At 38.7% G+C, this 72,089-nt stretch overlaps 3 protein-coding genes and 2 long non-coding RNA genes across 7 annotated transcripts; all 5 read right to left on the reverse strand.

Annotated features, from left to right (window-relative positions):
- Positions 1-18,623: 18,623 nt before the first annotated feature.
- LOC109239702 (oral cancer-overexpressed protein 1 homolog) lies at positions 18,624-22,528 on the reverse strand. The gene is made up of 2 exons (XM_019406291.1): positions 22,402-22,528; positions 18,624-19,382 (listed from the first exon to the last, which is right to left on the reverse strand). Exon 2 carries the CDS (start codon positions 19,328-19,330, stop codon positions 18,896-18,898), a length of 435 nt encoding a protein of 144 aa, XP_019261836.1. The 5' UTR covers positions 19,331-19,382; positions 22,402-22,528; the 3' UTR covers positions 18,624-18,895.
- A 1,131-nt stretch (positions 22,529-23,659) lies between these two features.
- LOC109239703 (crocetin glucosyltransferase, chloroplastic-like) lies at positions 23,660-27,631 on the reverse strand. 2 transcript variants are annotated; one of them, XM_019406293.1, is made up of 3 exons: positions 26,867-27,631; positions 26,537-26,758; positions 23,660-24,426 (listed from the first exon to the last, which is right to left on the reverse strand). In XM_019406293.1, exons 1-3 carry the CDS (start codon positions 27,551-27,553, stop codon positions 24,076-24,078), a joined length of 1,260 nt encoding a protein of 419 aa, XP_019261838.1. In that variant the 5' UTR covers positions 27,554-27,631; the 3' UTR covers positions 23,660-24,075. The 2 variants fall into 2 exon arrangements, with proteins under 2 accessions (XP_019261838.1, XP_019261837.1); XM_019406292.1 differs by having other exon boundaries at positions 26,537-27,630.
- Positions 27,632-30,383: 2,752 nt separating this feature from the next.
- On the reverse strand, positions 30,384-31,356 carry LOC109239705. 2 transcript variants are annotated; one of them, XR_002069950.1, is made up of 3 exons: positions 30,839-31,356; positions 30,708-30,750; positions 30,384-30,643 (listed from the first exon to the last, which is right to left on the reverse strand). It is a non-coding gene; the product is annotated as an uncharacterized LOC109239705 (long non-coding RNA). The 2 variants fall into 2 exon arrangements; XR_002069949.1 differs by having other exon boundaries at positions 30,708-31,356.
- Positions 31,357-33,073: 1,717 nt separating this feature from the next.
- LOC109239706 lies at positions 33,074-34,206 on the reverse strand. Its single transcript, XR_002069951.1, has 2 exons — positions 33,710-34,206; positions 33,074-33,621 (listed from the first exon to the last, which is right to left on the reverse strand). It is a non-coding gene; the product is annotated as an uncharacterized LOC109239706 (long non-coding RNA).
- A 12,140-nt stretch (positions 34,207-46,346) lies between these two features.
- On the reverse strand, positions 46,347-53,840 carry LOC109239707 (protein transport protein SEC23-like). The gene is made up of 12 exons (XM_019406294.1): positions 52,784-53,840; positions 52,528-52,701; positions 51,860-52,021; positions 51,336-51,478; positions 50,049-50,124; positions 49,719-49,891; positions 49,435-49,516; positions 48,622-48,699; positions 48,054-48,215; positions 47,686-47,949; positions 47,335-47,439; positions 46,347-46,943 (listed from the first exon to the last, which is right to left on the reverse strand). The coding sequence occupies exons 1-12, from the start codon at positions 53,537-53,539 to the stop codon at positions 46,794-46,796; spliced, it is 2,325 nt and encodes a 774-aa protein (XP_019261839.1). The 5' UTR covers positions 53,540-53,840; the 3' UTR covers positions 46,347-46,793.
- Between the last annotated feature and the right edge of the window lie 18,249 nt (positions 53,841-72,089).

A 72,089-nucleotide genomic window follows, 5' to 3' on the forward strand; every position in this document is an offset into this window, starting at 1 on the left:
GGCATTATGAGTTCTTGGTGATGTCATTCGGATTGACAAATGGCCCAGCAACTTTCATGGATTTGATGAACCGAGTGTTCAGGCCTTATTTGGATTCCTTCGTGATCGTCTTCATTGATGATATTTTGATCTATTCTCGCAGCCGGGAGGAGCATGAGCAGCATTTAAGAGTGGTTCTTCAGACTTTGAAAGATAATCAGTTGTATGCTAAGTTTTCGAAGTGTGAGTTCTGGTTGAGTTCAGTTGCATTCCTGGGTCACATCGTTTAAGCAGAGGGTATTTAGGTGGATTCGAAGAAGATAAATCCAGTCAAGAACTGGCCTCGACCCACATCAGCTACAGAGATCCGGAGTTTCTTGGGTTTGGTAGGCTATTACCGTTGGTTTGTGGAGGGGTTTTCATCTATTGCAGCCCCGACGACCAGGTTGACTCAGAAGGGTGCCCAGTTCAGATGGTCGGACGAGTGTGAGGCAAGCTTTCAGAAGCTCAAGACAGCTTTGACTACGGCGCCAGTGTTGGTTTTGCCCACAGGTTCAGGGCCATATACAGTTTATTGTGACGCATCTCGTATTGGACTTGGTGCGCTGTTGAAGCAGGATGGCAAGGTCATTGCTTATGCTTCACGTCAGTTGAAGATTCAAGAGAAGAACTATCCAGTCCATGATTTGGAGTTATCAGCCATTGTTCACGCGCTGAAGATTTGGAGGCACTATCTATATGGCGTGGCATGTGAGGTGTTCACGGATCACAAGAGTCTACAGTATTTGTTCAAGCAGAAGGAGCTAAACTTGAGGCAGAGAAGGTGGTTGGAACTGTTGAAAGACTATGATGTCACCATCTTATATCATCCGGGGAAGGCCAATATGGTGGCCGATGCTTTGAGTAGGAAGTCAACCAGTATGGGCAGTCTTGCGTATGTTCCGGTCGGTGTGAGACCGCTTGCTTTGGATGTTCAGGCTTTGCCAATCAGTTCGTGAGGTTGGATGTCTCTGAGCCCAGCCGTGTGTTAGCTTGAACAGTCGCTCGTTCTTCATTATTTGAGCGTATCCAAGATTGGCAGTATGATGATCCTCACTTGTGTGTCCTAAAGGACACGGTGCAGTGCGGTGGAGCCAAGCAGGTCACAGTCGGAGATGATGGAGTTTTGAGGATGCAGGGTCATATTTGTGTGCCAAATGTGGATGGACTTCCAGAGTTGATTCTAGAGAAGGCCCATAGTTCCCGGTACTCTATTCATCCAGGCGCCGCTAATATGTATTAGGATTTGCGGCAACATTATTGGTGGAGGAGGATGAAGAAGGATATTGTTGCTTATGTGGCTCGGTGTTTGAACTGTTAGCAGGTAAAGTACGAGCATCAGAGACCTGGTGGTTTGTTCCAGAAGATTGAGATTCCTGAGTGGAAGTGGGAGCGTATCACTATGGACTTTGTTGTTGGACTCCCACGGACTCAGAGGAAGTTCGACGCGGTATGGGTTATTGTTGATAGGCTGACCAAGTCATCGCATTTCATTCCTGTGGCAGTCTCCTATTCTTCTGAGAGGTTAGCTGAGATCTATATCCGGGAGATTGTTCGTCTTCATGGTGTGCCCGTGTCTATCATTTCTGATCGAGGTACGCAGTTTACCTTAAATTTTTGGAGAGTAGTTCAGCGTGATTTGGGCACAAGGGTTGAGTTGAGCACAACATTTCATCCTCAGACGGACGGGCAGTCCGAGCGTACTATTCAAATTTTGGAAGATATGCTCCGAGCTTGTGTTATTGACTTTGGAGGCTCGTGGGATCAGTTTTTGCCTTTAGCGAAGTTGCCTACAACAACAGTTACCAGTCGAGCATTCAGATGGCCCCTTATGAGGCTTTATATGGTAGGCGGTGTCGGTCGCCGGTTGGGTGGTTTGAGCCGGGAGAGGCTCGGTTGTTGGGTACGGATCTAGTACAGGATGCCTTGGACAAGGTCAGGATCATTCAGGATAGGCTTCATACAACTCAGTCCATGCAAGAGAGTTATGCCGATCGTAAGGTTCGTGAGGTGGCATTCATGGTCGGCGAGCGGGTGTTGCTTCCGGTGTCGCCTATGAAGAGCATGATGAGATTTGGAAAGAAGGGCAAGCTTAGCCCTAGGTTCATGGCCCGTTTGAGATTCTTGATCGAGTGGGAGAGGTGGCTTACAGACTTGCGTTGCCGCCGAGTTTATCAGCTGTGCATCTAGTGTTTCATGTGTCCATGCTTCGGAAGTATCACGACGATCTATCCCACGTGTTAGGCTTCAGCACTGTCCAGTTGGACAAGGACGTGTCCTATGAGGAGGAGCCGGTAGCTATTCTAGACCGGCAGGTTCGTCAGTTGAGATCGAAGAGTTTCCCTTCAAATCGTGTTCAGTGGAGAGGTCAGCCTGTTGAGGCATCGACCTGGGAGTCCGAGTCCGATATGCGGAGCCGTTATCCCCATCTTTTCTCCGACTCAGGTACTTCCTTCTTATGTCCGTTCGAGGACGAACGGTTGTTTTAGAGGTGGAGAATATGATGACCCAAAAGGTCATCACTTGTTTTGGAAATAAATTCTGCGTTCCGAGGCCTTAAAACCTCCTTTTGTCTCACCTCAATTTGCGTGCGCAGTCTGGGCGTGTATCCGGAAAGCCATTATGTAAAAATTTGTGAAAAATGATGAATTTTGCTTTTAAAATGAATTTGGGTTGACTTCGGTCAACATTTTGGGTAAACGGACCCGGACCCGTGATTTGGCTATCCCGGAGGGTCCGTAGGAAAATATGGGACTTAGGCATATGCCCGAATCGAATTCCGAGGTCCTAAGCCCGAGAAATAAATTTTTGAAGAAAATTTTTTAACTGAAATTCTTAGAGTTTTTGGAAATTTGAAAGTAATTGAGTTTGATGGTATCGGGCCCGTATTTTGGTTCCGGAGCCCGGTGCAGGTCTTATATGTGATTTAAGTTGAGCCTGTGAAATTTTGTAAGAAACGGACTTGGTATGACGTGAATTGGACCTTCGTTTGTTAATATTTGAACTTAAGAGTTCATGAGATTTTTCTTTGATTTTGATGCTAAAATTCATAGTTATTTATGTTATTTTGATGATTTGATCGCACGAGCAAGTCCGTATGATATTTTTGCGTGCATGTTTGGTTTGGAGCCCCGAGGGCTCGGGTGAGTTTTGGATAGGCCACGGAGTGAAATTTGGACTTAGGAAATTGCTGTTGTGTTGCAGGTCTGCAGGGCTCGCAAATGCGAGCTCGCAAGTACGATATTTGTATCACAAATGCGAAGATTGCCTGGGCTGCCTTGGTCGCAAATGCGACGTATTTATCACAATTGCGATATCGCAAATGCGGCAGCTGCTTCGCAAATGCGAAAAGAGCAGGAATCCTCAGGGTTTGCAAATGCGAACCCCTGATCGCAAATGCGATGAAAGCAGGTTTCTTGAGGGTTCGCGATTTGCGAACCCTGGTCGCAATTGCGACATCAGATACCTGCTAAAATGAATTTCAGACGCGATTTCAACCATTTTTACAACCTTTTCAAAACCTAAACACTTTTGGGCGATTTTTCAAAGACAACTACTCTTCCAAATTGATTTAAGTCATTTCTAACTCGTTTCCTTCAATCTTTAACATCTTTTCACATGATTTCAACTTAAAATCAAGGGTTTTCATGGGAAAAATTGGGTGTTTTGTGTAGAACTTAGATTTTTCAAATTTTGGGGATTTGGACCTTGATTTGAGGTTCGATTTCAAAACAAATTATATATTTGGGTTCGTAGGTGAATGGGTAATCGGGTTTTGGTTCGAACCTCGGGTTTTGATCATGTGGGCCCGGGGTCGATTTTTGACTTTTTGGGAAAAACTTTACAAAACCTATTTTCATGCATTAGAATTGATTCATTTAGCATTTATTGATATAGTTAAGTAACTTGTGGCTAGATACAAACGAATTGGTGGTGGAATCAAGAGGTAAAGCGGTAATTGAGGCTCGAATTGTGTTCGTGGCATCAAGGTAAGTGTTTGGTCTAACCTTAGCTCGAGGGATTAGGAGTCGTGTCTTATTTTCTATGTGTTAATTGTTGAGTACGATGTATAGGCATGGTGATGAGTATCTATACGTTGGTGTCAAGCATGCCCGTGAGTCTTATGCTATGATTAACGTGACTCCGTGTTTTGTATTATTCATGCTTTATACGATGATTTCCATTGTTGAACGAGGCTTCTGGAAGTAATATTGGTAATTGAACATTGAAGAGCGCTGGCTCAAGTTATAAAATGATTTGTGGAAGTAATATTGGTAATTGAATATTGAAGAGTGTTGGCTCAAGTTGTAAAATGATTTGTGGAAGTATTATTGGCAATTGAACATTATAGAGCATTGGCTCAAGTTGTGAATTGAGTTGTGAAGTAAATGTGAAAAAGACAAGAGGATTATGATATTGTCTCCCTTGCCGGGATGTTATTGCTTTTAATGTTATCTCCCTTGCCGGGATGTTGTTGCTTTTAAAGGTTTTCTCCCTTGCCGGGATGTTGTTGCTTTTGATATTGTTTCCCTTGCCAGGATATAATTGTTGTACTATTGTTCTCTTGCCAGGATTTTTATTGTGATTTTATTTATTTCCTTGCCCTTATTGTTTGTGATTGTTGTTTGGGTGAGGAAGAGTGTTGAAGCATGAAGGGTGATGCCGTGCATGATATTTGAGAGAGTGTTAATGCACGAAGGGTGATGCCGTGCTGCACGATGTACCATTTCGTGCCTTTATATGAGTGATAATGCACGAAGGATCATTCCGTGCCATGATTATGTGAGGTAAAAGCATGAAGGGTGATGCCGTGCCGATTATATTGATTCTTATGGTGAGGATGAAAGGGTGATGCCGTGCACTTGTCCTTGATTTTCCTAATTCTTGCTGATAATTGAGTTATGGTGTTCTTTACATTTATTCCCTGATTTTCTGTTGTTACTTGATTTTATTGTGAAGTCACTGATTCCCTTGCACAAATTGCTTGTGATTGTTGCTTGGGTGAGGAAGAGTGTAAAGCACGAAGGGTGATGCCGTGCACGATATTTGTGAGAGAGTGTTAAAGAATGAAGGGTGATGCGTGCATGCTACTTGTGCGAGAGTGTTAAAGCACGAAGGGTGATGCCGTGCAGTTGTCTTTGATTTCCTGATTTTTTTTTATGATAACTGAGTTATGGTTCTCTACATTTAACTGTTGGTTTTCTTTGATACTTGTTGTTCCCCGCAGCATGATTTCCCCTTCCTATCTTTAATTATAAAGTTTGCCTTTATTTTTTGCGGTATATGATTTAACTGCACAGGTAGTCTAGTCTTAGCCTCGTCACTACTTCGCCGAGGTTAGGCTAGGCACTTACCAGCACATGGGGTCGGTTGTGCTGATACTACACTCTGCACTCTTTGTGCAGATCCCGGTACTGGAGCATACGGACCTTAGCTTTGTGTTGCTGTCGTTAGTCCATTCGGAGATCCGAGGTAGACCTGCAGGCGTCCCCAGGCCTTGGCATCTCCTTCTATCCTTTCATCCTGTTTCATTTATGTATTTCAGAGACAACATTGTATTTATATTTTGGACCCTTGTTCGTAGTATTCCTAGACCGTCTGTGAAATTGTGACACCAGTCTTGGGTAGTTTTGTTATGGATTGGTATTGGTAGTATTATTAAAACATTGCAATTCAGTCTTCCGCTTATTAATTCTGTTGTTTATTAAATGTTGGTTCTTAATTGTTAACGGATTAAAATGGAAACAAGGTAAATAATTCAATTGATTGGCTTGCCTAGCTTTCACTAGTAGGCGCCATCACGACTCCCAAGGATGGGAAATCCGGATCGTGACAACAATGGTCTTAGGAGCCAATGACCATGGTCTTAGAGTAGTGAAATACTATGACTATAGGGGACGCGTACTGCGGAGTGTGGACCGCACTTTCCACCATATGGTCGGAGCCCAGCGACTCCTGACTTCACTGCACTCTTTATTTACTCGTTTCCTATTACTCTTCATTGGTGGTCAATATGTCAAAATTTTGAAGGACAAATCTTCCTTTCTTTTTCTTTTTTAAAAAAAAAAAATGTCGTACTCTATCAGACTTCGCTAGTTAAAGTGGAAGTACATGTGGAGAACTCTACTTGTGTACTATCTAATTTCAATTCAGCTTTAAATATACGCCGTTAGTGTAAATTATTTTTTACACTATTAGGTCGTTCAAAGGAATTTATAGGTAAACCTCCTTAAATGTGAGATTTATAATCTCGAGAGTGTATGGGTCTAAATTTGGACAACCACGGCCATTGACAAATACGACAGAAGACGAGATTTTCATAGCTTGACGTCTTGCGGAGGACGACAGACAACGAACAGAAGACGTACGACTTTTATAGTAGTGTAGGCCCAACAGGGGGCATTAGGAATATACTCGCGAATATTCCCTATGATACGTCTTTGAGGGTTCAGAAGGGGTTTGTCCTTTATATATAGTAGGGAAAAAATCTTGTTGAAAGGGGCTTTTTTGGCTGATTTGGCTAAGAATACTGATTCTAATACTTTTCTAGATAAAAGATTGGCATTTCGAACATTCAAGCACCGACTTTCACAAGATCAAGAAATATTACCCATTGTGTTCATCTTCTATACCCTTTTGTTCTAGAGTTCATTATACTTAGCTAAGATTTACCCCTTCATTCTTTTTAATTGATTTATTCAAAAAGGTTCCAATATGTTTTGAGTCAAACAATTTAGCGCCGTCTGTGGGGATTTCGTTAGCTGAGATTTTAGTTTCGTCTAGATCCTTGAAAGGGATAATCACCTCTTCTTAGCCTCGCAAGGACCAACAATGGCAGGAAAGGGGGAAGCAAGATTAAAGGCAATAGTAGGTGTCACGAACAACCTTCTGGATTCTATCAACGAAGCCGGCAGGGAATACAATGAAAACGCAATGCCAAGCGTTACACCTGAGGGATATACATCACCCCCTCCCCCCCCTACCCCCCCCCCCCCCCCGAAAGCCGTGACTGTCTCACGCGAGAGGGGAACCTCAACATCCGCAGCAGGAGAAGCACCACCGGCTGTGAAAAGGCTATTAGAAGAGTGGTTGACAAACACCTTGAGCAACATACTTGACAAACCCGTTCAAAGAGATATCGGAGGCACCATACACGCAGGCACCGCAACTGTCGCCGATGAGCCAGAAACTCCACGCACAGGTAACACTCATACTATCATTGATGCAGGTAACGATGCACTTGTAGCCATCTTAAAGAAAATGGAAGAAACGGAAAATGAGAACAAAACACTCCATGATTAGATGAGGAAGCATCAAGAAAGTGTCGATAAAATACCGGGCGCTCCGGAGTTGCTACCAAAACGAGACGTCGGCCGATTCATCGAGCAACCATACAGTGAAGGGGCAGCCCCCCACTCTATTCCAAAAACCTTCAAAATGCCGCCATACTTGAAAATATATTATGACACCACGGACCCGGAAGATCACATAATCCACTACGTCACGGCAGTAAAAGGCAACGATCTGTCAAAAGAACAGGTACCATCGGTGCTGCTGAAAAAGTTCGGCGAAACCCTGATAGGGGGAGCGCTGACATGGTATTCCCAACTACCGGCGCGGTCAATATCAACGTTCGAAGAAATGGCAGATAAATTCGTCACCGCTCATGCGGGAGCGAAAAAGGTGGAAACCAGGGTAAATGACATCTTCACCGTTAGGCAGACGACGGGCGAAGGACTTCGGGATTTTCTAGCCCGATTCAACAGGGTAAGAATGAGCCTACCGAACATATCAGAGGGGATGGCGGTAGCAGCCTTCCAAAACGGGTTAAATAGAAACGGATCGAAAGCAACCAAAAAACTTCTAAGTAGGCTCATGAAATACCCTCCCACCACGTGGGAAGAAATCCATAATGCCTATTGTGCTGAAGTAAGGGCAGATGAGGACGACTTAAATGGTCCGATCCAATGGCTAACATCTGTCCAAACTGTAACAAGGAGAGATCGCCTCAACGATGGTCGAAGGGACCAACTACCCCGTTTCAGTCGAGAAAGGCATCAGCCCTACATTCGGACATCCATCCCACCTCCTCCACGACATGCAGACGTCACGCCTCAACACACCGCGCCACACCGAAACGAAAGAGGTATGCCCCCACTGTTATCTGCTCATAACTTTTGCGTTTCTCCTTCAGAAACAATGTACGCACTAGAAAAGCTCGGCACAAAGGTGCAGTGGCCGCAAAAGATGAAGTCAGATCCAAGCACCTGGAGATGGAATGTTCTGTGTGAATTCCATCAGGAACGAGGGCATAAGACCGAAGACTGCATAGGTCTGCGACAGGAAGTGGTAAGAATGCTAAACCAGGGACACCTAAAAGAACTGCTGAGCGATCGGGGACGGGTTAACTTCGCTCGTGGGCGCGATCAACCTCAAGGACCCCCAAAACCACCTTCATCTGCTCGAATCATACAAATGATCATTGGCGGCGGCGATGATACGGTAATCAACCATGTGAAATTCACCACTACACACAAACTCAAGCGGACAGTCGCTCACGAACGGTATGATGACCTCGAAGATAGTATCATCTTCGATAAGTCAGATACCAAAGGTTTGTCTTTTCCTCACTATGATGCTTTGGTTATAACTTTACGTATTGCGGATACCGATGTAAAAAGAATAATGGTGGATGATGGAAGCGGCGCGTGTATTATTCACCCACGAGTCCTCACACAGATGAGACTCGAGGATAAGATAGTACTGCGCCGCATAACACTAACGGGTTTTAATAATGCAGTGGAATGAACCTCAGGAGAGATAGTGCTGCCCATTCTGGCCGGAGGAGTCACTCTAGAAACGACGTTTCATGTCATGAACCAGGAAACAACCTACAACGCTATCATAGGGCGTCCATGAATACACGCCATGCGAGCCGTCCCGTCAAGTTCCTATCAAGTAATTAAATTTCCTACCCCATGGGGAATATTCAGCATCTGGGGCGAGCAACGCACCGCCCAAGAATGCTACCGAATCGCCCAAGATTGCACATACACCCAACAACTAAAGGGGGCAAGTGCGGAAGCATAGCAATCAGCCATATCGGGAACCAAACCCGACATACAAATAGAGGCCATCAAAGACCCAGATGTCATAGAAGCCTGCAAGGCAACCGTAGAAGACCTCGATCCCATTCAATTAGACAACACCGACAGCACCAAAAAAGCTTATATCGGGCACAACCTCTCAGAACCAGGTAAGTTCCATGAGTTCCTAACTAACAATGCCGATTTGCTTGCCTTTTCCCATTCAGATATGCCGGGAATCCCAAGGGACATCGCCACACACAGGCTGAATGTCGACCCTCTTTACCCGCCTGTGCGGCAAATGAGGAGAAAGTTCAATGCCGCAATCAACGATGCAGTCAGCGAAGAAGTTGATAAGCTGCTCGCTAACGGTTCAGTCCGAGAATCAAAGTATCCCTAGTGGGTCGCCAATGTGGTCATGGTAAAAAAGAAGAACGGGAAGTGGCGGATGTGTGTCGGCTTCACAGACCTGAACAAAGCATGCCCAAAAGATTCCTTTCCGTTACCACACATCGACCAGCTCATCGATGCAACGGCGGGGCATGAACTGTTAAGCTTCTTAGACGCCTATTCTGGTTACAACCAAATTCTAATGGCAGAAGAAGACCAAGAAAAGACCACTTTTATCACTCACCAGGGAACATACTGCTACAGAGTCATGCCGTTCGGACTCAAACGTACCAAAGGTTAGTCACCAAAATGTTCAAAGAACAACTCGGAAAGACTATGGAGGTCTACATCGATGACATGCTAGTGAAATCGAAAAGGAAGGAGGATCACATTGGTCATCTGAAGGAAGCCTTCGAAATATTGAGGCGATGCGGAATCCCGATAAATGCGCTTTTAGCGTAACCTCAGGTAAGTTCCTCGGTTTTTTGGTGTCGCAAAGGGGTATCGAGGTCAACCCGGATCAGATCAAGGCCATCGAAGGAATACCGGAGACATTAACCAACAAAAAGCAGGTACAGAAATTGATAGGACGAATAGCCGCCCTGTCGAGGTTCATCTCACGATCATCAGACAGGTGCCATAAATTTTTCAATGTACTAAGGAAGGATCACGGACTACAGTGGAATTCAGAATGCATCGACGCCTTAAGAAAACTGAAAGCGTACCTGTCCTCGCCGCCACTACTCGTCAAGGCAGACCCGGGCGAATGCCTCCTGGTGTACCTAGCAGTCTCCGAAGTCGCGGTAAGTGCAGTTTTGGTCCGAGAAAACAAAGGTACGCAGTCTCCAATTTATTATATCAGCAAAACTTTAATTGATGCCGAAACAAGGTACCCCCACCTTGAGAAATTAGCTCTGACATTAGTCGTAGCTTCATGAAAGCTTAGACAATATTTTCAATGTCACCGCATAAAGGTGGTGACGACCTTCCTCCTCACGAGCATCCTACACAAACCCAAACCATCAGGTATGTTGGTTAAATGGGCCATAGAATTAAGCGAGCACGATTTAACATATCAACCGCGAACTGCTATAAAGTCGCAAGTGCTCGCCGATTTCGTTGCCGATTTCAGCGCGAAAATATTGCCTGAAGTAGAGCAGGAGGCGCTCCGCGCTTCCGCACATTCCGACCTCTGGGTACTCTACACCGACGGCGCATCTATTGCATCGGGATCGGGACTGGGACTCGTCATCGAAGTCCCTACGGGCGAAGTGATTCGCCAATCCATACGGTGCCCCGAGATGACTAACAACGAGGCCGAGTATGAAGCTATGGTTGCAGGGTTGAAATTAGCCCTTAAATATGGCGCTCGACGACTCGTCCTCCATTGCGACTCTCAATTCGAGGTGAATCGAGTCACTGGGACTTTCCAAATCAAAGAACAGAGACTATAGAAGTACCAGTCAGAAATTCACAAACTGCTACCAGAATTCGGCGAATGCCGCCTCGACCAGATACCCAGGGCGCAGAATATCGAAGCGGATGGTCTCGCCAAGCTAGCGGCAGCCACCAGAAATATCAACAAGGAAAACGTGGTCACCCTTCTCCATTCCTCGATAGACCAGGTCGGGGTACATTCTATAAACCTAACTTGTGACTGGCGCAACCGTATCGTAACATATTTGCAGGAAGGAACGCTCCCACAAGATAAGAAAGAAGCCAAAAAGCTCCGAATACAGGCGGCCACAGACAGCCTCGTAAACTATGATCTTTACAAAAGGACGTTCGGCAGCCCCCTGGCCAAATGTGTTGGGCCAAATCAAACAAGACGGGTACTAGAAGAAGTACCCGAGGGGCACTGCAGCGCCCATATGGGAAACCTTGCTCTTGTCAGATGCCTCATCCGTGCAGGATACTACTGGCCTACCATGAAATAAGAAGTCGCAGATTACGTCAGGAAATGTGAGCAGTGCCAAAAATATGCCCCTATGATACACCAAGCAGGAGAACTCCTGCATTTCGTCACTTCGCCATTGCCATCCATAAAGTGGGGGATGGATATTGTCGGACCCCTCCTAGCAGGGCGAGGTAAGGTACGCTTCCTTTTGGTTTTAACTAACTATTTTTCTAAATGGGTGGAAGCAGGTGCATACACTCAAATACGTGAGCAAGAAGTTATCGCGTTCATATGGAAAAGTATAATATGCCGCTTCGGCATTCCCAAAGAAATCAGCTGTGACAATGGACCTCAGTTCGCCGGAAAGAAAACAACCGAGTTTTTTGAAAAATGGCACATCAAGCGAATACTCTCCACACCATACCATCTCGCCGGCAACGGCCAAGCCGAATCCTCCAATAAAACGATATTGAATATATTGAAAAAGAAGCTCGAGGACGCCAAGGGGCTATGGCCTGAACTGCTGCCAGAAGTACTATGGGCATACCGCACCACGCCAAAGACTAGTACAGGCGAGACGCCATATTCATTAGTCTACGGGACTGACGCGGTTATACCCGTCGAAGTTGGAGAACCTAGCCTGAGATACTCCAACGAGAGCGGATCAAGTAACGATGAAAGTAGGTTACAAGACCTGGATGAAGTCGAAGAGCTAAGAGACATGGCTCACGTAAGAATGATAGCCCAAAAGCAACAAGCAGAAAGGTACTAAAACAAAAAAGCCAAAGTACGACCACTCAAGGTCGGAGAAAGCTAAAACACAAGCAGCGAAAGACCCTAACGAGGAAAAACTGGGAACAAACTGGGACGGGCTGTACAAAATCACGGCGGCAGCAAATAAAGGAGTATTCCAGTTAGAAACAATGGAAGGAAAACTACTCCAAAACAATTGGAATGTCGCCCATCTCAAATACTTCCACTTCTGAAAAGAGGCGCCGCCTAAGTCGTACTCTTTTTCCCTCACCCGGGTTTTGTCCCAATCGGGTTTTCTCGGTGAGGTTTTTAATGAGGCGGCAAGGGAGACGTCTCGAGGTCCGAAGTGTTGTTCATTACCCCGCCCGTTGACATGATCTCCAGGCTGAGTAATGAAGGGACTGGGCATAGATAGCCAAATCTCCATTGTATGTACAAAGTCAACACGTATTTTCCTACAGGAATATAATCAAATCTCCAATGTATGAATGAAACTAGCATCCACGATACTCCTAACAAATAAAAATAGAGCGCCACCCTCACGACGGGATACTACTTCGACGCCAGCTCGAAAGTAACATCCCAATGGCTAAAGGCCATCAACAAAGATACGAGTTCGACTTCACTCGAACTACGACGGGATACTACTTTGACGCCAGCTCGAAAGTAACATCCCAATGGCTAAGGCCATCGACAAAGATACGAGTTCGAGTTCACTCAAACTACGAAGAGATACTACTTCGATGCCAGCTCGAAAAGTAACATCCCACTCAGGCCATCGACAAAGATACGAGTTCGACTTCACTCGAACTACGACGGGATACTACTTCGACGCCAGCTTGAAAAGTAACATCCCAATGTCTAAGGCCATCGACAAAGATATGAGTTCGACTTCACTCGAACTACGACGGGATACTACTTCGACGCCAGCTCGAAAAGTAACATCCCAATGGCTAAGGCCAACGACAAAGATACGAGTTCGACTTCACTCGAACTACGACAGATACTACTTCGACGCTAGCTCGAAAGTAACATCCCAATGGATAAGGACATCGACAAAGATACGAGTTCGACTTCACTCGAACTACGACGGGATACTACTTCGACGCCAGCTCAGAAGTAACATCCCAATGGCTAAGGCCATCGACAGAGATATGAGTTCGACTTTACTCGAACTGCGACGGGATATTACTTCGATACCAGCTCGAAAGTAACATCCCAATGGCTAAAGCCATCATCAAAGATATGAATTCGATGTCACTCTAACCATGACGAGATACTACTTCGACACCAGTTCGAAAGTGACACCCTAAAGGCTAAGTCCATTGATGACGTCCAAATCCACTACTAAAAAGTAAATGGACACGGTCGCATGCAATATAATTTACCCAACTATGAGTCGGGGTCGAATCCCACAGAGAACAATATGTAGGCGATTAGGAATGTAAGAAAATTATCACTTAGCGCGCAATACCAAACACTAAGAATTTGGTTTTAAAAGTGTTTATACCTAAATGCGAATATGTAAACTAACCTAGAAAGCAAGTAAAATGATCAATGGCTACAAGTATGGTTGCATCGGGAATTACACTCAAGTAACGATCCAATGTATTTCATGATTTTGCAAATATGAGCGAGTTTATGTTAATTAGCCACGGATAATAATTCTTAATTAGCTTCTTCCGAAGACTAAAAAGACTTCCTAATTGAATTATCCCTAAAACAATTAAGAGATTAAGCACTCCCGGATATGGCTACAAGTAGTTCAATCCTATCCCTTGGTAGAATCTATAAAATGAGGGTTAACGCCTCAAATTCTTGTTAATTAATCTTTCCCAACCCCAAATTATCTTTTCCAAAATTAATTCGGAGTTAATGGGCGAGTCCTAGGGTTAGCTAATCTCTTTGAAAATATTAAAGAACGAGAATAATTAAAATAACAATAACTCACTTCATAAAAGAATAAAAATCATTCAATACATAAGCACAACAAGGTATTTAATCCACACTTTAAATATGAGTATTTCCATAAACAAGATTCAAGTGTTGGAAATAAATACTACACACTTAAATATTCAATACAAAACAAGGAAATGAAGAAATAAATATAAATGGGTAAGAAATCCTTAACCAGAAGCTTCAAATCTTCAAGACCCAAGTGTGTGTGCGAACCCTAGCTTCAAGACTTGTTCTTCTCTAGTCTAAGAACTCAAAATATGCTAAAATTGTTTAGATCTTTGCCAAAGATCTTTTACAAATGAGCTGGTTTGGGTATTAAAGGGTTTGGGACCAAAAAATGTGAAGTTACAAAATTGCCCAGTTCTGGAACACGATCTTCGCATTTGCGAACAAAGGTTCGCAATTGCGAAGCATGGCTGTACTGTGCACTATCGCATTTGCGAAGAATGGTTCGCATTTGCGAAGAATGCCTATACTGCTTCCTTTCGCATTTGCGAAGGTTGACTGCTTGAGTTGACTTCTCATTTGCGAAGTCTTCTTCGCATTTGCGAAGACTGCCTTGATCGATATGCTTCGCAATTCCCAGGATTTCCTCGCAATACCCAAGTCTGCCATCTTTGCATTTCCCAAACTTTTGTGGCAATTGCGACCACTGAGGGCATTGCCCGGATTTTCCTCTTTTTAGCTTCTTTTTTATTTGTTTCACTTGGTTTCTTCAACATCACCTCTAAATCACATAGAACCTGTAATATAGAAGTAAATGGCATTAAACACACGATTTTATCACTCAAACATAGCAAAAAGATAGGCTTAAAGACAAGATAAGTTGGAAAAATACCAACTTATCAAACCCCCAAACTTAAACTATTGCTTGTCCTCAAGCAATGAAAGCGACAAAATCACCTCCCAAGTAGTTAACTCAACAATGCATCCATATCATGCCAAGCCAAATTTTTTTACTATAAGCACAAAAACAAGACTTTGATTGGTACCAACAATTACTCCGAAGCATATGAATTATCAAGCACTTCTCATGAACTTCATTACACTTCAAGTGCTCAAACACTAATGCAAATCAAAGTAGCAATCAAGTCATGACACTAAAGCTTCAAAATTTGCCTCTCTATCACAATCAACTTTCTTTGGTCATTCCTTCCAATTGAAAATGGGATTAAATTCACAACTCAAATCTTATGTGCCCTCACATTTAAGAGAGGATCCCACACTCATAAATCTTAATTCAAAACACAAATGGGATATCAAATGGAAAGAATTAACTCTCTCTCAAAAAGATGTTCAAATGCATACAAGTAGTACCATAGGCTTGCCCTTCATGTATACCTCCACTAATGTAGACAACTTGGTTCAAAATCAATTAGGACTTAAAGGGTTGCAGCTTAGGCTTTTGGTTAAGATAGGGCACAATTTTGGTTAAAGTGACTCAAAACCTCCCCAAGCAATACAAAATTTATAAGAATATTTTAGATCAAAGTAGCGATTTTCATGTTGGCACCCCATCAACAAGTTTAATGGAACAGGGGCACAGAGCCACAATATAAGTTACGCGTTTGACATAATCCAATAGCTTTGGGGCAAGCACTGTATTTGTATTAAAAAATAAACTTAATATGTATAAATAATCTATCCTGAATGCAGTAAGCAAAAAGAGTTATAATTCAGAATCCATAAACCTAAAGGACCAATGATTTACAACGACTGGCTGCTAATAGAAATGATCGGGGTTTGGCAATGACTATACATCAATCCCAAACTAGGTAAGGCTGACTATATGAATCCTCTATATCTATTTCATTCGGATCCATTTTATTCCATTGCTTGTAGGTAATTTGTGTTCGTCTTTAAAACATTAGAGGTAATCTAAATCTAGAGGGACATCAAAAAAAAAAAACTGAGCAAGGGACATTGCAATACAAACAAAACCAAAAGCATGTACATGGACTCACAAATAGAGTCGAGGAGCCTCTAAGAGTATGTATCAAAATACATCAACTGTGCGGGATGTAACCCACCTATGCATAAAGAATTAGAATAATTTGAAACGCCACCACACAATCATAGGGGGGGTCACCGGTAGAAGCAAATGGAGTGGTGTATACAACTTGAAGCGTCTAGAGGGATGACTAAATCTGTAGGGCATGAAAATAAATGGAGTAAGAAATTTAATTGCCACCCATGGAGCCACCTCTAAAAGTTGGTACAAGTGTTTTATAAGAATCAACATATGCAATAATCGTGATGCTTGTATATCTCGTGAAGTCATTGATAACTCGTATACTTTACATCATAGCTTAGCAAGCTATGGGAGCACCTAACAGTCCATAGCTACTTAAGCTCTCACCATGAACTCATTGTACGGGCAAAAGACAGTCAACAACGGCTGAAAGTTGCCTAAAGCTCTAACCAAACTGTGCGAGCACCAGATGGTCCATAACCTGTTTATGATGCTAAAGTAATTACATGCAATTATGCATGTCATAGAACTTATATGAAAGTTTATAGCAAATTTACCATCTCAAAATACATTTATTGTATAGTTCCCATGCATATGCTCATCCCCACATAGACTTTCTCACCGATAGTCATAGAAATCATCATTTAAAACACTTACCAAGCATATATCATGCATGTTCAAGCCCAGTTGTCTCCTAACCGAGTAACCGTAACCCTAAATAGGAAGTCATTTATTTACAAGAGATTGAATACAACACCTCCTAATCCTAGGCTAAAGTAGATCACTTATTTACTATAGATCTATGTCTTAAACCTCGCACTAACCTTAGAGAACCGCTTTTGTACTAAAGCTTTGATGCAATATCGCCTAACTCTAACCCTAGAAAATCACTTAACAAACAGGATTAAATGCACTACCGCCTAACCCCAACCTAGAACCTAGAAATTCATGTATCTTACTAACCATAACTGTAGATGATGACTTAATATCTTACTAGAACTTAAATGCACTTCCTCTAAACCGTAATCATAATCCTTGAAAGTACTTATCTACAAAGAGCTCGAATGCACCGTCTTAAAACCATAATCTTAACTTGAATAATCACTTATGTACTAGAGTTCAAGCACAATATCCTGATCCTAATCTTATACCTAGACAATCAATTATACTACTTATTTTCAAGAAGTGAAATATCGTTTTCTAGATAAGTATCTCGATATATTTAATTTACAGGAGGTGCGCAAGACTAGCCAGGAAACCTAACTTGTAGCCAACAAATCCGATACTCAACAAGTTTCGCATATCAGGGTCAATATAATGAAGTAAAATGTGCTTTTCCAAAAATGTGATGTCTTTAGTGATCTATTTACACTATCAGATAATTAATGCTTTCACAAATAATAGATCGTTAATGCTTACAAACATCACTATCTACTAGAGCTTATATGTACCACCTCTTGACCCTAGCCTTAATCTTTGGCAATCACCTATCACTATAGATGTACAACCTCAAATATTTAATACTTGAACATTGGTTTTCAGGAAAAACAAAAGAAAGAAAAGTACTCAAGATTCTTACTACTGGGGTCTTTGATAATGATTGCTTTCTTTCTTTCTTCTGCATCTCTTTCTTTGGATTTAGCAGCAAGAGAATAAAAATACTTGTTTATTTTGTATTAGACCTAAACAGAATGGGATGCATATAAAGAGTCTGTATAGTCGAGCCAACTAATTCGGAATTTAGTCCTTGTTCAACAATCAAATGGCAAGGATTCATCAGTCTAATTTCACTAATGATCACTTAACTTTTACTTTATTGCACAAAGTTATTAAACTAATTTTGTAACGAAAAAGTCACTCATCTTTGTCTAAGTATCACTAGAGGTAATAAGTATTTCTTTTGTAACCAAAAAGACACTCATTTTTGCCTAAGTATCATAGAAATAATATTATGTCCACAATCACCAAGTCATCATTGTTTCCTTCTAGTGACTTTCTATAATACTTACGCAACGTTGAGTGACCATTTTTGTAGCAAAAAGATAATTTAGTGACTTTGTGTGATACTTGGATAAGGTTGAGTGACTGTTTCATTACAAAAATAGTTTGGTGACTATGATGCAATAAAGAAGAAAGATGAGAGACCATCCATGAGATTATCCCGATTATCATCTATAGCTATGCGAATGGAGGAAGATTCAGCAAAAATAGGTCCAACTATAAATGACCCTCTTCACCACAACGACCATCCAACAAGCCCATGATTGGAATTAGTCACTTTCTATCAAAGTTTTAGAGCACAGCAACTGATTGGTAAAGAACTATGATAGCTATTGTCAGTTGATGTGCTATATTTTTTCCTTATCAAAAAACATATAGCAAAGCAACTGATAATAGCGATCATAGTTTTTTTACCAATTATGTAAGCATTTATCGACCAAGTATAGAGTTGACACAACTACTAACTAACATTATTTTCTTCTTTTAATGGAGGGAGAAGGAGGCCGCCAAACCTATTTATTTGATTAACAATCTTTTATTTTAGTTATCCTAGTTGAAAGTATCTTTCCATGAATATCTGATCTCAAAGTATACAAGTTTGTAGTTCAACGGCGAAAATTTTTTTGTGTGTGTAAAATATATAGATATACAAGGACACAACATGACAGGGAGCCATATATAAAGCAAGCATATACATATACCTTCCGGCAGGAATCTTTTCAACACTGATATTTAAATTAATGTCAGTTTTTAACCACCTTAATGCAAATTTATATTTTGTCTACAAGGAAAGTACCTGATCAGACCATTGATAACCAATTAGAATCCAGACTCGACCCCAGAGGCTTTGGGGTACCCATCGTACTCCAGTCTAATGTTCAGCGTTGCACAAATAGCTTTAAATTTCAATCTCAAGGAGTCAGTAATCTCAGTGGCGGACTCGTTCTCTGGGTCTGAGAAGGGATACTTACAAAGCAATTCATCCATCTGTTTGATGCCTTTCTGCACTCGGGATGAGAAACAGGTTGGCTCTGCTGCGATTGCAGCATTCCAAACATCAATACAACCTCTGTAAAAACCCAATTCTTCGCCTACTTCAAACCCAGTTTTGAGTCCCACCTGGTTGCCTTCATCTTTACCAGAGGCTAGGCCATCTGAATAGCCTTGGGAGTAGCCTTCTTTGTAATGAGTGTCCTCTAGATTCAATGACGAGTCAAAAATGTCTTCAACTGAATTAGCGCTTTGAGAACTCATGGATGCTCACCAAGCATGTCAAATGTTGGAATACTTTGTTGGAGAAGAAAACCTGGAACAGTGAGATGTTAGTTGTTAAATACCACTTGAAATAAGGTAGTGGAATCCAAACTTGGCAAGACTGCCCAAAACCCTTTCCATTATAACAGAATCTGATAATCCAACATATTTTGGTTCAGCAAAAATTTTCCAGCAAATACAGTTTGGACTGTAAAAACGGCGTCACTTTCAAAGCAATAGAAAAGATAAATAATAAGTGCACAGAGATGCCCAAAGGCTGACTTAGCAAATACCACCAAATCATTATATACATTAGAACAATATTCACCATAATATCATTATATACATTAGGCTGAAGGTCCATTTTCTTCAAAAGAGGCATTACAAATATGTGAAAAAAAGAATTTCCATAGACACCAGGATTAGATTTTGGAGACAAAGATGGCAGGGGAGATGCTATATTCTGCTAGCAAAAGGAAGCAGTAGCTCAAATATATGGGGAGCAGGAAGGGGACTTCTGCAGAAACAATATCAGAAGAAACTTGCAAGACCAGAAGATAATAGAATTTTATTGTCTGGTTGCATATCGGCTATGGTCTAATACTGTGGAGCAGGACTGGAGTTGATTGGGTAATGCCTGCCAAAATTACAGAAATTATCTCATGACGGAAACTCATGAGGAAAGGACGAGTACATAGAGCATTGGATGCAGGCACTTCAATGGACTATTTCATAGAAGACTGGGTGTCTTGGAAAATTTTTGGAGCACCTCTACACTGTGATAACTATTTCATAGAAGACTGGGTGTCTTTTTTAGAGGATCATGGTTTTACAAAACTTTTTCTATATTAATGCTTGACATGTAATTTTCTTTCCTTTTGTATGCATCTCATAGCTTTATCTTTAATTGCCACATCTTATCCATCAATGGAAATGATAAAAAAGAGTATGTTACTTCATTTAATATAATGAATATCTTCCTCAATAATCCTTTCAGCTGGCTTGATCTGGAGCTTATGTAAGTTGAAGTAATAGGTTACTAAGAGTAAATCGATTCCAAAGACTCAAGGTTCAGTATCTGTGAATAACATATCTACATTGCTCATCTTTTAAGTTGGACAGCTGAATTCTTCCAATGTTTCCTAAAATGTTGAAAACTTTCAACTTTTTTCTATACTTAGCTATACTTTCTCCTGAGTCCTGAGCACCATAAATAATTATTGATTCAGAATACCGACCTGTTGATAAGGACACAAAGCTATGGGACAAGACTAGAATGGAAAGAAAGATGCAAAAAATAAACTCCATCAATTCCAATTTATATGCCATTTCTTTCATTTGGACGTCTCAAAATTTTTGATACCATTTTAATCATAATAATATTCTATACTACTTTCAACTTTTAAGAATTAACATTCATTTAATTACTCAGATTTAAACTTCGATGTGAGGTTTTGTCTAACAAACTAACTTTTCTATCATCATTTTAATAGTTTCTTCTGGCTAGTAACATAAAATATAAGTTTACATCTTAAACTTCATATCGAGTCTGAAACCACTGTAGGGGACGGAAAGAGCAGAAACATCAAATCCCTAAAACTCTATGGAACTAATGGGAATTAGGAAAAGGGAATTGAAAAGAAAGAGCCAAGCAGAGAAGAATCTGAACATTTCTTTCAAATTTCAAATTATAGATAGTTGATTAATCTAGCAACTTATTTTAGTATGCTAGTTGTGCATCACATGTGCACTGAGTCTATAAAAAGATAATGGTTGTATAGCATTCAAATGTAAAATGCAACTAGAAAATAAAGTAAAAAGTGGAGGAAAGACAATGGTGAATTAAAACATTAGAAGAGTTTCATTGTTAAAAGTCATCCCTTCATTGCTTACAGGGCCGGCTCTAATGTAGATCCAAATAAGGCTTTTGCCTTAGGCCCCCAAATTTTGGGGGCCTCATTATTTAGAAATAATAGATTTATAGGTATTTTAAAAAAATATTTAGTTCTTCTCGTATAAAAGTAGAATTTTTTTATAACAATTGTCTCAAAGAAAAAGAAGTTTTCAAGATTATAATTGATAAAATCTTACCTAAGATTAACAATGTCTCAAGATAGATTAAATTTGTTGCCTTATTATTAATTAAAAAGGAATTATTAGAGTAAATCGATTATAAAATATTATTAACAATGTTTATAAAATAAATTAGGCCTCACATTAAACTTTGGCTTTAGGTCACACATATGTTTGAGCCGCCCCTGGTTGCTTAAAGCAATGAAACCATGCAAAGCAAGGGGTTATTGCTTCAAGTGCTTCAAACAATGGTGCACAAAGTGATCTAAGGAGAAACGGTCGATTATTTGAATCTCAACATTGAGGAGTTAGATTAATATCGCCATTACAGTTTATTCCATACTGAAATTAGGTATTTTAATTGCCATTTGATCATTACAGTACTACATTCATGCTATAATTGGTACTTATTTAATGTCGTGAATCGTGCGCTTCACTTCTCGATTTCCGCTTCAACCCCCATGGACCTATTAGTGAAACAAAATTATGTCGAAAAGCATTTAAATTTGAGTCTTAAAATGGCCAAAGCATATTCTAGGTTTGTATAATTCTAGTGTTTCACATACAGATTTCTAAAAGTTAAAACATCACTACAGCAACAACTACCCCTAAATCCTAAACAAGTTAGAGTCAGCTTGCCTCGACCCTCCTCCCTTATCCAAGCTTGGCACCAGCAATGTGAGAAATCTCACACTGGCAAATTGTTCGATTTATCACTCGAAAAAAAATAAGAAAAAAGGAAATAACTACAGGACATGAACCACAATTGGATAAATAAAACTGAAAAAAATGTGTAGAAAGCAAAGCCAATATTCTTTGTCCAATAGTACCAAGAGATTGAAAATCAATGCAACAGTAGCAAAAGTTAACCGAAAAAATTGGTAGTACCAAAATTTATTGAACAATATCGGCACAAAAGTATTAACTTTTGAAAAATCACTGAGGATTTTTTTGGTATCAAATACTAATGAGAGAGAGAGAGAGAGAGAGTAAATTACCAGTCGAATTCACCGGAGGCCGAGGCCGAGGCCGGACGAGAGAAGCTAAGCGTCAGATGAAGGCGAATCCCAAGCGTCCAGGAGTTTTTGGGCTGAGCCTAATAAATCAAAAGAATTTGATTTGTGCAGAATGCGATTTATTAATTCGAAAGTGGGATACACCGGTAGAAAATTTCTATATTTTTTTTATATAAGTTGCATTAGAAAAATACGATTTGTAAGTTCCATTAGAAGAATGTGATATAAGTCCCATTCGCGATATGCCATTAAAAACGCAATTTATAGTGAATGTAAAAGAAATGGAAAACTGATTTATTCAACTTATCAATTACAGGATTAGTTTTACGTTGGTTATGCTTTAAAATAAGATATTTAATTTCTCTTTTATATTATAGTTTATTTCTTTCAAATTAACATCATAACTAATGAAAGATATCCCCAAAATAGTGACCACTCTCCTAATTCATGATGTTCTAATTTCTCTAATTATGGATGCGAAATACTTTTAAAATAAGATTGAAGATTTTCTTAGAAAAGTCAAAATTGTATAAAGACAAATTCAATAATATCAATATTTATTAAATCACCACTGAAATGGAATTTTCTTTTCAACTATGAAAATAGAAGGTATATTCAAACCGATTTGATAGTTTAAGATGTTAATTAATTTTTTATCCTTCGTAAATGCAGTGCATGCTTAATAAAATTGTAATTAGAAGTAACTTTTAAAAACGTCATTGTTTCCTTGTACTTTTTTTTTACCTTTTTAATTTGTAATACAGCTTCATCATTTCCTTATTTAGTGACATTAATTCTACACTAAATCTTATTTACAAGTTTCTATATTTTTAATTCAATATCTTAGGGTACAATTAGTTTATGGTTCTCCAACAGTACCTTTTATTTATCACCATAAAATTATCTTCCTTGTTAAAGAGTTTCAATTAATTGTTAAAAACCACATTATTTTCTTGTATTCATTATTTGATATTTTTAATTGCAAAATATTTCATTACTCCATTTGATTGCAGTGTGTTAAAAATACAGCTTTGTGAATTGGTGTCACGCTAGATTTCAATTTCAATAAGTGTATAATGAATTATGAAAGCGGATGTGTTTTTAACTTTTAATGCCATAAATAGGAATTAAAGTTGCTTCTTTTTTCTTTTGGATTGAGATCTCCAATATATACGAAAATTGCCAGAGGAGAATTGAACATCATCATCCAAAACTTGCACCAAATTTAGGAGTCATTTAATTTCCTCAATTCAAGATTGAGAAATGCCTCACAAACACCTCTAATTGATTAGTTAGGAGATTAGTTATCCCACTTTCTTACAAGGATAAAAAAACACTACAATCCCGGGACCCGGATTAGTTATATCACGATTTTATCCCAACCAAACATGAGATAAACTCATCTCAAATTTAATCTCAAAAATAATTATCCCTTATCCCTTATCCCTCATATCAAACAAGCTAAAGGTTGTGACAGAATGCTAAGTATTCTCTCATCTTTAATAAGCTATTTAGAATTCGAGCCCTGAACATAAAAAATCACTCTTGATGGAGAGCGGCTTCAACCCCAAATTTTTTGATGCAAATCTGGATTAGTCGAGCCCCAAACAAATAATGACACCAAGTTGAAAATCATCAAAGAGACAGAGAAATGCCTCACAAACTATCTATAAACTTGTTCAAATTATAATGTGAGGAACCTCCTTCTTTCACAGCTTCCATAGCCAAATCTCCATATTTCTTCACATTCCTTCTTATTTCATTCCCTTTCTCTCCACCCCCCATTAAAATTTCCAAACACCTTTTTAACTCTTCTCTTTTGACAATTCCTTCCTCTGGTCTTGCTCTCACACCTGTTCCCCAAACTTCCTCCACCATCTTAATGTTTGTCACTTGGTCTGAGAACTGTGGGTACCCAATTAGCGGCACACCCGCTGCTATACTTTCTAGAGTCGAATTCCATCCACAATGACTCATGAAACATCCGATTGACTTATGAAAAAGTACCTGTTGAAAATATATCATTAATTAAGTTAATAACCGAATACGTTCACTAACTGTTTAAACTTTTAGGTAAGATAATCATATAATTTATTATTAATCCCCCAGTCCTATATGACACTTTTTGTTTTTCAAGATTCAAATTTCTTAATTTTGACTGTGCATTTAGACATAGTGGATGTGTTTGGTATGAAAGAAAATGTTTTCCATGAAAAATGTTTTCCTAGAAAATATTTCATGGAAAATTGAGTGGTTTTATCATTTATTTTCCCTTGTTTGGTTGGTGAGTGAAAACCTTTTTCCGAAAAATATGTTTTAGTGTGGTTAGAGAGTAGAAAATATTTTTTAGGAAAATAATTTTTATGTTACTCTCCTCCCTCTCCCCCCCCCCCCCCCCAAATACCCAACATTTCATGACTCTATTTTCTAACAAGAATTTAATTATTCTTCTAGAAATTCATAACAAATGCAAAGGAACTTTATGTGTTGCTTTACTTTTTACGCAAAAATAACGTTGAAATTCGTGCTACATAACTAAAAAAATACTCTTTTTTTGGTTAAAAAAGAAAGTATTATTTCTACAACATGAAAATAAAATACTCATTTTGTTGAAATGAAAAAAGTTACTTTTCTGCATCATAAAAAGTAAATACTCTTTTTGTTGAAATAAAAGAAAATAATTTTTACTACATCATTTTATTGAAATGGAAGAAAATATTTTTTCTACATCATGGAAAGAAAGTACTTTTTTTGTTAAAATGAAAAAGAAATTATATCGCGAAAAGAATACTCATTTGTTGAAATGAAAAAAGAAAATACTCTATCTATAACATGAAAAAAAAAGTACTATTAATAATAGTTTCTAGTTTAGGGTGGGATGTGGGTGGGTGGGGTGGGGGTGGGTGGGTGGGTGTGGGGGTTAGTGGGGATGAGGAAGGTTGGAAAAGAGTTTTGGAAAATATTTTCCCTTCTCTTGATAGGGAAAGTTGATGAGGAAAATATTTTTCAATATATTTAAGCCAACCAAACATGAGAAAATTGAAAATATTTTCTAAAAAATGTTTTCCTTCATACCAAACACACCCAAGAAAAATACTCTATCTTTAACATGAAAAAAAAAATACTATTAATAATATTTCTATCTAGGGTGGGGTGTGGGTGGGGGTGGAGGTGGGGTGGGTGGAGTTGGAGTGGGGTGGGGTGTGGGGGTGGGTTGGTGGGGGTTAGTGGGGATGGGAAATGGGAGGAGGTTGGAAAAGAGTTTAGAAAAATGTTTTCCCTTTTCGTGATGGGGAAAATATTTTTCTCCAATTGCAGGAAAATGAGTTGATGAGGAAAATATTTTCCAAAACATTTAGCCAATCAAACATGAGAAAATTGAAAAATATTTTCCTTCGTACCAAACACACCCTGAATCTTTTAGTTTTTCAAAATATTATTTACATATTTAAAAACTACGTAAAAAGTAGTATAAGTCGCATTAATTAAAATTTTAAAATATCTAAAAAGTATATGAAAAAACTATGGTAAAAAAGCAATTCATTTGACTCTCGAAATTACGGTCCCATAAGTTAGGACGAAGGGAGTATAACAATAAACCTACAAATATTTTTGTGCCACATAAAAGTCATTAAACTTGATTCGTTATAATAGTAAAGTCGTGAAATAATCTTTTTACTCGTTAAAATAACCGAACTTAACCACAATAATAGTAACGTCATTAAACTATATTCATTATAATGATAAATTTACTTATCAAGGTAACTTACTATTATAGCGGATAAAATTTACTGTTAGGGATCGTTTGGAACGCGGACTAAATTACACTAGAATTATAATCCTGGGATTATAATCCCTAGGCTAATTTATCCCACATGAAGTGTGGGATAAAATAATACCAAGTTTAACAAAATAAGGTGGTATATAAAGGGATATCCAAGATTAAGTTTAGGACTAAGTTTATATTATGTTTGGTTGACGTAATGTCTACTAAACATAGTATAAACTTAGTATTACACTTTATTCCACCTTATTCCGAGTACCAAACGACCCCTTATAGTATATAAAATACAGATACTTTAATATGACAAAAAAAATTTTATGTTAAAATTAGTACCTCCATTTGTGAACACCAAGGGACAATCATCCCTTTTCCATTCAAGCCATAATTTTCATTCTTGATCTTATCATCTTTATTGCTTGTTCGAATTACCCACAAAAATGGCCTTTCACTTTCCAATAAACCCTTCAAAATCTCTTCCTTTTGCTCCTCTTTTAACACAGCTAAACTCCCAAATGATATATAAACAACTGAACCCTCAGCTTTTGAATCCAACCACTGTGAATAATTTTCAGATTTATCAAACAGTTCGCATCCAAAAGACTTGTCATTAACATCATTTCCGTCGCAAAAAGCTGAAGGAATCAAAGGACCAATTGAACTTACCCCAATTTTCTCAAAAATTTTCAGTGATTTCTCCTCTAATGCGTCGAAAGTGTTGATTAAAACACGAGGATTTGGATCATTTTCGAGAATTTTTATGTGTTCTCTCATTACAGGGATCATAAATGAAGAAGCCGAATCACTCTGTAACAGGAACGTAGGAATATCATCGCGAGAAAATAGTGGCGATTCCGGTAATTTTATTGGAAATGAGGGCTCAATTTCAGTAGTAGAGCTGTAAATTCCGTTATTGGTGGTGAACAAATGGTAATAAATGGCAAACGCAGCAGCACATTGAATGGCCAGAAAAGCAGACGGCGCGTGATATTCACGCGCCACTTCCGCAACCCAAGTGAAGAGAATTGTGTACACTAAACAAGTAACTGGATAGCCGTCGTCGGTAAATTTCTGAAGAAGGTTTTTGAGGTTTTCCGATCCCACGCGCTTTAAATCGTTTAAATAGTCACCGAAGTACATTTCTTTGGGCTTGCCGTCGTCGTGGCCGTCGGAGATGGAGGCGTAGAATAGTCCGTCGATGGACGGTAGGTTGTTCATTTTGCGGAAGCCGTGGACGGTTGTGACGAAGGTGCAACGAGCACCGGCGCGTGCGAGGTTTTTGGCGAGCTGGAGAGTGGGATTTATGTGGCCTTGCGCTGGTAAAGAGATGATAAGGAAATGGTGTTTCTTCATTATTTTGACTAATATTGGAGAAAACAATCATGGCACTATAGAATTTTTAATGGAAGATTGGACTTAAAAGGTGAGTCTCAAGTTGAACTCCATGATTATAATATTCAATAATAATCATTGATATATTTTGACGGTTGCAATGCTTATGAAAAATAAATTTATATAATTATTATATATAAAAATATGCTAAAGAATAAAATAAGATTAGTTAATAGTAATAAGGAAGGACAAGATGAAAAAAAATAAAATAACGATGTGAAGTTATCCAAACATTGTCAATTGTCCTTTTGGTTTTTTAAAAATAACGTTTTTGAAAAAGTTGAAGAAGAAAATGTGTCTGAATAGGAAAACATAGTTAGCTTCTTAAAGCAAACTAAAACGTTGTTAAATATTAAGTGTGTTTGGTATAATGGAAAATATTTTTCGTGGAAAATATTTTTCAAAAAAATATTGTCTTGGAAAACAAGTAGTAATCTTATTCATTTTCCGATGTTTGGTACGCAAATTAAGGAAAATGACTTTTACGAGTATTCATAAATAGTTTAGATGTAATAAATATGAAGCCATAAACTTTCAAACCAACGACCTTCCGAAACCACAAATTTCATAAACTTTCAAACGCTAAACTTTCGAAATCGCAGAATTTCGAACCCGTAAACTTTATAATTTCTAAACCCGTAAACTTTCAAACACATAAACCTTCGAACTCATAACTTTGGAACTTGTAAAATTTTGAACCTTTAAATCGATAAATAAAAAAAATAAAACAGAAAAATATATTTAAAAATATTTTTCTGGGGGGGGGGGGGGTAAAGGGAGGGAGGAGGAGGGCAGAAAACGAAAAAAACTAAGAAATTTAGTAANCTCCACTAATGGGATTATATGCTGCTTGTTTTACCTTTTTGTCCTCTTCTTAGACTAAGGATGTCTTTCCATGTATTTTAATCTTTCTTTTTGGGTGGGCTGGAGGGGTAGTAGGGTGGGTGGTAACGGAAAAAGTGAAATTTGGAAAAAAAAAAAGTCTTTTTTGGAGAGAGATGTGGGTTGGGGAAGGTTGTGAAGGAGTTTTGAAAAATGTTTTCCTTTCTCTTGATGAGGAAATTGGAGGAAAATGAGTTCATAAGAAAAATATTTTCCAAAACATTTATGCAAACCAAACATGGAAAAATTGGAAAATATTTTCCTTCATACCAAACACACCCTATATCGCCACTAGAAACCCGTTAATGAAATAGAAAATATGCTGCCATGTGATCAAATCATTATCTGCACTCCCGGTATTTAAACTAGGGAAAAGGCCTAAATATGCCATTGTACTTAACAAAATGGCCTATCTATACCACTCATTAATAGTTGGGCCTACTGGTGCCATGGACGTTACAACATTGGCCTATTTGTGCCACTATTATTAACAGACACTCATCATGTATTAAATAAAATAAAAATTTGATTTTTAATACTAGTTTTGACACGTGTCAACTACCTAGACCACCACATAACCTGACCCCACTTCCCACTCTAACCCCAATTACCCAACTGACCCAATCCCATTTTTTTGTTACCCGATATTAATTCCCCCCAAAAGGAGGAAGTGCACTGTTAGCCACTAATAACGCATGTATTTACTTTTAATCCATTGTTTAAAATGTCTTTACTCTTTAGCCACTGCTTTAATAAACTTTACCTGCCCAGACGAAAACACCCTTCTGCTCGTAAAGTTCAGGACAAGTGTCCTTAACTTTTGAAATTGTAACTCTAAGTTCAGGACTACATCTCCTTAACTTTTGAAATTGGAACTCGAAGTTCAGGATCACCTGTCTTTAATTTCTGTGCTTGTAACTCTAAGTTAAGGACTACTTTTCCTTAACTTTTGAACTTGTAAGTCTAAGTTAGGACATATTGTCCTTAACTTTTGAGCTTGTTAGTCTAAGTTCAGGACCAAGTGTCCTTAACTTTTGAACTTGTAACTGTAAGTTCAGGACCAAGTGTCCTTAACTTTTGAGCTTGTTAATCTAAGTTCAGGACCTATTGTCCTTAACTTTTGAGCTTGTTAGTCTCAGTTCAAGACCTATTGTCCTTAACTTTTGAGCTTGTTAGTCTAAGTTCAGGACCTATTGTCCTTAACTTTTGAACTTGTAACTGTAAGTTCAGGACCTATTGTCCTTAACTTTTGAGCTTGTTAGTCTAAGTTCATGACCAAGTGTCCTTAACTTTTGAACTTGTAACTCTAAGTTCAGGACCAAGTGTCCTTAACTTTTGAGCTTGTTAGTCTAAGTTCAGGACCTATTGTCCTTAACTTTTGAACGTGTAACTGTAAGTTCTGGATCCATAACGTAGCAAAAAACCAAAAAATACATCACAGAAATCACAAACCGAAATACATCTACCACTATAATTGCATACGATCAAAGATCACGACTAGTCTAATTAGTAACAAAACTAGCACGTTAATCTTTGAACAATCATAGTGCTTATTCAAGAGTTTCTTAAATTAAGTTTATATATATAACATATAGTAACATTCTTAGCATGGCCAGGTATAGAAACAACGGCGGCGGAGTCCACGGCAGTCGCCACCGAAAAATCCTTCCGTCTCACAGACGGCGGCACAGTTCTTCTCCCTAACATATGAAAGAGATGGAAGAAGGGTAACACAGTCTTTTCATATTAATTTTAATAGACTAGCGGCTACTATTATTAAGCATTAAAAATGCTGGACAAAAAATAAATACCACTTTAAAAAGTGATTACCCCACACAATTTTTACTATTGATTATTTGTCCCGGCAAAAGACAAAAAAATAAGGATAGGAGGATATGACTTGGAGATATATTTCAAATCTTCTAAAGCCTTCTGATCAGTTAATAAATAAAACCCAAAGTATCTCCAACCACAATTTCCATCTGTGCAATTCTAGCCACCCACGTAGGATTGACTTGATATAGAAATTCACAAAAAAGTGGATTACTATTTATCTAAACTAATGGCTAACTAATGCAGCAAAGGCCTCGAGTACAAATATGATTAGCTACGCTTTTGATTCCCTTGCATCATCTTCCAAGGCTAACACATCATCTTCTAAGGCTTATCCTGCAAAATCATTCAGATTAGTGAAAAAACAAAAAGAAAAGAAAAATAACAATATGGGACTTACCACTTGAAAAAGCGAGCAGTGAACCCTAAAGTAATGATCAAAACTGAAATTTGATACAGTAATAAAAAAAACACATATCAGAAAAGGTCCATCAGTCCAAAACAGTAAAAATAGTGACTGCAAAATCTTACGTTTTGTTTTCATGCCCTTGCATATTCTGAATCGTTAATTCCTTCAACTTAAAGAAAAGTTGATTATAGGAACATCCAAGCAAATAAGGGAACAACTCCATAACTTCTCGTGAAGCCTTATCAGCAGAACGACTGCCTTTGTAATTGTCACGCCCCAACCTGGGGAGGCGTGGCTGGCACTTGGCGTCGTACTAGTCCGAGCGAACCGCTCTAACTCATTTTTTTTCTTCTTATGTAACTATCATGGGCCAACATGGCCACAACTCATAATGTACAACGGTAGGTTGGAAATACTGTATCACTGAACCATTTTTCTTAAAACATGAATACATGTAGGCCGTCAAGGCCTCAGACATACTATACAAAATGAACCCCTGTCTACAACGCCTCTAAGATTACTTGACATCAAATAGGATAGGTTACCGGCTTACCCATAAGTCTTTAGCAAAACTCTGACACGATGACTCATAGACTCGGCTGCACTCCGAATGAGGTGGAGTCTTACCGATTCTTTGCTGAATGCCAATCTCGTCTACTATGAGGGCTCGTCAAACGGATTATCTATACCTGCAGGCATTAATGCAGCGTCCCCAACAAAAGGACGTCAGTATGAACAGGATATATACAACAGTCATTCCACTGTGTCACACTACCACGGACTTATATACCTTCCCACCCCTACTGAGAAATAGAACTGAGTAATCCTACATCAAATGGCCGAGAAATTTTGCACCACTAATCTTGAATAACTTGGACCGCCCCCTCCAAGCGAAAGTTTTGCACTCAGATGAAAGAAAAATACATATTAGCATCCTTCAGCTAAGTGTAGAATTACTTATGGAATAGTATTACGTTTACGTATCGTTACTTGGATCATGCTAAAAGAAAGAAGGATTAGCCTTAACATACCTGAACCGGTTCTGTGGACAATCCCTCTAACACACGACAATTGCAACAAACACGTGACGGCAAGATCGGAATAGGAAAAATCCGTATGATATTCTTGAAAACGATTACACCATACTTCCTTAAAATTGCATTGACGATGTTACAAGAGTAGAATAGGCTTCTTGTTGCTTGTCTTGGATGTTCCTTTGTGAATCATGCCCATATATGTGAATAGTTGCAAAAGAAAAATATGAAAAACCAAAAGATAAAACTATACTTAGTTGTCTAAATCTTTCCATGCTATTTTGAAACGTGAAAATGGTTGAGTTGAAAACGCTTACTTAGTTGTCTAAAGTTCTTGTTCATGCATGAACCCCACTTATAATTTTAATGCTTAGCAAGCCTTTCCAAAATGTGACACCACAGTAGAATTCACACATTAGTCATACACTACTTTACTTGTCTTGGTCCCACGTGGACAAGACAATTCTTATACTTATCCTCCAATTATTCGCATAATTAAGAATTATTTCAAATTACTTAAAATACTACTCACTTTTAACACACACTATATAATTTACTATCATGGTCATGTGGTATCATACAAAATAAATACATACACTATTATTCATAAAAATATCCATGTAAAAATACATATATATATTTTCTCAACTTTTAATTTTCTTAGTCTCATATGAAGAGTAAAAATTTTTGTACACTTAATTCTTAAACTGGTAAAAAAAAAAGATAACCTTCTTTTCTTGTGAAAAAATAATTCATATCTATACAATAAAGAAAATCTCATAAATATTTCTCATATTATGTGTATAATTTAAAACATATTCGAAAGTAGTAATATTAATAACTATATAAAATCATATATTTCTTTTTCAAACCATTTTTTTCTTTACAAAAATATTCCACTCAAAAAACCATATCAAATATATATATATAACGGTATTAAAATTGTTAAACTTACAGGGTGTAACAATAATGTCCCTAATATTTCCTTAAAAATCGTATGATTCCAAAGGCCATCTTATATAGTTCCTTTGTAATCTTATGATTCTTATAGATCAGGTAGCTATACAGGTCCTTTTGTCGGTCACGTGATACCCTTTGTTTCCAATCATAAAAGTGTCGTTTAAGGAAGCGATAACGCTTAAGCTTCTCACTATTTGGAACTAGCAAATCATTAAAAGCGTCAAAAAATAGGCCAACTTTAACATGATTCCACAAATAACTAGCGTTGTATATCCAGCTAGATACGTTAGCAACAAATTCTCTGAGACAGTCAAATATAAAAAATTACGTCCTTAACAAAAAGCTAATAATAAATATACCAAAAAATGAAATACCTATGGTTAGCATATTTTTTATTATTCTCGAAGGTAAACAATTGATGAAACAATGTATAGTCATTCATCGAGACATGTCCAAAAGGACGATTCGGCCTATGCTTCTTATAGGCTAGAGAAACCAGCCTTCCAAAATCTTCAACATCATCAATTAACCCAGCTAGTTTTTCTGTATTGACTATTGAGAACAATTTTCATCAAAAACCTATAGTTATAGTCAAATTAAAGTAAAAAAAATATAATGATTACTAAAGCTACTCACTACTATCCTCATCGACTTTGAGTCGTTTTGCCTCACCGCCACTAGTTTCATCAATAGGTTTATCGTCATACCGAAAATTGCACACCCTAAGGCTACCGTACCATAACTCCATTAACGCCTTCGGCATACACCTTGGCATCCACATCCATAATGGTGTCGTCACGTTTATTCCTCCTATTCTTTTTCTTTCCCCTCTTGACCAACTTGACCAAATTACCATGGACGATCCCGACGGAATTTATTGACTCCATTCCAAGACCTATCTGACTGAACTCCTAAAATAAAAAGAGTCAAAAGAAATGTAAAGAACAACAATCCATTTAGTATGTAGGTAAAAAAAAAAATTTAAAAAAAATTCTTAACTGAAACATTTCCTGTGCTTCCTGTCCGAATCCCATAGTAGTTTTTCCTTCATCATCCTCCAACCACATCTTCTTCTTTTTGTTCTTAAGCCAGGTGTTGAATCTCCGGAGTGGCTCGGTAAAAACAAGGTCGTCGTCGGTTTTTTCATCCACCACCAAATTGTAACCAACGGCTACACCTTCCGTTAGCCAGGTGGAGATCTCTCAGGTAGCTAGCCGCCGCTTTCATGGTACGAAAGCATCTAATAGAAACATCGGTGACGACGCCACCGGACCCCAGCTTCCCTCGTATACATCACCTTGAATACGTCTTCCAATTGTATAATGCTGCTGAAAAGTTCTACTTGCCATGTCCAATTCTCGAGAAGCAGCGGAAAGGTGTTGTTAATGTCCAAGTCTAGAGAAGCGGCGGAAAGGTGATGTTAAACCACTAGGGTTGGGAAATGGGTAAATATAATTTACTCTCAAATTTGAACCTTATCCTATACAATCGCCATCTTGCTCTTGCCATGCCATTTTTAATTCCCTCTTCTATAGAATACAATTTTATTGTATGATATTTTTTATTGTTTTACCTATTATTTTAATTTTAGTTTATTAAAACAATAAATAGAATATTATTTTTATAATTTAATTTATCTTTTTACGACTTTTATTATTATTATATATATATATATATATATATATATATATATATATATATATATATATATATATATATATATNATATATATATATATATATATGTATTTGAGTTATAAATTAAAAAATTAAATACCTTATCTAGGATTTGAACTTGTGACCCAATATAATTTCTGAACCTTCTTTACCAATATTATGATATCTTCTCTTCTGTCAAGAGAATTCAACAATTTATATATAACTAAAATGTTCGTTTTTCCCTATTGTACGGTCTAGTTTTGTGACGAATGGGGTTCAACTAAACCATCTTACCTCCATGTTGTTTGTCACGATCCAAATCCTAACATGTCGTGATAGCACCTATCGGTGGTACTAGACAAGCCGGCGTTTCCAAAACACTTTTAATATTTAACAGAAAATGAATCGAGATACTTTAAATATCAAAGTTTTCATAAACAAGGGTAAAACCCAAAATACAAGTGCGGAAATAGCTTCCAATATTGGGGTGTCACTTAGCCCATAAGCATCTATACGTAATCAGTCCAGAAATGAAACGTCTATAACAGTTTGGATCCAAATACAACGAAAGAAAAGGTAAGGAAGTAGAAAATAATGGTTGGGATGCCAGGCAGCTACCTTGATATCTCCAACTGTCAGCTACGTGAAATATCAAAAACCTCCGCATCCAGAAACTCTTGGATCTGCACACGAAGTGCAGGGTGTAGTGTCAGTACAACTATCTCAGTAAGTAACAATAGTACGTAAGGAACTGAAAGATAGTGATGAGCTACACAGTTGTGGTTTAATTTCAGTAGTATCAACAAGGAAAAATAGACATGCTTTCAAATCCAGCAAAATTTAGTCAAATCAGTTTATACATGCCAAGCTCAAGTAAAATTTGATAAAGTATCTTTCATAAGTTTTTGAAACAGTTATATATGGAACTATGTGCAACAGCAATGAAATCATATACAACCTCTCAGGTCAACAATCACTCAGTCCTCCCATTCACTCCAACCTTACAATCACTCATTCTTCACAGCCACTCATTCCTCATGGTCTCTCAGCACTCGGCACTCGGCACTCGGTACTTACATTCAGTAGGTACCTGCGCTCACTGGGGGTGTGTACAGACTCCGGAGGGGCTCCTACAGCTCAAGCGTTATATCAAGCTGATCATGGCATGAATCAATTAAACATGTTGCGACGTGCAGTTCGATCCCATAAATATCCTCACAATCAGGCCCTTGGTCTCACTCTGTCATTAATCTCTCCAGTATCTCGGGCTCTTAGAAATTAGAAAAATAGCCCAAACAACAATAATATGATGAATCAACAAGAATAATAGAGACTGAGATATGATATGCGAGTAATGAATGAGACTGAGTACAAATAACATTTAGCAGGTAATTCAACATGTAACACGGCCTATGTGGGTCCCAACAGTACCAACACATAGCCTAAACATGATTTCTAACATAATTTACAATCAAATTTCTATAACTCATGGAGAGCGTATAGCTAACAACAAGTTTATTCAACTTTACAGTTTTACAGAATGGACCAAGTCTCAATTCCCACAGTACACACCCACATGTCCGTCACCTAGTGTGTCACCTAGAAAACAATCACATAACACAAAAATCAGGGGTTTCATACCCTCATGACCAGATTTAGAAGTGCTACTTACCTCAATCCGAGTAAATTTCTACTTCAACACACCTTTGCCTCGCAAATCGGTCTCTGAATGTCTCAAATCCAGCCACAAACAATTCGATACAATCAACACGAACCAACGGAACCAATTCCATAAGAAAATACTAAGCTTTAAGTTAAAAGTCAAAAAGTCAACTCAAAAGTTGGGCCCCGAGGTAAAAGTCATAAAATCCGAATACCCATTCGATAACGAGTTCAACCATACCAAAATTAGTCAAAACCGGTCACAACTTGACCTTTAAATCCCCAAATTATAGTTTATGAAGTTTCTACAATTTTTCCCAAATTTCCATCTCAAAGTACTAATTAAATGATGAAACCAATAATTTATTCATGTATATTAACCTAATCCGAGTTAGAATCACTTACCCCGATGATTTTATTGAAAACCCCCCAAAACATCGCTACAAACCGAGCTCCCAGAGTCCAAATGTGAAAGAATACCCTAACTCTCATTCATATAGTACATTGTCTGCCCTCCAAAGTGCTGACCGCATATTGTTTGGTGTGGTCGAACATCCCAGGTCCTGAGGCCACAATCCTAATTGAGAGGCCACACTTCAGCAAAATCTGCACTACCAGGCCGCGATCCAATGATTGCTTTATCTTTCTGGAAACTAGACACAAGGGCTACCACTTTCGTTTTAGGATCATCTCCAAATTCCTTATAGATTAAAAGATATAAGCTTCTGAAGCCAGACCATCGAACCTGCAGAATCTCCGATCTACGGCCACGAGAAGAATTGTGCGGTCCGCACTTTTCCTCCCAGGTCCACACTTGAGGCTTTGCCTCAGCACTCCAAAATATGCCCCTACACTTCCAAAGGTACCAGATGTAACGACCCGGCCGGTCGTTTCATGAGTTACCACTCTGATTCCCCCATTTCTGCTTCTTTTTGTGTTGATTCTGTTTCATTTCATTGTATCATGTCGGTTTGTTCGAGTTTGGGCTAGTTTTGGAGTGTTATGAGACACTTAGTCTCTTAAGTTGGCCATTTAGTTGGAAAAGTCAACCGGAAGTTGACTTGTGTAAAAACGATCTCGGAATTTGGTTTTTATGATTCGGATAGTTTCATGAGGTGATTTGGGACTTAGGAGAATGATCAGAATATTTTTCGGAGGTCCGTGGTAGATTTAGGCTTTAATTGGCGAAATTGAAATTTTGGTATTTTTCGGTTGGTAGTGGAGATTTTGATATCGGGGTCCGGATGGTATTCCGGAAGTTGTAGTAGGTCCGTTGTATCATTTGTGACGTGTGTGCAAAATTTCAGGTCATTCGGACGAGGTTTGATAGACTTTTTTATCGAAAGCGGAATTTGGAAGTTTTGGAAACCTTAGGCTTGAATCTGAGGGTGTTTTGATGATTCGATATTGTTTTGAGTGTTCCAAAGGTTGGTATATGTTTGAATTGTGTTATGTGACTTGTTCGTACTTTTGGTTAAGGTCCCGGGGGCCTCGGGGTGATTTCGGATGGTTATCGGGAAGTTGGAAGTTTGAGTTTGCAGCTAAAGCTGCTGAATTACTGTCATAACCGCACCTACGGATTCGGGACTGCAGGTGCGAGATTGCAGAAGCGTGTGGGAAGCCGCAGATGCAACCAAGAGCAAGAAGTCCAGAAGTCGCAGGTGCGGAAGGTCACCTGCGAGACCGCAGGTGCGGATATTGAGGCGCATGTGCGGCTCCAGTGCAATAAGTGAAAACTGCATAAGTGGTTAGTTGACCGCAGAAGTGGGAAAAGGACCGCAGGTGTGGAATCCCTGGGTCAGAAAGTATATAAGCTTTCCTTCGCGAATTTTTGCTAAGTTCTCCATTTTTGAAGACGGGAAGTGAGCTAGGGCAGTGATTCTTCAAAGTAAATCGAAGGTTATCAGTTGGGTAAGCCACTTAAGCTTCATTACTTGTGTTTATGGCCATTTTTCCATTGTTTAATCATGGTATTAGTGGAAATTAGGGAAGAAAATTGAGGGATTAGGGCTTGAAATCGGAGACTTTGATTTGAGGATTTGAGGTGTCGTTTGTGGTCGGATTTTGATGATCTTGGTATGTGTGGACTCATGGGAGGATAAGGATTCTATTGATGTGACTTTTATCAAATTCCGAGACGTGGGCCCGGGGGTCGGGTTTGGCCAAATTCGGGATTCTTGATGTAATTTGATTATTTTCGCATGGGCTTCGTTCCCTTAGCATATATTGATGTTATGATTCTGTTTTTGGATAGATTCGACGCGAGTTGAGGCCGAGTTGAGAGGCAAGGGCGTTGCGGAGTAGTATTTCATCCGGTTGAAGTAAGTAACGATTGTAAATCTAGACCTGAGGGCATGAAACCCCGAAATTTTGTACTGTTTGATAAATGAGGTGACGCACATGCTAGGTGACGAGCGTGTGGGCGTGCACCCGTAGGGATTGTGACTTGGTCCGTCCCATGGCGACTGTATAGTTGCATATTTTGATACATTGTATATGATATCCACGCGTTTTAGAAATTGGTTTGTTAACTTGGGCTGAATTCCATGTTTGGGGCCTTTGTACCGACCTGTTTAGACCCTTAGGGGTATTTTTGCTATTTTCCTAACTCTACCTGATTTGAAAGCATATCCTCAGTCATGTTTTACCTGCTTATTGTTTAATCCGGTTTCATTACTCTACTTCTTAATATTTGAAAAACTGTTTGGGCTGAGCTCCTTGAGTTTCACCGATATGCCCGAGTGGCCGTGAGGTTAATGACTGAGAGAGGTTGAGGACCTGATGGTAAGGATTATATATATGTTATGGATCGGGCTGCAGGCCGCAGCGATATTATATATATGGATCGGGTTGCACGCCGCAGCGATATACATATGGATCGGGCTGCACGCCGCAGCAATATATATTGGATCGGGCTGAGCGCAGCGATATGACGCTTGGGCTGTAGGAGCCCGTCCGGAGTCTGCACACCCCCAATGAGCGTAGTCGGCTATATATTACGGATCGGGCTGCACGCCGCAGCGATTATTATTATTATTATGAGATATTTATTGAGCCGGAGTGCTGAGTGTGAGTACTGTGTGACGAGAGCTGAGTCACGAGTGACTGAGAGGCTTACCCGAGAGGCTATACTTATGAGTGATACTTGGCCCGAGGGCTTATTTATGACATTTTTGCTGCTTTCACTCTTCTTTTATACTGAGCCTCTGTTGAGAAATGTTGAATAAATGTTTTCAAAGGATTTTGAATTGAAACTGGGGTTTGACGAAATAACTGGCTATTTAATTGCATATTTTGACTTGATATTCTGTAGAGAATTCTTATATGATTTTAAATGCTCGTCACTGCACTCAGACTTTATTTACTTTAGTTACTTACTGAGTTGGCGTACTCACGTTACTCCCTGCACCTTGTGTGCAAATCCAGGTGCCCGAGCATCAGAGTGAGAGCTTTCAGCACTCTAAGAGTTTATCCGGAGATCGCAAGGTAGCTGCACGGCATTCACACCCCTGCCTTCCTCCTTCCTATCTTAGTATTTTGATATTTTAGACTATTTTGTATTTTTCAGACATTGATTTAGTTGTACTTAGAGGTTCATGACTAGTGAAACCGGATTCGGGCTGTGTTGATGTATTTCGTACTTATTCCGCGTATTTCTTTACTATTTTAAATTGAAAGCTTTGAGACTTAATCTGTTTAGAAAGGTGAATTTATAAATGATTTCCGCATTGTTCGTGTTGTTTGGGCTGGCCTAGTACTGTGATAGGTGCCATCACGACTGGGGTATTTAGGGTCGTGACAAGTTGGTATCAGAGCCTAGGTTACATAGGTCTCACGAGTCACGAGCCTGTTTAGTAGAGTCTCGCGGATTGGTATGGAGACGTCTGTACTTATCCTCGGGAGGCTGCAGAACCTTTAGGAAAAACTTCATATTCTTGGAATCCCTGTCGTGCGAATTTGTTGATTCTGGTACTAAACTTCTGTTATTCTATTCCCTCACAGATGGTGAGGACACGTGCTACCGATCAGGACGGACGACCATCAGTACCACCAGTTGGGGCCACTAGAGGCCGAGGATGCGGTTGAGGCTGTAGTAGGGGCAAGGGTGTACCCCGCACAGCAGCTAGGGCAGCACCTGCAGATCTACCAGTCGCCCCAGTTCATGATCAGGTCCCAGTTGTGGACGCTCCAGCAGGACCAACTCAGGCACCGACTGTGCCGATTGTTATTCCAGGCCTTCAGGAGGCCCTAGCCCAGATCCTATCAGTATGCACTGGCATGGCTCAGGCGGTCTCAGTTACTACGGCCGCAGCTACTTCTCAGGTCGGGGGAGCACTCAAACTCCCGTTGCTCGCACACCTGAGCAGGTTGTGCAGGGACCTTCAGGCACCGGGCGCACCTCCAGCCCAGCCGGTTGCACCAGCTCAGGATTATGTGGTACCAGTTATGCCTGACGACGAGCAGCATCGATTGGAGAGGATTGGTAGACTTCAGCCTCTGACTTTCAGTGGTACAGAGGGCGAGGATGCCCAGGGTTTCTTGGACAAGTGTTAGAGGATTCTTCGTACAGCGGGTATTCTGGAGACCAGTGGGGTCGCATTTACTACTCTTCAATTTTCTGGAGCTACCTTTACTTTGTGGGAAGCTTATGAGAGGCGTAGGCCTGTTAATGCAGCGTCCCTTACCTGGAAGCAGTTCTCCGTTCTCTTTTTGGAGAAGTATGTGCCACAGTCTCGCAGAGAGGAGCTGCGCAAGCAGTTCGTGCAGTTGGGTCAGGGAGATATGACTGTGATGCAGTATGAGATGAGGTTCTCGGAGTTAGCTCGTCATGCTGTTTGGTTGGTTCCCGCGGATAGAGAGAGGATTCGGAGGTTCATTGATGGCCTCACATATCAGCTTAGGATTCTCATGACCAGGGAGAGGGCGCCAGGTGCTACTTTTGAGGAGGTTGTTGATATCGCTTGCGAGATTGAGTCAGTTCGTCGCTAGGAGCGAGATGAGAGGGAGGCCAAGAGGCCTCGGGGATCTGGTAGTTTCGGTGGAGCTCCTTCGAGAGGTCAGTTTCAGCACGGCAGAGGCCGTCCATTCAGACATGCTCAGTCAGCTCCCCCAATTCATCGTGGGGCATCATCGGGCCATGGTTCTCATAGCTCACATCAGGGCCATTCATCACTCATTGCCCTACCAGCCCAGAGTTCGTCCCGTGCTCCATCGGTTCAGGGTTCTTCCATGCCAGGTCCTTCTGCTGGTCATTTCAGTGCCAAGGGTTCCCTTCAGTCCCCGTTCCCCGCACCAGGGAGTTGTTACGAGTGTGGAGAGTTTGGACATATAAGGAGGCAGTGTCCTCGTCTTCTTGAGGGTCCGTCTCAGCAGAGGGGTCGGCCCTCGACTTCAGCTCCAGTTACTTCACCACCCGCTCAGGTAGCTAGAGGTGGGGGTCAGTCAGCTAGGGGTCGCCCCAGAGGGGGAGGTCGATCAGGTGGTGGTCAGGCCCATTTCTATGCACTCCCAGCCAGACCAGATGCTATTGCTTCAGATGCTGTGATTACAGGTATTGTCTCAGTCTGCCACGGAGATGGCTCTGTATTATTTGATCCTGGTTCCACTTTTTCCTATGTGTCATCATATTTTGCTCATTATTTGGATATGCCCCGTGAGTCTCTTATTTCATCTGTCCGTATATCTACTCCGGTGGGCGATACTATAGTTGTGGACCGTGTATACCGATCGTGTGTGGTGACTATTGGGGGTCTGGAGACCCGAGTGGACCTTTTGTTGCTTAGTATGGTGGACTTTGATGTGATATTAGGCATGGATTGGCTATCTCCGTGTTGGGCTATATTGGACTGTCATGCTAAGACAGTGACGTTGGCTTTGCCGGGTGTGCCACGGATTGAGTGGCGAGGCTCGACTGATTTTATCCCCAGTACGGTGATTTCATTTCTGAAGGCCCAGCGGATGGTTGGAAAAGGTTGTCTTTCATACTTAGCCTTTGTGAGGGATGTCAGTGCAGAGACTCCTAGTATTGATTTTGTTCCTATTGTGAGGGATTTTCCCGATGTGTTTCCTGCAAACCTGCCGGGCATGCCACCGAACAGGGATATTTGACTTTGGTATTGATTTGGTGCCGGGCACTCAGCCCATTTCTATTCCACTGTATCGTATAGCACCGGCGGAGCTGAAAGAGTTGAAGGAGCAGCTTCAGGAACTCCTTGATAAGGGGTTTATTCGGCCTAGTGTGCCACCGTGGGGTGCGCCTATTCTATTGTGAAGAAGAAGTATGGCACGATGAGGATGTGCATTGATTACAAGCAGTTGAACAAAGTTACAATCAAGAACAAGTATCCTTTGCCTCGCATTAATTATTTATTTGACCAGCTTCAGGGAGCGAGAGTGTTCTCCAAGATTGCTCTCCGTTCAGGGTATCACCAGCTAAAGATCAGGGACTCGGATATTCTTAAGACAACTTTCAGGACCCGATATGGTCATTATGAGTTCCTTGTGATGTCTTTTGGGCTGACCAATGCCCCAGCAGCGTTCATGCATTTGATGAACAGCGTGTTTCGGCCTTACCTCGACTCGTTCGTGATTGTGTTCATTGATGATATTTTGGTGTACTCGCGTAGTCAGGAGGAGCACGCGGAGCATTTGAGAGTTGTGTTGCAGAGATTGAGGGAGGAGAAGCTTTATGTAAAGTTCTCCAAGTGTGAGTTTTGGCTCAGTTTAGTGGCTTTCTTGGGCACGTGGTGTCTAGTGAGGGTATTCAGGTTAATCCGAAGAAGATAGAGGTGGTTCAGAGTTGGCCCAGACCGTCCTCAGCCATAGAGATTCGCAGCTTTCTTGGGTTGGCGGGTTATTACTGTCGGTTCGTTTCGGGATTTTCATCTATTGCATCATCCTTGACCAAATTGACTCAAAAGGGTGCTTTATTCAGGTGGTCGGATGAGTGTGAGGTGAGCTTTCAGAAGCTCAAGACTGCCTTGACCACAGCTCTAGTATTAGTTTTTCCATCAGCTTCAGGTTCATATACAGTGTATTGTGATGCTTCGAGAGTTGGTATTTGGTGTGTGTTGATGCAGGAGGGTAGAGTGATTGCTTATGCTTCTCTTCAGTTGAAGCCCCATGAGAAGAACTACCATGTTCATGATCTAGAGTTGGCTGCCATTGTTCACGCGTTGAAGATTTGGAGGCATTATTTGTATGGTGTGTCTTGTGAGGTATTTACTGATCACCGTAGCCTCCAGCGCTTGTTCAAGCAGAAGGATCTCAATTTGAGGCAGTGGAGATGGTTGGAGCTACTAAAGGATTATGATATTACTATCTTGTACCATCCGGGGAAGGCCAATGTAGTGGCCGATGCTTTGAGTAGGAAGGCGGTGAGTATGGGGAGTTTGGCGTATATTCCTGCTGGGAAGAGACCTCTTGCAGTTGATGTTCAGGCCTTGCCCAATCGGTTCGTGAGGTTGGATATTTCAGAGCCCAGTTGGGTATTGGCTTGTGTGATTTCTCGGTCTTTCTTATTTTATCGCATCAGAGAGCGCCAGTATGATGATCCTCATTTGCTTGTCCTTAAGGACAGAGTTCAGCACGACGATGCTAGAGATGTGACTATCGGTGATGATGGGGTATTGAGGATGCAGGGCCGGATATGCGTGCCCAATGTAGATGGGCTTCGGGAGTTGATCTTGGAGTAAGCCCATAGCTCGCAGTATTCCATCCATCGGGGTGCCGCGAAGATGTATCAGGATTTGAGACAGCATTATTGGTGGAGGAGAATGAAGAAGGATATTGTGGGATTTGTAGCTCGGTGTCTCAATTGTCAGCAGGTGAAATATGAGCATCAGAGATCGGGTAGCTTGCTTCAGCAGATGGATATTCCAGAGTGGAAGTGGGAGCGGATCACCATGGACTTTGTAGTTGGGCTCCCACGGACTTTGAAGAAGTTCGATGTTATCTGGGTGATTGTGGATCGGCTGACCAAGTCTGCGCACTTCATTAGGGATTTGGCCCAAAACCAGCTATTGAGCTCGTTTTGGGATTAGGGATTTGGGATTTTGCCAAAATATAGGCAAAATCTATGACCAAACATGTGTTTGTCAAATAAAACTCAAGTTTATTTTGGCAAAATCTATGGTCAGACGGGTCCTTAGCCTCAGTTATTGATTGGGGGGAAGTGCACGGTTTGCCACTAATAACACATATATTTACTTTTAAGCCACTGTTTAAAATATCTTTAGTCTTTAGCCACTACTTTAATAAACTTTACCTGCCAGACGAAAATACCCTTATGCTCATAAAGTTCAGGACAAGTGTCCTTAACTTTTGAACTTGTAACTCTAAGTTCAGGACTTCAGGACTACATGTCCTTAACTTTTGAACTTGGAACTTGAAGTTCAGGACCACCTGTCCTTAATTTCTGTGCTTGTAACTCTAAGTTAAGGACTACTTATCCTTAACTTTTGAACTTGTAACTCTAAGTTCAGGACCAAGTGTCCTTAACTTTTGAACTTGGAACTCGAAGTTCAGGACCAAGTGTCCTTAACTTTTGAACTTGTAATTGTAAGTTCAGGATCCATAACGTAGCAGAAAACCAAATATGCATCACAAAAATCCAAACCGAAATACATCTACTACCATAATTGCATACGATCAAAGATCACGACTAGTTTAATTAGTAACAAAACTAGCACGTTAATCTTTGGACAATCATAGTGCTTATTCAAGAGTTTCTCAAATTAAGTTTATATATATAACATATAGTAACATTCTTAGCATGGCCTAATACAGAAACAGCGGCGGCGGAGTCCACGGCAGTCGCCACCGGAAAATCCTTCTGTTTCACAGACGGCGGCACAGTTCTTCTCCCTAACACATGAAAGAGATAGAAGAAAGGGTAACACAGTCTTTTCATATTAATTTTAATAGACTAGTGGCTATTATTGCTAAGCATTAAAAATACTGGATAAAAAGTAAATATTACTTTAAAAAGTGGCTACCCACACAATTTTTACCACATTGTAACATATGGATATCCTAGTTGGTTGGCACTATGAAAAATCACGTTATTTGAGCATATAAGTAACAGCCAACAGGGGAGGAACATCATTAACTTCTATCAAATTAACCTCTCAATTACTTCTTTGAGATTCTATTTTACTAGTACTGTTTTTATTCATTTTTTTTCATTTATTCTACCGTAAAGCGTCCACATCCTTTCCTGTTGGTCCAGAGATAATACTCACTTTAGTTGGCTGATATGAAGTAAGGGTTTGGGATTTTGGGGGGAATTAGTATCGGGTAAAAAAAAATGGGATTGGGATAGTTGGGTAATTGGGGTTAGAGTGGGAAGTGGGGTCAAGTTATGTGGTGGTCTAGGTAGTTGACACGTGTCAAAACTAGTATTAGAAAATTAATTTTTTTTTTTTAATACCTGACGAGTTGTCCGTTAACAATAGTGGCACAGATAGGCCAATGTTGTAACGTCCATTGCACCAATAGGCCCAACTATTAATGAGTGGCATGGATAGGTCATTTCGGCAAGTACAATGACATATTTAGGCCTTTTCCCTTTAAACTACGCTAGCGTTTAGACATAAATTTGATTCAAATTTAAAAAATAACAAAATTATATTAAAAAATAATATTAAAAGTTGAATTTATGTTATGTATTTTATTTGGAAAAAAATTAAAATTTTATGAGTGGAAGTGACTTATCAAATAATCTATCGAACTGTGAAAAAGATTCAACAAAAGACGAAACTAATCCACTATTTGTTTTATTTTAAGCAATATTGGAACAGTAAAAGCAAGGTACCCAAAAACTGCCAGTTCTTGGAAACTTGAAAAAAAATTCAAAATTTCTTCAAAATCTGATAATGTTCCATGAACAAAGTTTACAAATTTATTTTGAAAAAAAAAAAAAGATTTGCCAAAAATTATGGCCAAATGGGAGCTAGATATAGCATCTTACCTGTTAGAACACATCTTTTAATCATCATTAAGAGATAAATGTTTATGAAAAATACATATCTTGCATTTGTTCATGTCTACGTAGGGTGCAAATAAATTTTAGACATTATCACATGCCCCATACTTTCAGCAATATCATCACACGATAGATGTCAAATCTCTCCATTAGAAAAATACAACGTATTTGATAGGTTTATATGGAACCCAAATTTAATTATAAAATCAGTCAAATAGAGTGGGGCGTGCAAGCGCATTGGCCAGCTCTGATACTTGCGTAACATCAAATAAAGGAAGCAAATGTCCATGCATGTATATCTGATACTTTAAATTATAAATTAAGCCCAAAATAAGCAGTGTCTTCAAAGACATCCTGACCTACAAGCCTTAATCCAATCAACTACAACTACGAATTCAATACAAAAGCAGACACAAACTACTTGCCTCGTAATGACTAACAAAAAAGAAGTTCCCGACATAAATTATCTTCTCACTCAACAGCCTGAGGGAGCACACGACATTCGACTTAAAATATAACCCCCTTCTCATATAATTAAAGACAACAAAAAGTTGCATTACCCGTTATTTTTAAAGGAAGCAAAAGTACCTCCCTATACCTGAAAGAATGTCATATGTAGTCCTAGTTTCCATATAATATCTTGGTCTGACCTCTCATCTTATGGATGATGAAAACAAAATCATGAACTTTCACGAGAAGCTGCCAGGGTAGATCAGGCGAACTCAATAAGATCTTCACATAATCGGAACAAGCATTAACAGCCATCTTTCTTCTCTTATCAAGAAGATTGCACTGCCAGCCGCTGAAGATGCTCAAAGAACACTTGAAGACTCACATCGTCTGTAAAGATCACGTCTGATCCAGCTGCCATATCATTTGCATTATTGTACGTGGCAGATGGATTCAATTTTGCCAAAAGGAATCTTGCCTGTCCAGCATGAGTGAAGATGTCACATTTACATTCCAATTAAGAACAAAAAGAGCCAGTAACCACAAGAAGACAAATGTAAATTTTCAGCTTTTTAGGTACAGCCTGCTGTCCAATTCTTTCTCAGGAAATGCTACCTCATACCAGAAGAATACAGAGTAAGAATCACTTCAAAAGATTCTTTAAAAATAGGGATTCCAAAAAGCAAACAAGACTATGCAGAGAAAACCTCATATTCATGCTACTTCATCACTTAGTGATATGATGGAAGTTACTGATCCTTGCATTTCCTAATGAGGAACTTAAAGTAGATCCTACTCCTTAACAGGCAAGTGGGCATTTACACATCGCACAAGGCAGCAAAAATTAAATTGAAAAATGCATTCATTACCTGGGAGCCATGTTGATCACACACCACCAGTCTTGGAACAGGAAACCTCTCACGGATGATTGCTTGGGCCTCATCATGTGGAACTTGCAACAGCTGTGCAAATGCCTGAAAAGAGGAGAAAGGAGGAAAGAATACATATCTTTGTTTCAAAAACACATTATGAAACTACATCATGCTAGTTCAGCACAAATACTGCATGCTTGAGGAATGAAGAAGAGATGTCCTAGTTTTCCTCATTTAACGTGAGAAGGCTAAAACACAGGATCTCATCATGAAGCACCGGCAGACTGAAGCTACCACAAATAAGACAACAAAATAATAACACTGGATGACAGAAAACGTGAGGCCTACCTGGTGCTCAGGCTGGTTTTGGTATCCCATGTTTCTCCATTGAGCTATTGTCATTCCATGGAAAATAACTACACTGAAATAAGCATCCAACAAAAGAATGCGGTCAGCTGCAATCGATGCCACATCCAGCAAGGCCGGGGCAGGCAGTGAATTGAATTGGAATGCCGTTAGTGTTGGCTGAATCATGACAGCAGCATTGCTTATGCCCTCTCGGTTGAGCAACATGCGGAAATATGCCGTCTCATCTGGACTATTATTGAACACCTGTGCCACCCATACATTAGTAAGAATTAAGAACTTGTACATCCATGACATCAATTTGTTAAGTTAGTGACACAGAAAAGAAAGAACATCCAGAGGAATATTACTTGTAAGAATTGGGATCGCCGTAAATGAAACATGAATTGAGGGAACAATGAAAAAGAGGGATTCAAAGTGAAAGAGCTGGGGTCATCCTTCCGATAGTCACCAAACTTGGCGCATAGACGAATGAGATTCCGATCTAGCCACCTTGTGGCATCAAAATCTTCCTGAAATCAGTTAGCCAGATTTATCAATAAAACAGAAACGAGAAGAGGGATATTATGAAGTTCAGGCATGCTATGGTAAACAGATGCTTCAATGCCTGCAATGGAGGAAAACTGAATCCAGTATGTTCAGCGCAGAGAAACTTTAGAACCCGTATATTGGCAAATCCTAAAGAATTCGCATACTTCACCACAATTCATGTTTTTAAGGATAAATTCTTCCCTACTTCAAGCATACTCTACTAACCTTGTTGCTTTGCCATTTACCAAAGAATAACAAGACTACCATGAGGAATTAATAAGGCCAACAAATAAAATAATGAAACTAAGTAGGCATTCACATATATGCCGTTACTCTCTGATTACTGTAAAACTTTGTGCAGAACAAATGATAGTCTAGAGAAGATACCTCCATCTCCATTTTGTAAGAAGCTAATCTAGCCATTACAACCGCAGCAGCCTCTTGATCAAATCCTTGCACCAATTCCTGAGAAAATAGATTTATTGCAGTGTCAAGCTTAACAAACACTCATATGGTCCCCTCAAAGTCCAAACAAAAGAATTCCTCAGAAGCAAGAGCAAAACCCAAAAGGGAAATTCTCCTTCATCGAGATACCCTTTGCAGGAAGCTCTTCTCAGAGGACTTTGAGAGGAATACAGAGAATCTATCAAAATAACAATTTTCAGATATATCTACATGGAAATATTATTAAACAATAGACAAGCTTATCCTCAATAGTTCTTGTTGGAAAAAAGAGTTCGATGGAGAAAATATTTTATTGGACTTTCAACTGAATTTGAGATTGTTGGGTGATTGACTCATCAAAATTACAGAAATGCCAAACATTTAGGATGAATTAAATAGAAAATTAACTCGCATGAAATAGAATGAATAATGTGATCCTGCTTCACATGTTTATAATACATTATATTCCCTTTTCAATCTCTTAATCCCCCCCCCCCCCCCCCGCTCTCTTTAATTTTTCTTTCCTTATTTCCTTGTTTTTGGGGCCAGGGGAATTGAGGGTAATCAGACTTTTTTTCTATCCTAAATGCAATCTCAAGTAAACAAAAAGAACTGCCACACAGAGCACTACTCAGAAGTAACATTACTCTCTATGCTTGGGAAAAAAACATTCGGGTTTGGAGCTATACAGAAGAGAACCGTAACGGAAGTTATTCTAAAAAATGATATTTCTAGCTTAAACTTTCAGTCGCACACCTCAGTGCTAACAGCAGCATCAACCCATCTTCTCGTAATGGTCGTGACGCGTAGTTTTGTTTGACCATCGTGGCTCTGATAACTGCATTTACATCAAAACCAACAATAGTTACATGGTAACTCTTCTGCCCTACTATATATACTTGTTCAAGAGGAGAAACAGTGGATATAAAGTACACATCTCCTATCCATCAAATAATAACAAAATCTCAGCAGTAATAATTTCTTTTTATACTAAATGATAAGAAAGAAATAGAGGCGAATGTTCCTTATGATCCAAGTACCTCGTGAGAAACTGTATGTACAATTGTGGATTTTGATTGCCTGAAGGGTCTGATTTCTCACTAGATGAAACATCAAAGAAAACAGTCAAGCAAGTGTTTTTGTCGAGACCGCACAGCTTCCAAGCAGTAGTATTCCCCTCACCAATAACCGTGCTGGAAACAGCAGGTCCTTTCTGCATAGCACCAAATTATCAATATCAACTGTCAAAACTGTAACTAGAAGAGTTAACTTTTGTTTTGCAGGAGATCAAGCTCTCATAATACATCTTAACTGTGTAACATTAGGTAATAACTCACTACTGATAATATGCAAAAGTTTATTGAACTAACCTTCTCTAAAGATGTGCATGGTCCAATTATCCCCTGAATTTTAATGTCCTTAGAGCAGTTGATCTCTAATGTACCACTGAAACAATTTAATGCATCATATTCATTGACAAAATCATTGATAAAATGAATCTATCGCAGTAGAGAGAGAGTCCTACCCAATATTTATGCTGCTCAAAGTACAAATAATATGAATTAAAATACATTCTTCTGTAATCATATTCATTGACAAAATCATTGATAAAATGAATCTATCGCAGTAGAGAGAGAGTCCTACACAATATTTATGCTGCTCAAAGTACAAATAATATGAATTAAAATACATTCTTCTGTAAGAGTACAATTCATGGGAATCACTTGCATAATGAAAGTTCCCCAACTTACCAAGGTATATCTCCTTTTTGTGTTGGGGATGGATGTGGAGAGAAAAGAGCGTTCCAGGGTTTAGTATTTTATCATAGTGGAAAATGCAATAAGAGAAAGGAAGCCAACTATAAATAGAACACACCAGAAGACATGCACCAAAACTTCCTCTCTAAGGTATAACCACTCTTTCAAGTCCCTTAAGGTTTTATCTTTTAGATAACCGTAATTTACGCGCACTTCGACTACTTCCATAGTCGAGAGGGTACCTGCTATCTCCTACTAGCACAAGTACCAGGTAACTCTATCCACCAAGGATCGGATAGATTAGAAGAATCGCGTAGCATTTTTTGCCTCCCCTGATTTAACCTGAGACCTCATGGTTCTCAATCCATTTTATTGATCACTTGGCCACATACTTGGGAGCATCAAGTCCCTTAAGACCCAACTAAATCAATTAACTAGAGTGTGAGGATTTCAACTGGATATTTCAAGTTGATGCTGAATTTACTTGGAACAACATATTTACAGGTAAGAAAGTTGGATATATAGCTTCAAGTTGACAACTAAGTAACAACCCGTCAGTTACTATCAATTTCTTCATTGAATTCATTTTCTATGCACTGCATCTATCACAAGGCAAGGCAGATTCTTTTCTATTCACATATGCTGAGAACTTTAACCCATGCTCTTCCTTTATCTATGTAAACCCCCCTCGCTGGTGTACAGCTTGGACACAAAAAACAACCTTCAAACAAATATATCTTATATTATAGACAATTTTCGCTTTAGGGCCTCTAGAAGTATGATAGTCCCGTCCATAAAGTTGGAAATCTTTCCACGGTCAAAACGGCCATATTGAAAACATAGCAAAAATAGCGTACTTTGCAAATGAGACAAAATAGAATAACATCTCAGGAAGCTCACTTGAAGGACAGCCCAAGAGACTGTTCACCATCTTCGAAGATGTGCTTGAATGAATCTTTGAAGACAGAATGACCAAAACTTTCAGCTAGAACAACTAGTCCTCCAGTTTTTTCAATAGCTACTTTCATCTCAGCAACTCCAACCTGAAACACAAAATTGTTATTGGTAAACATGACATCATCTATAGCCAATTCACGAGCAGCATTAATCAGTCTCAGTTAACCTCTCAAGTTACGTGCATAACACACCAATAAGGAAACAAAATAAATATACACATGATACAACTTATTACGCTCAGCCCAATATGTCGCACCACGTGTATGATGCTCAAATGTTGGAACATTTGTTCAATCAGTTAATAAAAAAATTCACATGTCGTAGCTTTAAGAATCCAGCATAACTGTAAATGAATTTCAGGATCAAATGCATGATTAGTAACTAGAGAAATACCAGCACCTTCACTTATAAGATTCTATGACACATAACAGAAGTGTCACCATGACAAAGCTAACACAGAGACAAACCTGATCAAGTGCTGAAGCAAACACATCCAAGACGTGACCTTGACTAACAAGCTGCTTTGCAAGTTCCTCATAGAAATTGACTGCCTTTTTGAAAAAGGGTGCTGCATCCTTGTGCAGATCCTTATGAGAACGAACTGGTTCTGAAAGATCTTTTGACACAATCTGCAAAAACGAGGAGATAAGTCAAAGAATAGGAAAAAGGCATTGAAATTCATCAGTAATAAGGATTCAATTTAGCCAGGTGACAAATGGCAACAGAGACAAAAAAAATTGTTTTTTCTCCATTAAGAATCCAATTAAGTGCCATTCTCATAACGATGCAGGTCTCTAATCGGACTCAAAACAATTTTCAAGATTATGGCTTTTAGCCTCAAAAATTAGGCAAAAGACAGAGTGAATGCATCTTTTCATGAGCCTTAGAAGAACATTTAAGTGGCAGTCAGTCAGAACACTTCTTTTGGTTCTAACTGTCTCCATACACCAGCAATCACTTGATGCTGGTTTTCATTTATAAAATTACCTTACTTTTTGATAAGGTTAAAATTATCTTACTTATCAAAAAGAACAATGAGAGCCTTTTTCTTCTTTGGGTTGGGGAGACGGGTAATGTGGGAGTCTTGGTGATATGACAAGCACAAAACAGAGTGAAAACAGATTCAAAGGCTCACCGCTCCAGGTCCCTCTGTGCATGGACCGCCCACTAAGGCCACGATCCGAGCACCGGCACCAGCCAAACAAGCTCCAAGCAATCCGGCAGCTACACTCAAAGCCACACCAGTGCAGCGTAACGCTCTATTTCCCTGTGGGACTGGCCATTGATCCGTGCTCAATTCATCTAACAACTACAAAATAACAATGCGCCAAAACAAGTCAATATACATCAAAATAAAAAGACAAATAAATAATTGCCAAGTTGAAACGGACAGAATTCAAGGTATATTCACACTCCGAGGCAGGCAATAAGAATCTGGTAACACCAATACTGGGAGCCCCAATCGGGCCAGGACCGGCCCGTCTTCCACCAACACTACTTCCAAGGCCCAATTGATCCAAAACATGATCTTTAGACAACTCTTTCGATCCCCGAAAAACATAAACCTTCGACATATCCGAAAACCCTAGCTCATGCACCTGGACCTGCGTACCATACGATATAAACCCTACCATAGCATTATCCGGTAACATCCCGATCGCTCGTTTCAATGCGGATTTTGCGAATTCCAATTCCTCCTCCAACATACATGTGTCCAAAACGAACAAATAAATTGGCGAAATCGAAAAATCCACCGGGTTAGGGTTTTGAGTCGGGTTCGGATTCGGGTTAGGGAGAGTGTATTGAATTGTGGTGAACTGAGGATAAAGTTCAGCAGGAACATTAGTTTCATTAATTCCCGAATAATGATGAGGAAAATGGTTACGTTGAAAGCAAAAAGGACAGATCCAAATTAGGGCTTGAAAATCAACCCGAGCGAAAGGATTGAGAACTGAGGAGCAAGTTTTGCATTTGAGCGGCGGGTAAGAGAGCGTAGGGAGATCGGTATGAGGACGGATCAAGTGGATCGAGGTAGCGATTGGGATCACGCACTTGCTTGATTCAACTTTTGTGCGTGGCCATGAGTTCCATGTCATTCGAACTCCGTCGATCCCTTCTGCATCTGGTTGTGCCATCTCTGTCGCCATTGATGAGATTCAAAAGACCTTCCTTTTACGATTGAAATTGTGTGTGTGTGAATTGGGAACAAAATACAAAGAGAAACTGTGTGTGTGTGTGTGAATTGGCGCGACCCCAAAGGGAGGAAGGGGGAGAGAGAGAGGGGTAGAGGGGTCACACCGAGAAAACGACGAGGAAATTCAGTCAAACACTGAACGATGTGAAGAAGGGAGAGATTTAGCTATGGAAAAAAGCAAGGCCGGGTGGGTTGTGGTTAAACAGGGACTTTGGTTCTGGTAATCTGAATGAATTTGGGAAATTTTTTATTCAATGAGTGAGAAAATTTGTAAAGTAATCCTTATGTTTGGAATAGTTTTTAAATTAATCCTTTAAGGGGTCGTTTGGTATGCGGGACAAAGTAGGATAAGAGGTGGGATTAAAATTTATATCGTGTTTGGATAAATTTATGGTCCCAACCAAATATATAAATTTAATCTCAGACTTAATATACCACCTTATCCTATCAAACTTGGGATTATTTTATCCTACCTCCAAATGGAATAAAATAGTTCAAAAATTATAATCTCGGGATAATATAGTCCGCGCACCAAACGATCCCTAAATATATTCTAAGCAACGTTAGTCCTTTAAGTTTTTATAAAAAGAATGAGCACTTCCGATCTCCCTTAAATATTTAATAAATTTTGGTTGTTAGATTTAATACTATAAAAAATAATTAACCATAAATAATCACTACTAAAAATTACGCCTATGACAACTATTCCAAAACCGTGGCAATAGATACACTAATCGTGCAGTTCTCAAAATTTGCAACGCTAAAAATAGGTCAAAATAGCAAAACTTGTACCTTAAAAAAATGTACCAGATATCATAAATAGATTAACAATAGCAAAAACTACGAGAATTGTACCTCCAACTGTGAGTCCCTATTAAATAATAGTTTTATCACAATTCTCATTAGATGTAATAGCCATAATTTATTAAATTGTAACTGCTTATGGAGATTGTTTTCTTAAAATTTTAAGGTGATCCCAAAATTTGGAGAAAAAAGTTAGGTAGTGCTAAAAAAAGGAGCATCTCGCGTTCAGGCAGAGTCTGCGAAAGAGCTGCATTGCAAGGATGTCAAATAGTTTCGGAAGTTATTAATAGCTTATGGATTATGATATGTTGAGTAACTATTGTTTTGATAATGGTGTCTTTACATAGTATGATGCCAATTAGGAGGATGAACCGATTGATATAGAAAAGGGGTAATACATGATGATAAATGAGGCAATTGGGTTGTTCTCCTTTGTTTGTGTAATTTTTCAGTTAATAATCATGCTTATCTTGCCGACCAAAGTTTTTAATTTACTCTTGAGGTATTTTGAGCTGGAAAATGATAATGGAAGTATGTGGTTTGAAGGATTGAACTCAGACCTTAAGATAAGGATGTTCTATTTTAGCACAGAAAAGATGGGATGGATTGTGAATTTATGGAGTTTACAAATAAAGGATTGTTTGTGATTACATCAAATAGGAAGTTGGTTGGAGGACTCAACTTTTGTGGGTGATTCCTAGTCAAAGGTCTATGAATTTTCTTGAAAGATTATAAGATATCATAGAAAGCGCACAAGTAGAAGGGAGTTTTGGCGTAACTGGTAAAGTTGCTGACATGTAACTAGGAGGTCACGGGGTTTAAGTCGTGGAAATAGTCTCTTGCAAAAATGCAGGCTAAGGCTGCTTACAATAGACCCTTGTGGTCCGACACTTCCCTGAACCCTGCCCATAACGGGAGCTTAGTGCATTGGACTACCTTATTTTTTATAGAAAGCATGTCGGGATTAAAAGATTGGTGAATGGAAAATGGAGGGAAGAAAGTGAAGGGAAAGTGAGCTTCATTTTGCTTTGGAAAGAGAAAGTATCCCTCATTGGTAGTGGGAGAAAAAGTGAATGTGCTTATATTGAGAAAGCACTTCCCTTGGTGTCAAATAGGTTGGAAAGAAAGTAAGCCTCGCGCCGTGATCATCGCTCGCTCGGCTTCGGCTTCGGCTTCGAAAAGTCGACCCGGAATAACCCAGGACTCGCAACGCAACCCGATCCATTTCTTTCCCGGATTATTTTAAATGAATTTCCCGAAATATTTTAAACGGGAATCGTTCCAGCCTGTTCCAACAACCATGACTATTTCTGAAAGGTTGAAAACCTTTTCAGAAACAATGCCGGAAAATGGCTATAAATATATCTTGATCCCAAAATCTTTCCTTACGAAATTTTCTTATCTTCTTCTTCTGCACGAAATTCTCCAGTGTGTTTTACAACCATTAAGTGGTTCGAAGTTCATTAGAGTTTTTGGTACCAATACACTTGTGAGTTAAATCGTTCTATCTTGGGAGGATAATATTCCAAACCTCGGGTACTTTAGGGGAATAATTTCCTTAAAGACTTAAAGACACACTGTGCATTCAGTGGGCTTGATTTTTTTATTCTGAAATATATTTTCAGATTCTGCTTCTGATTATATACATTTCTGTTATACTACTATTTTTCTGTTTCTGTTTTTCCTGTTACGGAAATATTACTGTTTCTTTATATTATAGCATTACAGTTTGACTAACAATCTTAAGGAAATTATTAATATAGTGTAATCTATATTCTACTTTGGAGATTAAAACCTTTGTGGTTTTTACTCCGTCTGAATTTTTCTATTTCTGATTTGAAGATATAAAAACTTCGTCGGAGTTTTAAAATACAGAAACGATTTGAAGAACGTAAAAACTTCATCGTTTTATTTTGAAACGGTATATACAAAACTTTGGTTTTTGTTTACTAAACGTACTGTTTATCATTAATTATAGTATATTTTCTGCCAATAATTGAACTCTTCTATCGTGGAAAGTGAGAAATGACAATTGATAATGGAAATTCTTTTGCGACTGTTGTGGCAACAACGATAGCCTCGTCAAGTCGAACTATTGTACCACCGGCTGAAAATCCGGAAAAATTTTCTGGAGCCAACTTCAAAGGATGGCAGCAAAGGGTGTTCTTTTGGCTTACCATACTTGGTATGAAGAAGTTCACCAGTGAAGACCCTCCAGTGCCTGCCACCGACATGCCAGACAATGAGAAGTTTATGATTGTTGAGGCGTGGAAACATGCAGATTTTCTTTGCAAAGGCTACATCCTAAGTGCTTTGGAGGATGACTTGTACAATGTCTACAGTGCTATGAGTACCTCGAAAGAATTATGGGACGCACTTGAGAAGAAGTACAAGACTGAAGATGCATGCTTGAAAAAGTTTATGGTTGCCAAGTTTCTAGACTATTAAATGATAGACTGAAAACCGTTGGAACCCAAGTTCAAGAGCTTCAACTTATTTTTTACGACCTTATTGCTGAAGGTAGTAGTGAATGAAGCATTTCAAGTGGCTGCAACGATTAAAAATTTGTCTCCTTCGTGGAGAGATTTCAAAACTATCTAAAGCACAAGCGCAAAGAAATGAAGTTAGAAGATCTTGTGATTTGTCTCAAGATTGAGGAAGATAACAAAACATCCGAGAAGAAGTCTCGTGAAAATTCAACGATTTTGAAAGCTAATATCGTTGAGGAGACTGCTCCAAAAAGTAAGAAGAGAAAGAGGTCTTCTGGACAGACTAAGGAGTAGAACAAGAAGAAATTCAAGGGCAACTGCTAGAATTGTGAAAAAGCTGGTCACAAAGCCCCTGATTGTCGTCTCTCGAAAAAGGACAAGAAAAAGGGGCAGGCCAACATAGTGGAGAAAAATGATAACATTGATGATCTGTGTGCAATGCTTTCGGAATGCAACTTAGTTGAAAATCTGAATGAGTGGTGCATTGACTCTGGAGTCAGTCGATGTGTTTGTGGTGTCAAAGAAGCATTTGCGATTTACTCCACTGCTGGTCCCGAAGAAGAGCTTTCGTGGGAAATACTGCAGCAGCCAAGATTGAGGGTTATGAGAGGATATTCTTGAAGATAACTCCCGACAAGGTTTTAACGCTCAACAACATTCTTCATGTTCCTACTATTAGGAACTATTTAGTTTCAACTTCTTTACTTGTTAAGAATGGATTCGAATGTGTATTTGTATCTGACAAAGTTGTTGTAAGCAATAATGATATGTATGTTGTAAAGAGTTATCTCATAGAGGCCCTTTTCAAACTCAATGTAATGGATGTTGACATTATTAATAAAATTTCAGCTTCTTCTTATTTATTGGAGTCAAATAATTTATGACATATTCGTTTAGGACATGTCAATTACAAAACATTGCGGAAGTTAATCAATTTAGAAGTATTGCCTAAATTCGAGCGTAATAAATTAAAATGTCAAATATGCGTTGAATCTAAGTTTGTAAAACATCCTTATAAGTCTGTTGAAAGGAATTCAAATCCTTTAGACTTAATTTATATTGACATTTGTGATATGAAGTCAACACCATCTCGTGGTGGGAAAAAGTATTTTATAACTTTTATTGACGATTGTACTCGATATTTTTATATTTATTTCCTTAATAGTAAGGATGAAACAATTGAATCATTTAAACAATACAAGAATGAAGTGGAGAATCAATTGAATAAAAATATTAAAATAATTAGAAGTGAGAGTGGAGAATATGAATCTCCGTTTGCATAAATATGTTCGGAATATGGAATTATCCATCAAATTACTGCCCCCTACACACCTCAATCCAATGGAATTGCGAAAAGGTAAAATTGGACATTAAAGGAAATGATGAATGCTTTATTAATAAGTTCCGGTTTACCGCAGAATTTGTGGGAGTTCCGGTTTACCGCAGAATTTGTGGAGGGAAGCTACCCTTACAGCTAACCGAATACTCAACATAGTACCCATATAAAAATACAATCTATTCCATATGAAAAATGGAAAGAAAGAAAACCCAACTTAAAATATTTCAAAGTATGGGGGTGCTTAGCAAAGGTACAAGTACCTTTACCCAAAAGGGTAAAGATCAGACCAAAAACTATGGATTGTGTTTTTATTGGATATGCTACAAACAGTAAAGCATATCGGTTTTTGGTTCATAAATCTAATAATCCCGAAATTTATGTTATTATGGTAATTGAATCATATGATGCTGAATTCTTTGAAAGCATCTATCCATATAAAATTGAATGTGAGTCGTTAAGTGAAAGATCTGAACGACCACGGGAAGAACTAAAGGAAATTACTCCCAGTGAAGAGGATCCAAGGCATAGCAAACGTCAAAGAACATCCACCTCCTTTGGACCAGATTTTGTGACATTCTTACTTGAAAATGACCCTCAAACTTTCAAAGCAGCTATGTCATCTTCTGATTCAGCATTTTGGAAAAAGTAGTCAATAGTGAGATTCAATCAATTTCGGATAACCATACATGGGAATTGATTGATTTTCCTCCAGGAAATAAGCCTTTAGGTTCGAAATGGATCTTTGAACAGAAAATAAAAGTTGATGGCACTATTGATAAATATAAGGCAGGACTTGTTGTCAAAGGTTATAGACAAAAGGAAGGCCTTAATTACTTTGAGACTTACTCGTCAGTAACGAGGATAACATCTATTAGGGTGTTAATGGCACTGGTGGCCGTGTATGGCCTTGAAATCCATCAAATGAATGTTAAAACAGCTTTCTTAAATGAATTAGAGGAAGAGATTTACATGGAACAACTTGAGGGTTTTGTGGTTCCGGGTAAAGAAAAGAAAGTGTGCAAACTTGTTAAGTCGCTTTATGGACTTAAACAAGCACCCAAACAATGGCATGCCAAATTTGACCAAACAATGTTGGGAAGTGGGTTTAAAATCAACGAGTGTGACAAATGTGTTTACATTAAAAACACTCCAGGTCATGAAGTCATTGTTTGTTTATATGTTGATGACATGTTGATAATGAGCAAAGATATGGCAGATATAAATGCTACTAAGCGCATGCTGGCTAGCAAATTCGACATGAAAGACTTAGGAGTTGCTGATGTGATTTTAGGAATCAGAATTCACAAAACTCCACAAAGGTTGGAAATAAAGTAAGCCTCGCGTCGTCGTCGTCGCTCGCTCGCTCGGCTTCGGCTTCGAATTTGGATTTGGATTTGGTCAAAGATCGATTTATTGATTAATCTTTTTGGACAATTTTTTTAATTATTTAATTTAAACGAAAAGTCAATTGCAAACCTTTTCAGAAACAGTGCCAGAAAATAGCTATAAATATGCCTTGATCCCAGAATCTTTCCTTACGATTTTTTCTGATCTTCTTCATCTTCTTCTACACGTTTCCAGTGTGTTTTACAACCATTAAGTGGTTCGAAGTTCATTTGGGTTTTTGGTACCAATACATTAGTGAGTTAAATCGTTCTATCCTGGGAGGATAATATTTCAAAATCTCGGGTACTTGAGGGGAATAATTTCCTTAAGAATACACTGTGCATTTAGTGGGCTCAACTTTATTCTGAAATATATTTTCAGATTTTGCTTCTGTATATATATACATTTCTGCTATACTACTGTTTTTTCTATTTTTGTTTTTCCTGTTACAGAAATATTGATGTTTCTTTATATTATAGCATTACAGTTTGACTAACAAAGCACACAAGCCAACTGAATGTTATTAATTCTCACCACTAAAAGCAATACATAATTTTTTTGTAAAGCTCCTTATGAGTCTTGTGAAGGAAAATATCGAACTATATTGTCAAAGATATCGTTATTTTAGTTGTGCACATGTGAAATTCTTTCTTTCGCGTCCACTAAGGGGTGCAGACACATCTTCACGGAGTACATGTCACAATTACAAGAATAGTGAGGAGGTTTACAATACCCGATGACATTTAGGGATGGATGTAGACCCATCGGGTACGAATAATCATTCCAGTCCTCGTAGAAATGGTGGTCATTCTCAAAAACCAAAAAGATTGAGCTGAGGGAAGCCCTATGAATCACTGAAACGACGGCAGGACTGCCCTTTTTCTATCAATAGAGGGAGCAAATTTAATCATGTTTATCATAAGAGAGTCTAGGTTGTATATAAAATGTATTTTGAATCGTATACAGTAATCTTGGGCAGTTATTTCTGTAACTTTCTAGATACATGTTACACTTCAACACTCTAATTCAAGAACAACTTTGCAATGGTTGCATGAAGAGGCTGCTAATACTTTTAAGGCACAAATATTTAGATATCTATTTTTGGTATTTAAACTATGCATATATGAATTTAAAATATACAAGGTTGTTATCTCAACTAATGATACTCATTGGAACTGGGAAGTACAAGAAACATTTTTAGTTGGAAAAAAAGGCCAAAATTGTCCCTATATTATCGAAAATTAGTCACATTTATACTCGTTTCTACTTTCCCTCCAAAACCATACCTACCATTAGTATAATATAGAAGTTTGTCCATAACCCTAACAGATGTCCAACATGGCACCGGGACCCCCATAATAATTTACCAACTAGGCAATTATTGACCCATTCTTTTAGAAACCCGCCCCACCCTTATAACCCGTTAATTAGTCTCCTTCATCGATTAAATAAGACCTTATTCAGTCGATGAAAAGCTAAGGTTCAGGCACAAATTCCCTTTCCTCTCATTTTCTCTACTCTGTCCTCTTATGTGAGATTCAATGTCGCAGAGTAGTATTTCCTCTAGAGTAGTACTTCCTCTCAGAGAAGGTGTCGTTGTGGTAGTATTGCCAACCATTTCACATCAACCACTCCCGCTAACCCAGGTAGAAAATTTTATAAATGTGCACGGCCTAAGGTAAGTGTTTTATGTGGATTTGTCTAATCTTTCTACTATATCTAGCTGTTTTGGTTTGAAAATTGAATCTTTTAAATGGTTCTTTGGCAGAATAATTCATGCGGTTATTTCGAATGGGAAGATAAAATATCCGCTGATAGTTCACAGCTTGAAATAAGAGAATTCACGTCATCTTTGAAAAAGGTTACGATTGAAAGAGACCAGTTGAGGAAAAAAGTAATTTTCATGGAAGCCATAAACAAATCTAAAGCTACTAAAGTCAAAAAGTTGGAAGAAAGATTTGTACAATTAATGGTGGTGATAATTGGTTCTTAGGCACTGTTTGTTGGGTTCTTTACTGCCTGGATAATGAAGTAGATTTCATCATGGTTCTTCCTTGTTTAGTTGATTACCATTGTGTTAGTTCAGCCCTCTCTTTGTGTAGTGAATTGACATGTATTGCTTAGTGAAGTAGGGAACTAGTTTCTAAGAAATGGAGTATCTCCAATTAGAATGATACTCCAATTGAGATGTAATAGTATGATCTTTCTGCTTTTGTCCTGAAATGGTGAATGAATATGAGGCTTCGATTTTTATCATTCTCCACTTTGAATTAGTAGGTGTTAATCCGCACAAATACCTGCTATAGCAGCAGTTACATATTTACCTTATCCTATGTGTTCAATCTATATTAACAAGAAGATAATGTCATAGTACATCAGAATAAAGGGAACAAGACGAACTTGGAAATTCATACCACAAACTGGTCAGAATTACTAACATTGACAGAAATTCATAACTTCAATTGTCATATTACATCACCTACTTCATAACACCAACTGTCATAACATTCACATAATGGGATTCATAGATGTCCATACCACCAAACACAAAAATAAATGTACTGTCATAACAGTAATTACATCAACCAGCAAAATAACAACTATATTGCCATAGCAATAATTACAAGCCTTTTAAACTTAAAATTCACAAAAACTTGTTAGGACCGAAAAAAATCAGGTGTCATGCGGAAGCTAGTAAAACAACACTTGAACGACGATAAACCAGACAACAAAAGAGAAATATACCAAAAGAGACACAAATATTTAACGTGGTTCGATCAATTGACCTACGTCCACGACGGAGATGAGCAATCCACTATATAAAAGAGAGTACAAAATATAGAGAGAACAACCTCACGAAGAGACAAACACAAGTGACACACTAACACTTGTCCCGTAAAGTTCTTCCCCTAAACACGACTCTCAAACCCATATGGCTACATTGTGGATGCTACTAAATGAGAAGGACAGATCTTTAATTTATAGAACTCCAAACCTTTTCCAACATAAAAAGGGACTAGCCAAATCTGGAAGAATTATATTTTTCTTCTAGGAAAAGAAAAACCCAATTATGTTAAATATGTTGTCATTTCCTTCATGAGATAGGAAAATCAATTATGGTAAGAAAATTTGGACAAACACTAACAATTCTCCCCCTTGGCCTGAATTTTCTAACAAAATAAACTTGATCCACCTTCTTCATATAGCCTTCAACAGGTCGCATCTCCAAATCTCCACCACAAAGTTTGTCTCAACATGCGTAGCACACTGGTCAAAAAAAATCACGATTATCGTTAAATATGTTGCGGCTAGAACTGAACCCGCCAAGATGAACCTGTCTTGAACCTCGCTCTGATACCACTTGTTAGGATCGAAAAAAATCAGGTGTCATGCGGAAGCTAGTAAAGCAACACTTGAACGACGATAAATGAGACAACAAAAGAGAAATATACCATAAGAGACACAAACATTTACGTGGTTCGATCAATCGACCTACGTCCACGACAGAGATAAGCAATCCACTATATAAAAGAGAGTACAAAATATGGCGAGAACAACCTCACGAAGAGGCAAATACAAGTGACACACTAACACTTGTCCCGTAAAGTTCTCCCCCTAAACACGACTCTTAAACCCATATGGCTCCATTGTGGATGTTACTGAATGAGAAGGACGGATCTTCAATTTATAGAACTCCAAACTTTTTCCTACAAGAAAAGGGACTAGCCAAATCTGGAAGAATTATATTTTCCTTCTAGGATAAGAAAAACCCAATTATGGTAAATATGTTGTCTTTTCCTTCATGAGATAGGAAAATCAATTATGGTAAGAAAATCTGGACAAACACCTAACAAAACTTTCACCACTTAACTGACTTTCCACCTTTAGTTCAAGTCATATTAGTTTTGTGACTTGCCATTACCTTTTCTTGTCTTCATCTTGGCCACCTTTTCAAGCTGATTTTCTGTTATAGCTTTCTTACCATTCCAGGTGAGATTCTTAGCTGAGTATGGTAAGTTTGAGGGAACACTCACACTAGATGAGTCACCAACAAAATTGATAGTCCTTGTTATAGTTGGTATGGTTCCTTGCTGTCTCATAAGAAGTCTTGTCCTTTCTTCAGAGAAACTCCTTGGCCTAATATCTGAGGCATAATCTAATTCAAAATCTAGAATGACACTGTTGTTGGGAAGTTTCCTTTGCACTGAAGAAGTTGGCATAAACTGAAAATTTGTGTCTTGAACTGGATGACTTGACTGACTTCCTTAACTGAGTTGTGGTGCTGAAAGTTATATTTCCTCCTCAGCTAGTATATTTGCAGCAAGTGGTGACATGGGTTGTTCATCATTATTGTCTTCATCTCTTAAACATCTTTGTCTCTTTGCCTGCTTGCCCTTTTTCTTACTTGCCATTGGTTGCTTTCCCTTAGAATGCTATCTAACAAAAGAAACAGAATAGACATAGTTAGAGTAAATAAGTAAAAAAACAGAATAGACAGTATTTGAAAATAAAGAATGTTACCCTTGCACAACCCCTAGCATTGTGTCCAGGCTGACCACATGTGGAACACTTCATTATCCTCCCCTTCCTGGACTGCACCCATTCACCTTGTATGTTGACTGTTTCATTTTTTCTCTTGTTCTTTTGACTTTAGGCCTGCCAGCCATCTTCACAAATTCTGATGGTTCCATTGCATGAGATGCTTCTACCTTCCAAAATTTCTCTCCCCTACTGGTTGAAGCTTATGTGAATAGGCTAGGAGATAGGCCTCTTTGGTATATCACCAGTGTATTTCAGTCAGAGGATTTATCTTGTTGTGTTGTATTGCTTTGATTGTATGAGGACATGGGATTCCATTAAGGTCCCATGTCCTACATGCGCATCTCTTCACCACCATATTCACTTTGTGTCTGTCACCATCTTCATTCACTTCATACCCTTCTTGACCATTGGAATGAACATGACACTTATTTGCAATCTTCAAGTATTGGCTATACAGTTGCATAGTTTGGGGACTGAAGTCATTACAGCAGATTCATGTTCCCTTAGCATGTTCATAACCTTTACTCTAATATCCTCAAGCATATTGATAATTGTCTTGAATCTTGCTTCCTTGATCCATGAATTGAAGGACTCGGTTAGGCTGTTGTCCACTGAGTAGTTCTTGCAAAAAGTGTCAAAATATGCTCTACTCCAACTTTGGGGTGGGTACTTCATCAAATCTTCAACAGCATCCTTACCATCTTCAACCAATTGTCCCATATTCCTTAATTGGTCTTTAAAATCTTCTTCATATGTGCTCCATGCAACCCACCAGAGGTACTTCTTATATTCCCCATGTCCCTATCTTTTGCACCAATTTGCCTCTATGTGTCTTACATAATATTTGTGGTGTGCCTCAGGAAGAAACAAGTGGACTGAATCAATCAAAACCTGAAAATGAGAAAACATAAAAGAGATGCATCAGTAAAAAGAGATGCATGAATCAATTAAACTGTTAGGTTCATACCTTCAGCATATCTAATATAATGTGATTCCTCCTCCCATTTTAAGGTCCAATGAATGTTGTAGCAGTCTTAAGAACCAACTCCACGTCACTTTGGTTTCTTTATCAATAACAGCCCAAGCTAGGGGATAAAAGTGCCTCATGGAGTCTCGAGCAACAGCTACTAACAATTGACCCTTGCATTTCTCTTCCGAAAAGGTTCCATCCAAGCTAATAAATGGTTCAACCCACTCATAAAACCTATTTTCAATGCATGAAAACATATATACATTCTTAAAAATCTTCTTTTTCCTTCACTAAGTGCATCCTTTGATATGTTAATCACCATATTTGTTCCTAGATTACTAGACCTTAATTCATTAGCATTGTCACGACCCAATTTCTTCTATAGATCGTGATGGCACCCAACAATACCGCTAGGCAAGCCAACGGTGATCTAACCGTGTGATTATTTCTTTTAACAATTTAGAAATGGTTGATTTTTAGTTATTGGATAAATAAGAAGTGAAAAATTAAATAACATGAGAAATAGACAATTCTAAAAGCAAACGAGATGAAGTAATTAATCAAAAATCCCCAAGTGACTACTAGCATAATCTTCAAGATCTGGTGTCACAAGTGTATGAGCTACTAGTAGAATATACAAAAAAATATTACACTACTGTCTGAGGTGAAATAGACAAAAAGTAAAAGCAAAAGAAAGACTTCGGGTGCTGAACAACGGGTTCGGAAGGCAGCTCACCGCAAAGTCTCGAGGTAATCAGGAGTGCGCGCCGGGATGATAACCAGATGCACCTGCCTCAGATCCTGCACGGGTAGTGCAGAAGTGTAGCGTGAGTACATGAACAACATGTACCCAGTAAGTATCTAGTCTAACCTCGAAGGAGTAGTAACGAGGGGTCGGCTTCGACACTTACTATGGGTTAACAATAAAATATTGAATTTTTAAATAAGCATGGGCTAAATAATAATAATGAAAACTCAATAACAAGAAATAAATCAACAAATTCTTTCACCGATAGTAAATCCCAAATCAATTTTCCACCATTTAACCTCTTAAGCCAATAAAACGATATCAAAATATAATTGGGCTCCAAGTATTATTACGCACGAATTATGCCGAGGACGTACGACCCGATCCAAAATACATATACATATACTGTGTGCACTGCCGAGGGTCGAACGGCACAAATCATAGATACATCTATTAACCTGCCGAGGCGAATGGCCCGCTCCCATGAGAGTAGTTGAATTTACCTCGCTCGCGAAAAATACTTGCGACGGGAGTGGACATAGATTTCTCAAAGTTATCATAATATTCTCCAATTCTTTCCAAAAATAAGGAGTCTGAACTGAAAACTTTAAATCTTGAAATCCTCAATCTCAGCTCTATTCAAGGCAATTAATAAGCATAATCAAATAACGGTGTCAACAAAGCATGATGTAAACCTAAGACTACCCGGACATCACATGGAATATAGCTACGCACAGACTCTTGTCACCTAGTGAGTACGTAGCTCCCCACACAAGTAATTTACAACAAAACACACCCAAGGGGATGAGTTCCCTCTTACAAGGTTAGAAAAGAGACTTACCTCGCTCTCAAGTTCACTTTTGGTCCACAGATGTGCTTTAAACCCTCAACTTGGTGCCAAACGACTCAAAACTAGTCAAATGTTATATAAAATAATTAATTGTTCACAAGTTCATAATTTAACTATTAGAGTAATTACCCAACCCAAATTGAAGATTCTTAAAATTCGCCCCCGGGCCCACGTGCCCGGATTCTGGAAATTTTCGAAGATAAATGTTACCCATAGCATCAAGAACTCAAATATATGATCCACTCAATTTCATAACCATTTTCATGGTTAAATCCCATTTTTATCAAAACCCTAGGTTTTCCTCAAAATCTCATAAATTCCGTCATTTCCCTTGTTAAATCTACCTATGATTCATGTATCTAGCTAAAGAATTGATAGGGATCACTTACCTCTTAATGTTGATGGAACTCCTCCTAAAAAAGCTCTCAAAATCGTCTAAGACCAAGTGAAAAATAAGGGAAATAAAGCTAAGTCCCGCAATAAAAGCTGTTGCACATGTCGCAGGTGTCGCATTTGCGACACCTTATTCGCAAATACGACAAAACCATCGGAAATGCGAAGGCTGACCATCTCTGCAATGGTCGCAAATGCGACCAAATACTTTACAAATGCAAAGAGGGGCAGTTCGCAAAAGCGGCAGGATCTTCGCAAATGCGAAATCCTCAGTGCCTTCCTAACTTCGCAAATGCGAATGGTTCCTCGCCAATGCGATCAAAACTTCACATTTGCGAGACCTGCATCACCAGCCCAGAAAACCAGAAAAACTGAAGTCCTTCCACCCCTCCAAACGCGTCCGAAACTCACCCTAGCCCTCGGGGCTCCACACCAAACATCCACACAAGTCTAAAAATATAATACGTACTTGCTCGCGCGATCGAAACACCGAAATAACATCTAAAATAATGAATTGGATGCCAAAACGCATGGATTAAATCATGAAACTCAAAAACTTCTAAAAATACTTCTGAGTGTCCGATTCCTACCAAATCAACTCGGAATGACGCCAAATTTTGCGTGCAAGTCATACATGACATTACAGACCTACTCCAATTTCCAGGATCGAAATCCAAACCCGATATCAAAAGGTCCACTCCCGGTCGAACTTCCCAAAAACCTTCAAATTTCCAACTTTCGCCAAATGACCCTGAAACGACCTACGGACCTCCAAATCCACATGCGGACGCGCTCCTAAGACCAGAATCACCCTAAGGAGCTACTCCCAGGCTCGGAGGAGGTCGATAACGTAAAAATCCACTTCAACCCAAACTTAGAAATTCACCCAAAATGCCAAACTTCAATATTCGACGACGAAACGTTCCCGGATCATCCAAACCCCGATCCGAACATACACCCAAGTTCGAAATTATCATATGAACCTATTGGAACCGTCAAATCCCATTTCCGAGGTCGTTTACTCAAAACATTGACCGAAGTCAAACTTAGCCTTTTAAGGCCAAACCAAGGAACCAAGTGTTCCGATTTCAACCCGAACCCTTCTAAATCCCGAACTAAAACATCCCCGCAAGTCATAAAATATTAAAAGCACATACGAAGAGTCTTATTTAGGGGAACAAGGATCTAGAAAGTAAAATGACCGGTCGGGTCGTTACAAGCATAAGCCTCAAGCTTGTTGTAATCATCTGCAAAACTACTCTCTATTTTCTCCAGGATCATTCTCTTGGTTCTCTTACACTTTGAATGACTAACATTGATGTTAAATGCAACTTTTACACTTGCCATCATCTCCTTAATTTTAATTTTAGGATTATCTTGCAACCCTCTCTTAAAATAAACAGCTATAGTTTTTGCATTTATCCTGTGGCTTGTGTTCTTCCTTTAAAGTCTTGAATTTAACATCAGGACCTTTAGAGTCTTTAGAAATATGACAAACAAAGGGGCAGTCTTCATCTAAACATCTGTTCCTAAGCTTTTGGGGAAACTCTTAAGTTATTTTAACCCATAACCATTAGCAAGGGAATACATATTGATGAATTTTCTAGCTTCTGGGATGTCTTTGAATGTCATAGACTTGTGTAACTCCTAATAATCAGTCAATTTATCTTGTGAATGAAGTCTTTCTAATGAATCAAAATCACTATCTAAACAATTTGAAGAATCAGAAGAATGACATACATGTTCTTCATTGTCATCTGAACTGCAGTCAGTAGCAGCCTCAGTTCTGATGTGTATGACTCAATGTGCTGGACTATATTATGAACACTAATAATTAACTCACACTCATCTGCAACAAAGAAGTCAATAACATTAAACTGATCACTGACCAAAGACAATAGACTCCTAACACCTTGATCACTCTCTATTTCATAATATCTACCAGAAGGCCCATTCACAATTACTTGTTGAACTCCAATAAACCCCAACTTATAAGTAAATTCATTTACTAAATAGTTGTAAGACAGTAGGTCAGAGTCATAACCTTTAACAGTGTGCACAAGCTTCATTGAATATAATACTTGTGGACTATATATCCAATCACCACCATAATAAAAGATCAGATCCAATAAGACCATTGCATATAAGCTGCAGAATAATCAAGGAAAAAAGAATTAACAGAAAGTAATTGCACTATACAAATAAAAAGTAAAAACACTAGTACAAAATAACAATACAAACTATATAATATGCTGAAAAAGTGGATAACCATAAATAAAGACAATAACCAAATTTGGACAATACAATAAAGATAGAAGAACCACATAAGGTTAAGACAAAGATACATAAGGAAACAAAAAAAATAATGGGCTACCACATATGAAGGAGTTAGTGAAGACACAACTACAATAAACAAAGAGATGATGGGGGACCCCAGAATAAAGTATGAAACTAATGTCCCAAGTCTATGAACAAAACAAAAAATAACTGAATTCTGACCCACTTATCTCTCAACTCAATGCATGCGTATAAGAAATAGGGGACCAAACACCCAAAAATCAGAGCAAAAGAAACATATCCAACACAGAGGGGACCCTTTTTTTTTTTGTTAAAGGCTATATATGTAGGACCATCAAAATTGAAAACCTAAACCGAAACAAGGAATCAATATACCAAATAGGGATTGTTTACCTCGAAAAAATGGGTGTAACAATTAAATATGATTTGTGGTTCTAAAGATATGTGATTTATTTCAATACTAGTGAATGTACAAATAATATTAAGTATAAGTAAGAAGAAATAATGAATCAAACCAGTGTTGTTAGAGCGATAAGGGCCTCGAGCTCGGTTATCTCAGGGGCCTTGAGGTTAGCTAAGAACAATAAAGTAAATGCAATAAAGCTGAAGAATAATTATTGAGCACGGTAAACAAGAAAAGCATAGTAGAATGTTCTATTAGAGAGAATGAGATAATCCTTACAAATGATTGGGGTCCTCTTTATATAGGAGGGAAAAACCCTAATATGGTACATTTCCAATTATGATGAAAAATTCTATTGGTACAGCTGTATAACGACCTAGTACGAACTTGTACTATTTCGTACAGATCTTATCCTATAACTTATGCCCTAACCCACGTGTCCTTGAAAAATTTCCGCTCTTTCTTGAGTGTCTTCGAGATTGTACTGCCCTCGAGACAGGTCATGACGGATCCCCGATTTGCTTCTCGAGGTGCGCTTATCTGGGCCTGGCTTGATTCTTACTTCGAGCTTCCAGAACTCGGACTCAGAGTGTAATCTAGTCTTAGAAATTGAGCTCTCCGATTTCTACCGTATACAGGGATCATTCTACTACAAAAGAATAATCCACAAACCACCTCCAGTAATAAAGACCAAAAGAAGGAAAACAAATTTAGGGTTTAAAATCGAGTATGAACAGACCACATGCAAACAAAAACAACAACAAATAGACACACCTCGTAACTAAAAAATACATATATAAACGGATTATTCAAAACCCTAGTCAAAGAAACAAAAAATCGAAAACCTTATGTTACGTTTAGCTCTAAATTGAAACAATGAGACGATATGCTTCAGTTGATATCAAAAACAAAGCAAATGAACGCCAATTTACAGTTTTTAAGACGAAAATTGGTACCTTCATATACATCCAACGATGAAGACGAACGTATAGTGAAGAGGGCAGGTGAGAGCTCTTTCCTTTTTTCTAGCGGCAACTGAAAGTTTGACAATTAAAACGGGTTGGGACTATTTTAATGAGACTAATTAACGGGTTATAAGGGTCGGGCGGGTTTTTATAAGGGTGGGACGGGCTTCTAAAAGAATGGGTCAAGAATTCCCTAGTTGGTAAATTATTATGGGGGTCTCGGTGCCATGTTGGACATCTGTTAGGGTTAGGGACAAACTTGTATATTATACTAACGATAGGTATGATTTTGGACGGAAAGTAAAACGGGTGTAAATGTGACTAATTTTCAATAGTAGAGGGATAATTTTAGCCTTTTTTTCTTTTTAGTTGCAACAAGCGAATGCAAAATATTAAATAGTTTCTTAGTATTTGCGCTTGATGAATTGGAAATCAATACGTACAAAATTAGACTTGATTTTTGTCTCTGTCTAAAATGCATGCGGTAACCAATTGAAGGAAAAATATTTATTATAATCGTGGATCTTTAATATTTTTAAGTATTAGTGATGGAAAAAGAGATTTACAATAAACACTAGCAAGAGAAATCCAAAGTTCCAATAGATATTGAATTCGAAAGATTGCCAAAATTTCTTTTAGAGATCCATACAACTATAAAGAGATAATTGCGAACTTCTATGCAATAACTTAAACAGTTAATACCCTAAAATTTCCCTAAACTATCATGTTTTTGTCAGTTTTTAACTTAAACTATTTGGCGTTCCCAAAACCCCCTGAACTATATTGCCCTTCATATTAAAAATTCCTCATTGCATTCTTAGAGGTGCGTCTAGTACACGCTCCTAATTATCTAAAAACGTGCCATGTAGCACTACACGTGGCTATTTAACTCAGCCTAAAACCCGCTCAAACTATCACTTTTTTGTCAGTTACCTACTTAAATTATCTGGTGTCTCCAAAATCCCCATGAACTATATTCCCTTATATATTAAAACTTCATGTTGGACTTTTAAAGGTACATATGTCTAACTGTATTAACTTATGGTTTGTTCAAAGTTTTTTATATTGTTTACTCATGATGTATTACTCCCGGATTATTGATTAATTCTATGAGTTTTGGCCAAAATAATATCTAATGTACTATACTAATTTTAGGTTTAATTGTGATTGTGCTGTATGCTAGACTCCAATTGATAAGTCCTTACTTATATTCACTTTATAGCATAACAAAAATATATATAAAGGCATATGGTGTTGCATTTCTTAAAGATCATCTTATATTATAAAGAAAATATTACACAAAATAAAATTTCGCA

This window comes from Nicotiana attenuata, unplaced genomic scaffold (genome assembly GCF_001879085.1).
Source record: "Nicotiana attenuata strain UT unplaced genomic scaffold, NIATTr2, whole genome shotgun sequence".
Taxonomy (NCBI): domain Eukaryota; kingdom Viridiplantae; phylum Streptophyta; class Magnoliopsida; order Solanales; family Solanaceae; genus Nicotiana; species Nicotiana attenuata.

Excerpts from the sequence above, each read along its gene's own strand:
- LOC109239702 (XM_019406291.1), bottom strand. The coding sequence starts at position 19,330 with ATGAGTTCTCAAAGCGCTAATTCAGTTGAAGACATTTTTGACTCGTCA.
- LOC109239703 (XM_019406292.1), bottom strand. The coding sequence starts at position 27,553 with ATGAAGAAACACCATTTCCTTATCATCTCTTTACCAGCGCAAGGCCAC. Across the intron at positions 24,427-26,536 it reads CTTGGTGTTCACAAATGGAG|GTACTTTTTCATAAGTCAAT; the intron begins GTACTAATTTTA and ends TATTTTCAACAG.
- LOC109239707 (XM_019406294.1), bottom strand. The coding sequence starts at position 53,539 with ATGGCGACAGAGATGGCACAACCAGATGCAGAAGGGATCGACGGAGTT. Across the intron at positions 49,892-50,048 it reads CATGCACATCTTTAGAGAAG|AAAGGACCTGCTGTTTCCAG; the intron begins GTTAGTTCAATA and ends GGTGCTATGCAG. Across the intron at positions 46,944-47,334 it reads GTGATCAACATGGCTCCCAG|GCAAGATTCCTTTTGGCAAA; the intron begins GTAATGAATGCA and ends CATGCTGGACAG.